The sequence below is a fragment of the Peromyscus leucopus genome, chromosome 8b (genome assembly GCF_004664715.2).
Source record: "Peromyscus leucopus breed LL Stock chromosome 8b, UCI_PerLeu_2.1, whole genome shotgun sequence".
Lineage (NCBI taxonomy): Eukaryota > Metazoa > Chordata > Mammalia > Rodentia > Cricetidae > Peromyscus > Peromyscus leucopus.
The window spans coordinates 72598076-72669289 of NC_051086.1; the positions used below are offsets into that span (position 1 = coordinate 72598076).

The window sequence follows — 71214 nt, forward strand, 5'->3', positions numbered from 1 at the left end:
CACATACTGGATGATTGCTAGGTGCCAATTACTATGTGGTAAATCCCAGCTCTCAGAGGGCATCAGGCTTGTAGAAACCTGTCTAGCAAGAATTATTAAAGGGGCCAAATGGTGGCGGCTCATGTCTTTAATCCATGCAGTGGAGAGGCAGAGGCAGACAGATCTCTGAGTTCGAGGCCAGCCTGCTCTACAGAGTGAGTTTCAGCATGGCCAGGACTACACAGAGAAACCCTATCTCGAAGAACCAAAAAAGAAAGAAAGAGAAAGAAAGAAAGCAAAAAAGAAAAAACAGGAAAAGGAGAAAAAAAAACCCCGATTATTAAAGGCTGGAGAGATGGTTCAGAGGTTAAGAGCTCTTCCAGATGAACTGGATTTGGTTCTCAGCACCGGTGTCTGTTAGCGGTACAACTCAAGCTCCAAAAGATCAGACACCCTCTTCTGGCCTCCTCTGGAACTTGCATGCACATGACACAAAATAAAATAGTACCTGTCTCAGGGAGAGTGCCATCAGACCTTAGCTGCAAGGGAGTCTAGGAAGTACAGGTATTATGATTGTCATTGGTGGCTTTTCTTTTGTTCCAGATGAACAGGCATTCTAGCTATAGTTCAGAACTCGATAAGTGAGTAAAAATTGGGAGTCGAAAATCCACTTGGTAATACTGTTAGTTTACCATTCAACTAGAAACAGAACATCAGATCCCCGTTTATTTTTTCATAGTGACAGCACAACTTTATCAAAATAAAATTGTTGTTCTTTTGAAAAAAAAAAATAGCTGGACATGGTGGCCTGCAGAGGAGGATGGATCTCTGTGAGTTCAGGGCCAGCCTGAACTACACAGCAAGGTCAACCCCATCCATAACAGCTTACCACATCCCAAATCACTCTCCATGAGCCCGTGACAGGGTTCAGCAGGCAGAGGTGCCTACTGCTTAGCCTAACAACCTCAGTTTGATTCTTGGGACCCACAGGTGGAAGAAGAGAACTGACTCCCAAGTTGTCTGTGGGGATCTGGAAAAAAAAATGGCCCCCAAAGGGTGTGGCATTGTTAGGAGGAGTGGCCTTATTGGAGTGAGTATGGTCTTGTTGGAGGAAGTGTGTCACTGTGGGGGTGGGCTTTGAAGTCTCATATATATATATATATATTCAAGCTCCACCCAGTGAGAGAGACCACTTCCTGTTGCCTGTGAGTCAAGATGTAAGAATTCTCGGCTCCTTCTCCAGCACCATGTCTGCCTGCATGCTGCCTTGCTTCCCGACATGACAATAATGGACTAAACCTCTGAAACTTTAAGCCAGCCACCACAATGTTTTTCCTTTATAAGAGTTGTCTACAGAGCGAGATCCAGGAAAGGCGCAAAGCTACACAGAGAAACCCTGTCTCGAAAATAAAAAAAAAAAAAGTTGTGGTCATGGTGTTTCTTCAGAGCAATAGAAACCCTAAGACATTGTCCTTTGACCTCCAGATACTCTCTGTGCCCTGTGAGGACCCACACACATACACACAAACATAGATAAGTAAATAAAAATAAAAATAAAAATAATTACTTTGGTCATCCCGGTCAGCTTCAGTCTAAGCCATGTAAGAGTTTCTGTAATTTGTTGTTGCTGTGGGAACCTTGCCCTGATTCCCCTTTTCTCGGGAAAAAGGCCTGAGATTCTTATCACTTTGAGACAGTTTCTCTATATAAGCCAGGCTCGCCTCAAATTTGTGTCAGTCATTGTTGTGGGATATTTGATTGTACAGTGAAACCTGAGACTGTGTTCATAAAATCAACCTTGGATCAGGGGGCAGAGCCAGCAGCTAGTTGACAGGAATTAGCCATAGAGAGCATGGAGGAGGCAGGAAGATGTTGTTTTTGCCAGTTGTTTGTTTGGGACAGCTGGAGAGATACTCTCTTGCTAGGTCTCCTACCAAAAAGGAAGGTCATCTGGTTGCTTCTTGGCTTCTCTGAGCTAGCAGGCTTTCACCCCAGCATCTGACTCCTGAGTCTTTATTGGTAGAATGATACTTAGTTAAAAACTACATTTGGGGGCTGGAGAGATGGCTCAGAGGTTAAGAGCACTGACTGCTCTTCCAGAGGTCCTGAGTTCAATTCCCAGCAACCACATGGTGGCTCACAACCATCTGTAATGAGATCTGGCGCCCTCTTCTGTATACATAATAAATAAATATATCTCTTAAAAAAAAAACAACCACATTTGGCAGCAGCAGAGTGCTGACCCGTGGGGCTGCAGGGCTGCAGACAGTAGTTAAAATATCAGTAGATTCAGGTGTAGCCGCGAAGCCAACGGTAAAACAAGTCATCCTGCCTCTGACTCTCGAGTGCTGGGAATACAGGCAAGCACCACTTTGCCTGGCTGTGGGAGTCAGCATTTACAATAGCTACCAGCTGATGAGCTAGCCCAGCACCACACCGTGAGTCTGAGTCTGGCATACCTAACAGTCTGGAATTGGAAGATGGAGGTGATACTGGTAAATGGGAAGATGATCAAGCGGCCGGCGAGTGCTGGGAATAGAGCCCTGCCCTGCACAGGTGGAAGTCCTGCCTCCCAGGCTCATCATTCCACCGCTGGGTCTTACATCCTCATCTGTAACAGGAGTGAGTGTGGGAAGACCTCTGCAGCGCTCCTTCTGCTCTGTCCACTGGCACTGTGTGTGTGCAAAGTCACCCTTTTCTATAAACCCTTCTGGGTGCAGAACCCTTACATTTTTGAAGAGGCAACAGAAGAACATACTCTTAGAAGAAAAATGACGGTTTCTCTCCATTTTTTCCATTGTCGAATATTTGGAAAACACACACACACACACACACACACACACACACACACACACACACACACACAAATGTGCCCAAGTGTCTTACCAGGGACAACTGGTGTTTAAACATTTTGACCTGTTTTCCTTCTGTTGTCTTCTTTTTTTTTCCTTTTGAAAGAGGCTCTCATTTATCCAGAGTTGTTCTAGAATTCACTATGTAGCTGAGGATGACCTTGAGCTTCTGACCCTCCTGCCTGGTGTTGGGGATGGAACTCAGGGCTGCAAAGTGGGCAAGACAAGCCCTCCACTCACCCAGCTCCAGTCCTCTTCTGTTGTTCTCTTTGGAAACAGTGGCTTTACCTTTTTCTGTACACACTTGGGGCATGTGGTAACAGTCTTTTTTTGGGGGGTGTGGTTTTTCGAGACAAGGTTTCTCTGTGTAGCTTTGCACCTTTCCTGGAACTCACTCTGTAGCCCAGGCTGGCCTCGAACTCACAGAGATCCACCTGCCTCTGCCTCCTGAGTGCTGGGATTAAAGGCGTGCACCACCACCGCCCAGCAGTGTGGTAAGTCTCTATGGTTGTGTTTCAAATTTAGATTTCAAGACTGTGTGTGTGTGTGTGTGTGTGTGTGTGTGTGTGTGTGTGTGTGTGACAGAGTCACTCTGTATAGCTCAAGTAAGCCTCTAACACGTGGTGACTGCCCTGCCTCATTCTCCCCGGTGTTCAGGTTACAAGTGTACATCACAATGCTTGGCAACAAAATAGCTTTTACATATTTTTAAAAGTCATGTTTACAGCCTAAACAAGGCCTGAACAATGGTACCTGATGACGTGCCAGCATGTCTCACAAGGGTGCACCCCTTGATGAAAAGCTGCAATCAATTAATGACTACTGAGAGGGAGGACCAGTCGTTCCCATGGAGAAGCTTCCTACTTGATTATCCAGTGTCAAGTGGTCAGCCCTAAACACACCTACATATGAAAGACACTACATGGACTCAGCAGATTGTATTTATACATTTCTGTATATATATATATATATATATATATATATATATATATATATATATATATATATATATACACACACATATATCTAATAATTAAAGGTCACATTTAGTGGCTGTATAATATTCCATTCTGTACTATTCTGTACTATAATATTCCATCTGATCCACACTTTATGTAACCCCACTTCCATAATTAGTGAAGTTGTTCCTAGTATATGCTATTACAAACAACTCACTTAGAGGAATTCCAACCACGCCCCACGGTTGCGCATGCCCGGCAGGACACTTAAGTCATTTCCCCCTAGCCATTTCCGGGTCATACATCCTACATGATCCCAGAATGCACATAAAAAACTGAGTGTGTTGGGGCTGGAGAGATAGCTCAGCTGTTAAAAACTGATTGCCCTTCCAGAGGACCAGTGTTCAATTCCTGGCACCCACAGGGCTACTCACAAGTCTGGAACTCTGGTTCCGGAGGAATCTGATGCCCTCTTTTGGCCTCTTTGGGCACTGCATGCACATGGTGCACAGACATGTATGCAGGCAAAACAGCCATGCACATTACATAAAATAATGGGTAAAGATGTTTTTAATGTAAAAAAGAAAAAAGAAAAGAAAAACTGAGTGTAGTGGACTGTGCTTGCAATCCCAGCTCTGGGGAGTTGGAAACGAGAAAATTCTTATGGCTATCCGGCTAGTTGGCTGCCTCACAAAAGAAGGTGGATAGGATGCTGTGGGGTGATGAGTATGTTCACGTGACCCAGGTAATAGGGTGAGGTGGTGGGGAGCAGGAGCCTCCAAAGCTCTGGGTGTCCAGGTGGATCGTGGTACCCAGCATACGAGGTATCCTGGCTTCAGCTGCTTTCTTTCACTTACTATTAAATTTCCTTTTTTCCCTTTGTTTTGTTTTGTTTTGTTTTCTCTCCAGATCATTTGTCCCTTTGCCTCTGGAAGGACATCTTGATGGTCGCCAGATTTTGGCCATGATGAATAAAGCCTCTATGAACATCTGGGCAGCTTTTCATGTGGACACGGTTTTCAACTCATTTTGGTAAATGCCTCCTCTTTAAAACATATTTTTCTTGTTTTCTTAAGCCTCCCTGTCACTCTTAATTTATTTTAAAAATATTTCTTCAGTTTTTCCCTTAAATCTTTTTTATTAAGTTTGCAATTTCTGCTCTTGTGTTAAAAAAAAAAAAAACTTTAGTTTATTAGTGTGTGTGTGTGTGTGTGTGTGTGTGTGTGTGTGTGTGTGTATACATGCTGCAGTGACTGCCTGCAGGTCCTGGGATGTCTCAGGACTTGGCTCTCCTCTTCCATCGTAGGCACAGAGACTGATATCACGTCAAAGCCTCTTCCCTGCTGAGCCATTTTACTAGTCCTCTTCTTCAATTTTAGAATGTTCCTTTATTTCTTTTTTCCTTCTCTCTCCCATTTTTTGAGATAGGGTCCCTCACTGTGTTGCTCAGGTTGGTCTCAAGCAATCCCCCTGCCTCGGCTGCTGAAGCCGCTGGGACTATGGCGTGTACTGTCACACCATGCTTAGAGTTTTGTCTCTTTGTTGACTTGTTGGCCAAATTTTTCTTTTTTTTCCAGCATCCTGTTCCTGCTGCTTTTGAGCAAAAATGTCCACTTACCTCTCAGAAGATTCTAATTTTACTTGTCCATGGTCTCTGTTTTTACAGTTGCTGATTGCCCCTGGGGGTTTGTTGGATTCATTAGTCAATTTAGACACAGTTTATTGCTGTGAAGCTGAGGCTGGCCTCGAACTCTGAATCCTACCGCTCCAGCTTCTTGACCGTTGAGATTACAGGTGTGTCAGCGTGCCTGACCCAGGTTCTTCTTTTTACCTTCCTCTTTTCTTTTTCTTTTTCCTGTCTTCTGCATCAGAACTCCTCAGAGACTGGAGACGTGCTGCTGGGGGGCCCTGGTCTGGGAAGTTTGGTCAGCCTGAGATAAGAGCAGTGTTTCCCTCAGAATGAGTGCTGTGTCTTGCAGTCCCAGGCCCTGCTCCGTTCCTGCATGCTACAGTAGAGACTGTCGTCCTCACCATGCACCCCCACGCCGCTGTCCTTTCCTGTCAGCGTCCTGCATTCTTGCCCCTCTGCCCGTGTGCCTCTCCTTCCTGTTTAGGTTGGACAGTCAGCTGGCTCTGGCCACCAGAACCGTTGCTGGCCTTGGCTGTGCTCACCTGCTGGGCAGACACAGATGGAGGCCAACATCCCTGGACCCAGAAGAGAAACTGAAGTCCATTTGTGGAAGCACTCAGCAGGCCGGAAGGCCGCTGTCCAAGGCCAAAACATCTCACCATTGTTTTGCAGCTCCAAACAGGAAGGGAAGGGTGAGCTTGTGCCAGCCCCAGAGGGACGGGAAGGGAAGCCAAGGTGGATGTGTGAGTGGGGCAAGCAATCTGACGTTAAAAAAGGGGCCACCGTCTCTCCTAATAAACAGTGTAGAGTATCAGTCTGTATCCTGGTATTCGTGACTAGCCTCGGCATCTTTGGCCTTCTGAAACTGTTTCACAGACTCATTTTTCCCCCTTCTGTTTTCAAAGACAGGGTCTCATGTTGTCCATGATGGCTTTGAACTTCCTATGTAGCCAAGGATGACCTCGACCTCTTGGTCTTCCTGCTTCCTCCTCCCAAGTGCTAGGATTACAAACATAGCATGCACGGACACTCTTGTCTTGGTACGCAGCATATTTTTAGCTGGGTGGTGGCGGCGGCGGCGGCAGCTCACGCCTTTAATCCCAGCACCCAGGGAGCAAAGGCAGGCCATCTCTGTGGTTTTGAGGCCAGCTTGGTCTTCAGAGAGAGTTCCAGGACAGCCAGGGCTACACAAAGAAAACAAAAATAAACAAAGAATTTACGAGGCTGACTCTGGGCCTATATATGTGGACACATGTTAGTTCTCTTGGTTGGGATAGATTCACTATCTTTCTGTACTAAAACAAACAAACAAACAGAAACAAACATGTAAATAGATTTCCTGTGTCTCTGAATTTTTTTTTTTTTTTTAGTTCCTGGGATTTTAAATCTCTTTTGCTGTTAAAACATCATGTAGTGAGAGGAGGCAGAGAACTCTATAGTGTTGTCTTTATCGAAGATCCTTAACTATCTGTGTTCTTTTGGAATCGCTCAAAAGAAAATGGGAACCACAAATGAAAACATCAGTTAGGTGAATGCCATGAGATTATGGGTGGAGGGCTGCAGCTATCACCTGTCTGCCTGTCTGTCTGTCTGTCTATGTATTTAGAGGCAGGGTCTCGCTTTCAGCTGGTCTGTAATTCGCAGTCCTCCCGTCTCAGCCCTGGAGTGTTGGGGTTCCAGGTGTGCCTCTCCAAGCTCTTGTGTTCTGGTCAAACAGGTAACTGAGCTCTCCTCGCACTGGGAGTCTGGTGAAGACCTGAGGTGGGGCTCAGAGGTAGAGCACTTCCCTATCACGCTCAAGGCCTTGGGTTTGAGCTCTAGGAATGAAGGACATAAAAAAATAAAGACGATCTAAGTAGTAGAGAAATAGTCTTGGGCACCGGAGCACCACCTCTTCCTAGGACCGGTGATTCCCTGGGAGCCTGGCCGCCTCCAGAATAGGAAAGTTTAGTGGCTTCATCTTCCCTGTGGTTTTAGTTGTGGGGTCCTGCTCTCTATTCTGCCACCTTGTGGACGTATTGGGAATTGCATCCTCTTCTGAGAGGCAAAACTGAATAGGCGCTTTCTTCCAAGCTTCAGCTCCTCTAGCTCCACACCTGTGGGGTCCTTTCCACCTGAGCATCCCAGGGTGGGATACAGGCTCTGACTCTCCGGTGTCACCTCTCCAGTCCATGAGAGAATACACACTAACTGAGTTTACAGCCCAGTGGAGGGGATGGCCTTTAAAAGGCCAATAACTAAATATGATATTAATAAATTATGGGACAGAAATGGGTGTGGGTGGAAGGGGAGTTTTACTGAGAAGGCTAAGAAGGGCAGGGAGGAACTTACCCAGATGGGAGAAGTTTCAAGCTGACACCTGAAAGATGAGAAGGAGGCGTCACATGCAGAGGTCCTGAGGTAGGCAAGAACTTGTTTAGTAGAAAAGAGTGATTGGGGAGGATTGGGGGGCTCGTGGGAACCGGGTTGGAAAGAGCTAAATGCATATAGCTCAGGGCCACGCAGCACACGGTTAAGGACCCCCTCCCCATTTTGTTTGGGAAGGTAGTGGGGTTTCACTCTGTAGACCAGGTTGGCCTGGAGCTCACAGAGATCCATCTGCCTCTGCCTTCCAAAGTTGTGTGTCCCCTTACCTGGGCGAGGTTTTATCAGTGCTGCTGCATGGAGGAAGGATTGACGTGGGCAGCAGGGATGATGGGAGACCAGCTGTGGCTGTAAATGGGAGAACAGCAAGAAAGATGGATGACGGTAGACCCCTGATGTCTAATTCAGTAGCCATTAGCCAGCCATATGCAGCTGTGGAGCACTTGAAACGTGAAAGTGTAAACTTACATGTCAGAGTCTGAAGGCCTGATTCGGCAACACTAGACAGTGTGAAATAGCCCAGGTTTATATTTTACGTTTCTTTTTTTGTTTTGTTTTTGTGTGGTTTTTTTTGAGACAGGGTCTCTCTATAATATCCCTGGAACTCAAAGAGATCTGCTTGCCTCTGCCACAAGAGTCCTGGAGGTAAAGGCATGTGACTATTCGCCGAGGATGGACTTGAGCTTCCGACCCTCCTGCCTCCCCGTTCTAGGTGCTGTGATTTCAGACTTATGTCACCATACTCAGTTATGAATGAGCTGCTGGGGCTCACACCCAGGGCTTCGTGCCTGCGCTAGGCAAGGATCTGACACCTGAGCTACATCCTCAGCTAAAAAAGTTTCCTTTTATTGTATCTATTTGTTTTGTTTGTTTGTTTGAATGAGGGTCTTACAGAGTATCTAAGGTCCACTTGGAAATCATGATTCTCCTTCCCCTGTCTCCCGAGTGCTGGGATTACAGCTGTGTGCCTATGCTTGGTTCATATTGTGTTTTCTGCATTTTTTTCCTCCTCAATACAGGGTTTCTCTGTGTAGCCCTGACTGTCTTGGAACTCCCTCTTTAGAGCAGGCTGGCCTTGAACTCAGAGATTCCCCCCTGCCTTTGCCTCCCAAATGCTGGAATTAAAGGCACGCGCCACCACTGCCCGGCCCACATTATGTTTTTTATTGGACAGAAATCACTAGATTAGAGAAATGCTTTCAGAGTGAATGTATGCTGAGAAATTTCTAGCTAGGTATAGATTTTTTTTTTCTAATTGATGGAAGAAGTTTACTTGATATAACAAAACAACAGTGTTCTATCCAACCACAAAGAGCAGAAAGGTAAAAAGCCCTGAGGCAAAACATAGATGAAGAGAAACAGGTTAAATTAAGTCAAAGAAAAAAAAATGAAAAAAATGAGTATGTGCAAAAAACAAAAAACAAGATCCCTGTATATTTTATTACATTTATTTATTTACTTGTGTGCTTCTGTAGATACATATGTGTTTGGCACAAGAATTCCCTGACACTTGTGTGAAGGTCAGTATTTCAGTTTATTTCATCCTGTGTGTCCTGGGGATTGAATTTAGGTTATCAGGCTTAGTATCCATTTTTACCATCCTAACCATCCTTCCCCACCTCCCCAAAAGAAAAACTAAAAACCAAAAACAACCTCAAAATACTTAATGTGACAAATATACATATTCCTGAAATAATACTCTAAAATTCCTTAGTTCTTTTTTTGAAACTTGTTTTTTATTTATTTTCATTTTATGTGTGTGGGTGTATTGCTTGTGTGTATATCTGTGTATCATGTCCATGCAGTGCCCATAAAAACTAGCCTCTCCTCTAGAGATGGAGTTACAGGTGTGGTTGTGAGCCACCATGTAGGTGCAGTGAGTCAAACCCCAGTTCTCTAGGAGAGGAGCCAGGGCTTGCTGTGGAATATTATTTTAACTGGACAAAGATGTGCTACATTTGTTTCTGCTGCCTTTGCTAGCAATGTAAAGATGTGTTACATTTGTGTATGCTGCATTTGCCTAACATGTAAGGATGTAAAGATGTGTTACATTTGTGTATGCTGCATTTGCCTAACATGTAAGGATGTGCGTTTGATTATGTAAAGATGTGTTGCATTGTTGCACCTTGCCTGCCTAAGGCACCTGATTGGTCTAATAAAAAGCTGAGTGGCCAATAGCTGGGCAGGAGAGGGATAGGCGGGGTTGTTGGTCAGAGAGAATAAGTAGAAGAGAAGAGGATGAGAGAGAAGAAAAGAATGAGAGAAAAACAGGGGACATGCCTGGGGCCAGAAGCCAGGCAGCCTCCGGCCAGTCAGACACTGGAGGAAGCAGGAAAGGAGGACATATAGACAGAAAGGTAAAAAGCCCTGAGGTGAAACGAAGATGAAGAGAAACAGGTTGAATTGAGTCAAAGAAAAAAAAAAAGCCAGAAACGAGCATAAGCTAAGGCCGAGCATTTATAACTAATGTTTCCATGTCCTGATTTGGGAGCTGGTTGGTGGCCCCAAAGAAAAAGCCTGATGCAGGGCTCTTAACCACTGAGCCATCTCCCAGGTTCTTGAGAACTATAAAAACAGAAGGTTGCTAGCCACAGCAGAGCTCCTAAAACCAAACCCTGTGTTTTTCAGAAATGAATGGACAACTGGATGTGGTGTCTCACGCCTTTAATCCCAGCACTCAAGAGGCAGAGACAGGTGGATCTCTGTGAATTCCAGGCCAGCCTGGTCTGCAGAGTGAGTTCCAGAACAGCCAGGACTATATAATGAGACCTTGTTTCAAAGAGAGAGAGAGAGAGAGAGAGAGAGGAGAGAGAGAGAGGGAGAGAGAGAGAGGAGGAGACGTGTGAGGTAACTTTTACTGACAGCACATGATTTCTTTTCCTGTTTGCTGTCTGCTCAAAATACCAACCCAGTGGCCAGGATATTTCAGTTTTATAATTTGTTTATTTTTCTTCTTTCTTTTCTTTTTGAGGACATTTTGGTTTAATATCAGTTACCTAGCATTAGCATAAACTCAGACAACTGCGGGTCAGGTTCTGTTTTCTTTGGAGCTGGCAAAGTGACCACAGGACAGCTGGTCATTATTCTGAATGGAGAGTTTATGCAAAGAAAAGCCACATTGGTTTTAGCTATAATTTGTTATGTATCTAATGATTTCTTCATATAATATTTATTGATGAATTTCAGAGAACTTCAGCAGCGTGTTGGATTCTCCTTCTCTTCAGTTGAAGACAGGGTCGTGAGATTCAGGCTTGCACGGAACTTCCTGTGTGGTGAAGAGGACCTTGAGCTGGCCCTCTTCTGGCAGTGAGAGCCACCCTACCCTGCAGATTCACTTATCTTTACGAAAATAACCTTACGTCTGGTTAAGGCTGCTTATGATCTTCCTGAGACTTCCCCAAGCCCTGTGCAGGAAGAAGTGTGTTATGGGTGTGTTAGTCAGGTTTATGTCCCCGTGATGGAATACCTGAGAGAATCAATTTTTAAAGACAAAAAGTTTCTTTAAACAATTATTTACAAATTTTTTGAGAGTATAATGTAATTATATTTCCCCCAACAAACCCTCCTGTGTGCCCTTTCACCTTGTTCCTCTTTCCAATTCATGGCTGCTTTTCCTTACAATTGTTTTAGGTTTATTTTATTTTATATATGAACGTTTTGCTTGAGTGCATGCATGTGTACCATGTGTGTGCTTGACTGGAGTTCTGAGTGTGGGTACCAGGAACTGAATCTGGGTCCTTCTGAAGAATAGCTAGTGCTCTTAACTACTGAGACATTGCTCCAGCCCTGCAAATAGGTTTTTTGTTTTTTTCCTCTTTTTGACTCACAGTTTAGGGCAGTCGGGGTCGAATGACTCTTTCCCAGGGGTCACATATCAGAGATCCTGCATATGGATACTTACATTGCGATTCATATCAGTAGCAAAATTACAGTGATGAAGCAGCAATGAAATAATTTTGTGGTTGGAGGTCACCACAATATGAGGACTGTATTAAGGGGTCTCAGCATTAGGAAGGTTGAGAACACTAGAAAGGTTTAGGGGGTTCTAGCACGTGACTGACTGCCCCTCTTTGGGCCTGTGCTGAGACAGCCTAGCATGGCAGGAGCACAGAATGGAACCCAGTAGATCATGTGATTCAGGAGCAAAAGAGAAAGAGGGACGGAGCCAGGTCCCACAGTCCCATCAGGGCATGTTCCCAGTGACCGTAGGACTTCCTAGGTGGGCGCCACAGTTTTCTTTTTTGCTGTTGTTCTTTGAGACAAGTTTTCTCTGTGTTCTCTGTGTTGCCCTGGCTGTCCTGGAACTCACTCTGCAGACCAGGCTGGTCTTGAACTCACAGAAATCTGCCCGTCTCTGCTCTCAGCATGCTGGGATTAAAGGTGTGCGCCACTGCTTGACTTTTTTTTTTTTTATTTTTTGAGACAGAGTTTGTCTGCACGGCCCTGGCTGTCTTAAGACTCTCTATGTAGATCAGGGCAGCTTCAAACTCACAGAGATCTGCCTGCCTGTACTTCCAGAGTGTTGGGATTAAAGTCATATACATCACTATATCTGGGCGAGGCTCCACATCTTAAAAGTTGTTTCCCCCGCAAATACTGGCATTTTGGAGGTCAAGCCTTTAACATGGGGGCCTTTTTGGATAAGCAGTCAGCATCTAAGCCATGGCATGGAGCATAGTGAGAACACACAGTGGAAGTGTGGAGACGGGTTTCAATTCTCCCCTGTGTGTGTGTGTGTGAACTTGGGGTTCTCCATCTCTGGATCTCACCTTCCTCAGTTTTGAGAAAGAGATGGCTGATGGTGAGGGGTCACAGCTACCGTGAGTTCACGCTTCTCCTCACTGCTTCACCACACCCAAAGGTGGGTTTTGTGGGGTCCTTCTCCAAGAAGAGAAGAAAGGAGTTAAATGACTTACCGACCCACCTAAAGGAGGAGAGAGAGAGAGAGAGAGAGAGAGGAGAGGAGAGAGATAGAGAGGTGAAGTCAAGATTTAAAGGCTGGTCTTTCTGGCTCCAAAGCCAGGGGGAGAATCTTTTTATTTCCTTCATCATGCTCCTTGCTTACCTACCTCTGAATTTCTCTCTCTCTCTCTCTCTCTGTGTGTGTGTGTGTGTGTGTGTGTGAGAGAGAGAGAGAGAGAGAGAGAGATGAACAGATATTTTTCCAAAATCCATAAATCAAATATGCAAATATAGGAGACAATTCCGGCTAGTGAGATGGTTATGTGGGTAAAGGCGCTTGCTGCCAAGCCTGACAACCTTTGATAACCTGGAGTTCAATCCCCAGGACCTACACAGTGGAAGGAGAGAACTGACTCCCACAAGTTGGCCCCTGACTTCACAAAATAACCAGATGTCGAGAGAGAGAGAGAGAGAGAGAGAGAGAGAGAGAGAGAGAGAGAGAGAGAGAGAGAGAAATGAGTGCTACCCAGTGAAACAGACTATAAGCCAAAGCTTTAGAAAAATACTCAGAAACGTTACGGAATGTGCTCGATAGACCTGTTTACACGAAATGGATATTCTCAAAACCACATTCAGGAGGTCACATTACAGAGGGATCATTTCCTGTCTCAGGATGAAAAGTCACAGGAATTTTGGGGGGGGAGGATATTTTAACAGTCATTATTACAAACTCAGAGTCAGATACGCTTAGCATCACGTGGCAAGCCGCGTTAGTGAGAGAGTACAGGGCATTGGGACTGACAGGGCCTCTTTCAAGTAGGTAGGATGGGTCCAGAGAGTTCAGTCGGGGGCTCGGGGCCTGGCACCATGGAGAAGCTGGTTGTGTTGGTCCTGGTCCTCACTCTGCTGGTCTTCTCCTCAGGTAGGTTCTCTCTCTACGGACATGGCCTGTTTTTGCACTGACGTGATCATATATCGTGTATATTGATATTCTGATACTCTTTCTTCTTGTAAGAGCGAGCTTCTAGAATTCCTACTCTTTAAAAGGGAGGTGGATTATTTTCTTTTGAAAAGTCTTAAGATGTGTTTGAGTACTATTTTCAAAAATGCTGACGAGCCTTCAGTGACATCATCTTTTAAAGAGCATATGCAATCATGGAAGCTTGGTATACTTTTATTATGCTAATATCTTTTAATGTTTGCATGTGATTACTTTCCCCGCCACGAACAATTTTGAGACCATATCTTCTGAGTGGAATGGGAAAGAATATATTTTTTAAAAACCATATTCAGGGCTGGAGTTGTAGCTCAGTGTTACAGTAGTTAGTCCCAGGACTGTGTTAACAGGGCATGGAGGCAAACAACTGTAATTCCAGCATTCGTGAGGATCAGAAATTCAAGGTCATCCCAACTGGACGTGGAGCTCAAGGCCAGCCAGCGAAGAGACCTTGTCTTAAAACAAATAAAAACAAACAAACAATAACCTCTATACATTACATAAATGTCCACTATAAATGAATGGGCCATTGCAAGAAGTAAGTAGATTTAAATTCTGAAGTATTTGCTCTGAGTTAACCATAGAAGAAACAATTTAAAATCCCCACGTCCTCAGAAATGCCACATCCTTTGGGACAGATTCCTCTTTGTGTTTTAACCAAGATTGAATTTGCAAATCCTCTCTGGAGTGCTGAGATGAAGTGTGGACTCCCAGGCCTGGGAACCTCTCAAGTCTTTCCCTGATTCTTTACAGAAAGCTCCCCGATTCTGACAGAAAAGCAAGCCAAACAGCTCCTGAGGTCCCGGCGACAGGACAGACCCAGCAAACCTGGATTCCCGGATGAGCCCATTCGGGTAAGTGCTTGGCCCTGGCAATTGCATAGCACACACTATTCATTCTGAAATTAACTGAGTGCTGGTCTCTGGGTGGGCTGTGAGATGGGGGTTTGATTACAGACACAGGAATAAGACATGAGTGGTCTTCACTCCTGGAGATGCTGGTTCTATTCATCTCCTGTGGGCAGGGTACTTAAAACAGAAACAGTAGGGTCTCTGGGGTGTGGTGTGTGTGTCCCTGCATCCTGAAGGGACTGCTCAGCATCTCCCTCCTCTGCTTTGCTTGCTTAGCAGCTGCTCCTTTTGGCTGATGCCAACCCAGTGTCTGCCTCTCGGACCCCGGCAGACTATACCAGCATCCTCAGCCAGCAACGGCCACTTTGGGTAGAATCTTGGTACCAGCTACCTCTGATGATGGCCTTGGCCCTCAGCTCCGCTCTGTGGGTCATGGTTTCCACTTGCCTAGTCTTTCTGAACCGAGGCACCTAGGACAGCTAATATTGATTGTCAGCTTAACAGGACTTAGAATCAGTTCCCAGACAAGCCTCTGGGTATGTCTGAGGGTTCCAAGACTAAGCTATTCGAGGTAGGGAAGACCTACCCTAAATGCAGGCAGTGCTGTTCTGTGGACTGGGTCCTAGACTGCATTCAAAAGGGAAAGCAAGCTGGGCATTAGCTTTCATTCCCCCCGCCCCGCAGACAGGGTTTCTCTGTATAGCTTTGGAACCTGTCTTGGAACTCACTCTGTAGACCAGGCTGGCCTCAACTCAGAGATCCACCTGCCTCTGCCTTCTGAGTGATGGGATTAAAGGTGTGCGCCACCACAGCTTGGCAGCTTTCATTTTTTTTTTAAAAAAAATAATCATTTTTTTGAAGTTATAATTACATCATTTCCTACTTCCTTTTCCTCTCACCGACTCCTCTCATGTAATGCCTTTCTCTCAAATTCATTGCCTCCTTTTAATTATTGTTACACACACACACACACACACACACACACACACACACACACCCTCCTAAATACATGAATACAACCTGCTCAGTCTGTGTAATGTTACCTGCATGTCTATGTTTTCAGGGTTGACAACTTGGTATTTATTAGATGACTCACGGGGGACTTTTCCCTAGGAAAGACCGTGTCTCTCCCTCTCGGAATTCCCCAGTGGCCCATAGTTCTTTGTCTAGGGTTGAAGCCTCACAAGCGTTCCTTCCTTCATGTTAGCATGTCCATTGGTTGTCCCTGTTCAAGTCTTGTTTAGGCAGCCATGTTGACTAGACTTCATGGATGCAGTCTCTCTGACATTTCAAGGAGACACAATTTCACAGCACACTTTCTGTTCCTCTGGCTCTTACAGTCCTCCAGGTCCCTCTTGTGTAATGATCCTTGATCCTTAGGTGCAGGAATTGTGCTGAAGAGGTATGAGTCGGGACTGGGCCATTTCTTCTTCCTTCCTTCCTTCCTTTGCTCTTTTTTTTTTTGAGACTGGGTTTCTCCGTGTAACAACCCTGGCTGTCCTGGAACTTGCCTTGTAGACCAGGCTGGTCTTGAACTCACAGAGATTCTCCTGCCTCTGCCTCCCAAGTACTGATATTAAAGGCATGCACCACCACCGCCTGGCTCAAGTTGTATATTTTATCACAACAAGGAACGTAATTCTACAGTTCCCTTTCTTGCCTTTATTTTGGGTGTTTAGTACATTCTTTGAGACCCTGGCAGGCTGTCCAGCTCCTGTTTTGTGGCCTAGCTTGGCTGTTCTGACATTCATGGTATTTCTGCCTCACCCAGGTGAAGGTTCATCACATTGTACCAGCAAGCTACGGCTGTCTGGAGATTATTGTCTGGTAGTGTCTCTCTGGTCCAGGTTGGTCTCTTTCCTGAACCCCCTCAACTGGACGTCAGTTCAGCCTCTCTGTCAGATTCTTCTTCTTCTTCTTTTTTTTTTTTTTTTCCGAGACAGGGTTTGTCTGTGTAGCTTTGGAGCCCATCTTGGAACTCGCTTTGTAGACCAGGCTGGCCTCTAACTCACAGAGATCTGCCTGCCTCTGCCTCCCGAGTGCTGGGATTAAAGGTGTGTGCCACCACCTCCTGGCCTCTGTCAGATTCTTAAGTGAGGTCCACAGGGACCTGGAACCATGTTTACCCTCTCTCTCTCTCTCTCTCTCTCTCTCTCTCTCTCTCTCTCTCTCTCTCTCTCTCTCTCAATGTGCATAATTTGATATTTAAAAGACTTGCATTGGTCTGGAAATGTAGCTCAGTGGTACAGTGCTCACCTGGAATGCACAAGGCCCTAGATTTGGTCCCCAGCACAGAAAAAAACAATTGATGGTAAGTGCTGCTGACTCAGGTAGGACTAGAGTTGAACCTTCCAGTTGACTTTGTTTCTTCTCTCATTCTTTCTTTGTTTTCCAGTTACTTATTTAGTGGTGTGTACATGTATGAGGAGGCCAGAGGACCACTTATGGAAGTTGCTTCTCTCCTTGTATCATGTGGGGCCCAGGGACTGAACTCAGAATGTCAGGGTTGGCAGCAAGCACCTTTATCCACTGAGCCCTCCAGCTAGCCTGAATCTCTACTTACTTTCTAACTGTGTATGGGGGAGGTTTCCTTACATTACTCTACATCATTGCTCTAGGCTTTCTTTCGGGCACGAAGGCTGAATCTAGGGCCTTGAGTATGCAGGGCAAACATTCTGTCATTCAGCTCATCCGGGCCTTTGAGGTTTTCTCTGACAGCACTTGCACCTGGCCGTCTTAAGCTCTGTGGGGCAACGGCCTTGGCCCTTACTGAAGACTCTGTAGGCCTCCTCCGTCTGCAGGTGTTTGGACCGTTGAAGCTCCATTTCCTGCCTCCTGCCACTGTGCTACACTTGGCTCTGAACTCTGCGTTGTGTGGTCCTCTCCCAGCTTAGGAACTTCCGAGTGTACTCCTTTGCTGACATTGTGCCTATTCCTGCTTTGGGGCCGTCGTCACCCCTGAGAACGCGCACAGCTCGATCTGAATGCAAAGCATGGTGGCCCTGTGCTTGCCAGCCTGTCTTGGGATGTCAGTGAGGTCCCACCTTTGGCCAGGCAGGGTCAGGAGCTTCACAGAGGGTGGACATCATCCAAGGGCCCTTGGCTTCTGAAGAGCCATGCTTCTTTCTTTCTTTCTCTCCCCTCCACTCTCTTTTCTTTTTTGAGTCAGGGTATTTCAATATAGTCTTGGCTATCCTGGAACTTACTATGTAGATCAGGCTGGTCTTGAACTCACAAAGATCCACCTACCTCTGCCTCCTGAGTGCTGGGATTAAAGGTGTGTGCCACCATGTCTGGCCTACATGTGTGTGTTTTGAAAAAGATTTGCAAAATATTATGTGTCAGACTATTCCTCCATATTCTTCTTTGGGCCTTGACTTGACCCCCTGGGTTACTTGGAATGATGCCTTTGGAAGGCTGTCTCAGGGTCAGGTAGGACATCCCCTGGACATCATTGCAACATGGTTGAGTTTTGTGCTGTGTACACCGTGGAAGCATCTAGGGATTTTAAGCAGGGCACTGATATAATTAGGCCTGCTCCCCAGGAACCATTTAGAGGTTCAGGGTACAAAGTCTCTCAGACGCTGGCCTTCAGACCCTGCTGTACATGGGAAATAGGCGATGACATTGTTGGACATGTTATCCATCTTCATCTCATGGTACCTGGGAGATGGACAGGTGGACTTTGGACAGTTGACAGCCTTTGGGGGGGGGAAGGCATGTGCCCCTGGGAACTAAGCCTGGAGACCCATGTGTTTACTGCCAACATAACTAACTGAGATGTTGACTAGTGGGATGGTTTTATTTCTCACTAAGTGACTGGAGGAAAGAAAACTGGTCCAGAGGATAGAGAAGCCATGGAAGAGGGTAACAGGTGGTGCTTTGGGGAAGTGTTAATTCGAAATGAAAACACACATGGAGACTTGCAGTCTCTCCTCATGAAGATCTGCTTTATGGTGTTTGTCATCTTGACTTAACCATCTCAGAGCCTGGCATCTGCAGAATCACCGGCTTGTTGGAAACAAGCACTGCTCATACATGGCGGGGAGGGGGAGCCTGACTGTTTGAAACAGCTCCTGTGTGTTTCCTGCACCTGACAACATGTTCATGATGAGCAGGCTGGCATCTGTCCTGGGGGAGCAGGGCGAACCAGGACCATTGATGGAGGAAGTTGGGACCTGGAGGGAAAAAGAAGAAGAGATGCTAAGAGGGAGACAGATGACTCTGGGTAAGAAGGGTGAGGGACTTTAAATGTAGGAGGCAGCCAGGAAGCAAGAGGGTGAGGCCTAATGTGTGTGGGAGATAGAAGGAGGAACCAGAGAAAGGAGCCTGGATGAAGACCAAGGAAGGCATATCGTTGGGATTCCCTGCTCTAGGAAACGGCTGATACACGTATCTGAACAGTTGATACTGGGCGTGCAGTTGGTTTTGCGGTATGCTGTTTTAGCCTCTGCAACCCCCAGCCACACATTGCCATCTGTGTTAGTGGTTTTCTGGAAGGAATAATGACTGGCAGATGGCACACAGTGGGGTGATCATGGCTGTCAGGAGGGGGAAGTCACCCCTAGACTCTAGAAGCTGCTCTGGCAGAGAAACGGGCCGTGACTGTCATTTATAATTAGCTTGGCCCCAGATCGTCAGAGGTTTTGGAGAGTAGGGTCTGGACTTCGTGGAAATGGGATGGGAGTTCCCCAAAGTTTGGCATTCATTTAGGGACATGCCTGGTGGAGACAGGTAGATTTCCCTGAGTTGTCAGAGGACTTGGAGGTCTAATGAAGCCTCAGCAAGCTCGCAGAGGCCAAGACCAACCAAATAACCCAACCTTGTTTGGAGACAACTGCATGAAGCTGGGCCTAGAGGAAGAGAGGCCAGAATGGAAAGCTGTCTGAAGCTGAGATGTCGCCACAGGCTCGTGTTTTGATATTTGTTCCTCAGCTGCACTGGGGCCTGCCTGGTGGAAGTGGGTCGGTAGGAGTACACCTTTGAAAGTTGTACCTGGCCCCCGGTTCTTACCCTGCTCTCTCTGTTCCTTGGTTCACCATGATGTGGACAGTCACACACTGGCTACCTTAGACTGAGATCTCTGCCATGTCTTCCCCACCACGATGGACTAAATTAACTCTCTAAAATTTTGAACCCAAACAAATCTTTCCTAGGTCTTTTTAAAAAAGATTATATAGCAGGGCAGTAGTGGTGCACACCTTTAATCCCAGCACTCAAGAGGCAGAGGTAGGTGGATCTCTGTGAGTTCGAGGTTGGAGAGAGTTCCAGGATAGCCAGAGCTGTGACACTGAGAAGCTCTTTTTGGAAAATCAAACAAACAAAACCCCCAAACAACAACAACAACAACAACAACAACAACAACAGCAACAACAACAACAGAATATCTGGTCTCCTTTCTCTCTATTTCTGTCTTGCCTCTGTCTCTCTCTCTCTGCTTCTCTGCCTCTATCTCTGTTTCTCTCTGTCTCTTTCTCTCTCTCTCTCTCTCATAGGGTTTCACTATGTAACTCTGGCTGGCTTGGAACTTGCTAAGTAGATCAGGCTGGTCTCAAACTCAGAAACACACATGCCTCTGTCTTCTGAGTACTGGGTTAAAGGTGTGCACCACCATGCCCAGCATCCTATTCTCCTTTAAAAATTATCTATTATTTTTTATACATGAGCATGATGAGTGTCTGTGGGTGCACATACCGCAGTGTCCATGAGTAGGTGAAAGGACAACTCTGTGGATTTGGCTGTCTTCTTCCACCTTTCTGTGGGTTCCAGGGATTGGACTCTGGTCACCAAGCTTATACGGCAAGCACCTTTCCCCTCTGTGGTGCCCTGGTAATCCAGTTTCCTATACTCTTGACAAAACTTTAAATAAGATTTTGCATGTACAACTTTAAAAATGGAGGGGAAGTTTTGAAGGCGAACTCGGCCTACCCATATTTATATGGGTACATGTACATGTGTGTATGGCGCCAAAGTGGTGATGTTCCTGAGTGATAAGATTTGGGGCAAAATTTTACTGTGCCCTCCGTCCTCTATGTGGTTTGTGTGTTTTCATTTCTTAGGGCCCCGTAATGGGCTGTAGTGTTTAGAACAGTAATACTTTATTATCTTACAACTCAGGAGGCTGGGGTTTGAGTCAAGGTCAAGCCTTGGTGGAGTTAGCTCCTCCTGGAAGCGCTGGAGAACTGTTGCCTGTCCCTCCAGTGCCTCCTAGTGGTGGCTGGTGGTCCTTACTGTTTCTTTTTTTTTTTTTTTTTTGGTTTTTCGAGACAGGGTTTCTCTGTGTAGCTTTGCGCCTTTCCTGGAACTCACTTGGTAGCCCAGGCTGGCCTCGAACTCACAGAGATCCGCCTGGCTCTGCCTCCCGAGTGCTGGGATTAAACTGTTTCTTAACCCATGACTGCGTTACTCCAACTTGCCGGGCTGTCGTGGCTTTCTTCCTTGTTCGATATAGTGTCTACATTAACCCCCTTTTCATTGCTGGAATGTTCTAGTTCTGTTTCTGGCTGATGTGCTGAAATACCCTGAAAAATGAAGCTTGTGGAGAAAGGGTGTATCTTAGCTCCCAGTTCCTGGTTGCAGCCTGTGACCGTGGAGAGATGACGGTAGCAGGAACCGGAAACAGTACATCATGTGGTGATTCCATATGTGCTAAGAAAGTGCCTAGCCACTGAGCGATCGCCCTAGTCTCTCACATTTCCCTCTCCAAAGGACACCAGCCACCAGATAGAACCTATCTGAACCCAGTATGATGTCATCTTTAACATCGATAAAGATCCAATTTCCAAAACAAAGGCGCACCCTCATGTGTTATAAGTAGAGATGAATTTAGAGGGCATACTATTTAAACAACCATTAAAAAAATGAATGACCCAATGTATGATTTCCACAAGATCATGTAATTTATATTAGCTTGTCTGTGTCTCCATTTCCTACTGACAGGCTGTCATGTCTTAGCCAAGTCATTTAAAGTCCCCGAGTCTCAGTTTTCACAGCTAGAAAACGAGGAAGTGGTAACTGCCTATTAGGCTCACTGTGAGGGTAAAATGAGAGAGCGTGTTATCTATGGGTGATTATTGAAAAAAAAATACACAAAACAGCCCAGTAAATAATCCTTAGAGCCGTTGTGCTGGCTAGTTTTATGTCAATTTGACACAAACGACAGTCATCTTAATGATTGGTGGGGGAGAGCCCAGCCTGTTGTGGGTGGTGCCATCCCTGGGCTGGTGGTCCTGGGTTCTCTAAGTAAGCAGACTGGGCAAAGCCATGAGACACAAACCTGTAAGCAGCACTCCTCCACGGCCTCTGCATCAGCTCCTGCCTCCAGGTTCCTGCCCTGCCTGAGTTCCTGCCCTGGCTGCTTTCGATGATGAACTGTTCTATGGAACTGTGAGTGAAATAAACCCTTTCCTCCCCAAGTTGCTTTTGGTCACTGTGTTCCATCACAGCAATAGTCACCCTAACTAAGACAGCCTTTTCTCTCCTTTCTGCTTATAGAAAAAAGTCAGTGTGCTCTGGCCTGGGGACATGCTAGCCCCAAGCCATCCCTGGGTTCCCTGCAACCCTTCCAAGGCAACTAATGTTCAATCACCCAGAATGTCTCATTGCTTTTCAAATGGAGCCTTGGCACATCCTCGCAAGTGTCTCCATCTGCCTGCAAGGCCCTTCTCCTTTGGCTCTCCCCGGCACCCTCCCCTTCTTTCTGAATGTCACAATGTTTCTTTCTTTCCTCTTTGCCCTTTCCTCCTCACCCTTCCTTATTTGCACATTTGCTTTCTTAAGTTTCTGGGGTTCGTGGTTACCTTGAGTCTACAGATATTAAATGGGAAATTCTAGCAAGGAACAACACATACAATTAAAATTGTGCAGCATTTTGGGGAGGGTGATGAGAGCTTGTGTTATTTTGCTTCATCTTGTCTGGGGTGGGGATGTCTAGTGTGGCCACGCTCTCTGCAAGTCACCTGTCCGTCACTTAGTCTCTGTGGTGGTTTGGATGGGAATGCCTCACATAGGCTCATATGTTTGCATGCTTAGTTCTCAGCCGGTGGACTGCTTGGAAGGATTAGGAGGTGTGGCCTCGTTGGATTAAGTGTGTCCTTGTTGGAGGAGGTGAATCAGGACATAAAGCTCTCAGCTGCTGCTCCAGCGCTCTGTCTGTCTGCTTCTCACCATGATGATCATGGACTGACCCTCTGAAACTGTAAGCAGGCTCCCAGTTAAGTGCTTTCGTTGATAAGGGTTGCCTTGCTCATTGAGTCTCTTCAGAGCAACAACCGTCTCCATCACTGGGTCCATTGCAGAATTGTTGTGCTTCTCCTTCAGCAAGCCTCACGCACAGCCTCTGCCCTTCCTCTCACTCCATCCCACCCGATAGGCATTACATCATCTCATGTCCTCACAGAAAGAAGGGAAAGTGCAGTCCAATAAGCTATATTGAGAGCCATGTGTGTGTGTGTGTGTGTGTGTGTGTGTGTGTGTGTGTGTGTGTGTGTGTGTGTACAGTTGTGCTTTTACGTGTGCACTTATGTATGTGGAGGCCAGAGGTTAACCTTGAGTATCGTTTTTTTCAGGAGCTATCTACCTTGTATTTTGAGACAGGGTCTCTCATGGGCCTGGAATTCCTCAAGCAGGATAGACAGGCTGGCCAGTGAGCACAGAGATCTGCCTGTCTTGTGTCCCTGGCACTGGGATTATACGTGCACACCATTAGGCCTGGGTGTTTTAACGTGGGTTCTGGGGATTGAACTCAAGATCTCATGCTTGCAAGGCAAGTGTTTTACTAATGGAGCTATCTGGTCTGTCAGCTTTCTTTTCCATTATTATGGATAAGCTCAGTAACTTTCTCCCTAGACAGACCCACCCAGCCTGCCCTGAGGCAGGCCCTACCCTGTGTGGGGGCAAGCACTTTACTGATGGAATTACCCTTCCAGCTCTGTAGGATAACATTTGGATTATTCTATTTTATAATTAATTATTATCATTGGTTTCTTACTTGGCCTAGTTTGTAAATTAAACATCATCATCATAGACCTGTGTGTGTAGGAAAAAGCCATAATATATGGAAGTTCAGTTCACCAGTTGCTTTTGCAGATATCCACTGGGGGGCTGAGAAGGTATCTCCTGTGGATAGAGAGACTGTCCTGCAAATTTACAAAACAATGTTGTACGTTGGGTAAACACACCATCTGAATGTGGGTTTCTAGAAAAAGGCCTAGAGAGATAATGGGTTGACTCTCAGCCCTACCATCTCACTGAGGATTGAAGGTGGTGCTTTGGTGAACTTTATGTTTAATACTTAAATTTTTATTTACTTAAAAAGATTCTTTTTTACTCTTAATTATGCATTGGTGTGTTTGTCTCTGTGTGGGTATGTATGTAGACATGTGTGTGCAGGGGCCTGTGGAGTCCAGAAGAGGGAGTTGGATTCCTTAGAGTAATGGTTACAGGCAGTTGTGAGCTGCCCAATATGAGCTCTGGGGACTGAACTTGGGCCTTTTGCAAGGACCGTGTGTGTTCTTACTTTTTGAGCCATCTCTCCAGCCCCCAATTTTGATATTTTTATGCCTCTCCCATTAGACTGTTCTAACTGGCTTTAGGAGATAAACAGTTTGTTTCACTTCTGGGTCTCCAGCACCAAACCAATGATTGGCGTTTACTAAATACTAGTTATGTCTCTGTGCTTCCTGGGATGGATGGGTGGGGTGTGTGGACCCAGCAGGATAGAACTCTGACATGGAGGCTGGAGTTTATTTCAAGGAAATATCTTCTATTGCCTCATGTAAACTCGTTAAGTCTCTCTTCATCTTTCCAAATTTTAGGGAAGAATACATTTGCCAATTGCCAGGGAGAATGATACAAACTCTTTAAGAAAGACAGATGACTTTCAGGCTTTGGTGATGTCTTTTGTGATCGTGTTCATAAGCACTCCCGAACCCTGGGAATTTGCCTTTCTAGGAAGCGAGGCCATTTTGGCTTGTGTTCTTTTCAGGCATGTTCTTAGTGGGTGCTGATAAATCATGCTAGCTTTATGCTAAGTGGCCTTTGTAAATCCGCTTTCATGGTTAGCCCTGCCACAAATGTCCTAGGAACTGCATTATCCTTTTGTCCCCTTGGTCTCAAAGACGGTTCAGAATTACTGAGGTCTCATTCGAGCTCAGCGCATATGGCTTTCCTGGGGCACGGAGCTTTTGGGGATCCAGGGCACATCACTTCTGAGCCAGCCTCTCCGCCTGTGTGATCACCTGGCTTTGACTATTGAGCAAAATAATTCTCCCAAATGTCAATGGATCTGTAATCCTGCCCGAATGTCATCGGAAAGGATGGTGACATGTTGGAAAAAGTTCCTGCCTTGATAGGCTTTTGCTGTCATTCTTGGGTTCAGGTCAGGCTCTGCTGGACATTTCACTTCATGATCACACCCCTCCAGTGAGGGTCTATGTGTAGTTTCCATTCCAATTACTAGGAAATGATTCACTTAAATCATTACAATGAGCACTTGACACGGAACACAAATACTGGTTTTTGTTTTTGTTTAATTTCTTCCCTCCCTGGAGAAGGAAATCTAAAGAAATGAAAACCTGTTTTCCATCTCCCTCTCCTCTCCCCGTCCAGGAACATTTGAGATGCTCATTAATGCTGGGTCATTCCGGACTCGGCCGATGCAATTGTTGAATTTGTGGTTTTTAGCAGATTTGTGCTTTGGCTTTTCGTCTTTGACTAATGACTGCCTGCAGGCCTTTGTGGCATATTCATTTCCCTAACATTTAAAATAAATACTGAAGTGTCATGGAAACCGGTGCTGGCTTCTCCCTTGTTCTCAGTGTGTGTCTCTTTTGATGGCTTCTCTTCAGTGATGACTTCAGCTGCTGTGAAATAGATACTGACTTTTGCTTTTATGTACATTTGGTGCTTCTAGCAAGACAGTTGACAGAGATGGCGAGGGACCTTCTGAGGAGGATTTAGCAGGCTAGAAGGCAACCTTTTCATATATTCATTTATATGTCCCTTCAGTGAGCTGTCCTGAGGTCCTCCTCTGCACCAGGCACTAAGTCACATACTCAGTGGACTGTGGCTGTTACCATAAAAAAATAAACCAATGAATAAAACTTACCTGGGCTGGGTCGCGTGTACCATAGTCCTAGCTATTTAGGTGGCTAAGAGAGAATCTCTTGAGCCCAGGATTTGTTTGTTTTTGAGACACTGTCTCTCTATGTAGCCCTCTCTTAAAAAATTTATTTTATAGGCTTATTTTTATTTTACGTGTAGGAGTGTTTTACTTGCATGGATGAATGTGCACCATGTGAGGGCCGTGCCCCTAGAGGCCAGAATTTGGATCTGCATATGAAATAGAACATGTGGTGTTTGTCTTTCTGAGCCCGAGTTACCTCACTCAGTGTAATTTTTTCCAGTTCCAAAGAGCAGTAGATGCCACTAAGTAGGTGGCCATGCTTTACCTGTATGTGTGTGTTAGGCCCTTGTCAAGGGGAATGGTAACCTTCCCTCTCTCCATATAACACTTCTTTTCTTTGGAGACAAGGTCTCACGCTAAGCCCAGGCTGGCCTGAAATTTGTTATGTTGCCTGGGCTGGCCTTGAATGTATGGGCTGCCTTCCTGCCTCAGCCTGCCACGTGCCGGGATTACAGCTATATAAACCACCATGTCTGGCTTTTCTGTGTGTGTGTGTGCACATGTATGGTGTATGTGGATGCATGTTTTCCTGTGCAGGCATGCAGGTACGGCTGTGTGTACTTGCAGGTGGAGGCCAGAGGTCCTCAGTTGCTCTCCACTTCTTCCGAGTCTGGCTACCCAGAGAGCCCTGGGATCCTTCTGTCTCTGCCTCGTGAGTGCCGGAATTATAGGCATATGTCACTACACCCATTTTTGTTTAATGTGGGTGCTGGGGATCCGAACTCAGGTCCTAATCTTGTATGACAAATCCTTTATTTAACTGAACTATTTCCCAGCTCCACTTCCTTTTTTATTTTTAATGACTGTATTTAGTACTGGCTATAGAGTTCCTAGAGGACATTCTCAAAACATAAAAACTTAAAGTTCAAACCAGGCCCTCTCTTAAAAGCTTTTCAATGCTGTAGGAAGGTTTATGTGCTTTAAGATATTTTTCAGCTGGGCAGTGGTGGCACACGCCTTTAATCCCAGCACTGGGGAGGTAGAGGCAGGTGGAACTCTGTGAGTTCAAGGCCAGCTGGGTCTACAAATTGAGTACCAGGACAGCCAGAGCTATTATACAGAGAAACCCTGTCTTAAAAAAATATAAATTTATATATATTATGATTATATATATTTATTATATATAACACATATAAGAATTTTGATGTATATGCATAATTTGATATAGATACATATCAAAAGAATTTAATCTTGTCACAAATACTGTATGACTGAATCTGTCCATTCTCTCTCAAGGTGAAATGCCACTTTTCTGGTCAATAGCCCCCCTGTTTTAGAGTTATATAAAAATATTTATGTGGTTCCGTTTCACACACACTTTGCAGTGATTCCCATCTCATGGATAGATAGAGAGCCCAGGGTTCTTTCGGAGCGAGGCTGGCCCCGCAGGATGTACCATCTGGCTCCCTCGCTGGCTGGCTTCCCACTGGGCTGTGTGAAAGACTGGGACTAAGAAGAAGGAAGACGTCCGGTGTGTGGCACACAACTTTGATCCCAGCACTCAGAAGGCAGAGTCAGGCTGCTCTCTGTGAGCGCAAGGCTAGCCTGGGAGTTCTGGGCACCTCCCATTGCTGTGGGTTTGTCTTTACAGGAATATGTGCATCACCTGCTGGCCCTGGAGCACCGTGCTGAGGAGCAGTTTCTGGAACACTGGCTCAATCCCCACTGCAAGCCTCACTGCGACAGGAACTTGGTCCACCCCGTGTAAAGGGCCCCCGGGCCCGCTCGGTAGGTCCCAGACCTCCTTCTGTTGGAGAGGGTAACTATGTTCATGGTGGGGAGACTTTCTGGGGCAGTGTGCTCAGGGGCCAGAGTGCCACCTGCTTGTTGTTTAAGGGGTGGCAAGGGAGCCAGCCAGGCAAGAAGGAAAGCAGGGGAGCCTACTGGTTACGGAGAGATCCCACGTGGGGAGGGGATGGTACCTTGCCATCCAGGAAAGACCTGTGTACCACATGCTTGCATTTTCTACAGAGGCCAGAAGAGGGCATCAGATCCTCTGGGACTGGAGTTACCCCCAGTTGTGACCCACCATGAAGGTGCTAGGAATTGAACCTGAGTTCTCTAGAAGAGCAGCTCTTAACACCGAGTTACTGAGTTATCACTCTGTGCAGGTTTTTTTTTTTTTTTTTTTTTTTTTTTTTTTTTTTTTTTTTTTTTTTTTTTTTTAAGCTTGGAGAGCTTGAAACTTGTGTTGATTAGGCTAACCCTGAACTCAAAGAGGTCCTCTAGCCTTTGTCTCCCGAGTGCTTAAACTAAAGGCACGCGCCACCATGCCTGGCCCTCTCTGAGGTTTTTACAGAGCAAGCAGGACAGAGCATAACTGGATGGTTTATTATGTGTGGTCACGAGCAATCTTCCCATCTTCGCTCTTGTGTATTTTGTGCTGCCGGAATGGCACAGGGACGCTCCCTTCAGAATGTCACCCGGCAGTTTGTAGCGTGCTCTCCCAGAAGTTCTGTCACTGACGGCCTTATTACCCTGGTGTCACTGATGGCATGCACTTCGACCCCGTTTTATGGAGGAGCTGACTGGGCGTTAATGGGGCTCCTCACTCAGACACAGAAGGGCTGGGCTGGCCATCTTCTGCTAACTCCCAATCCTGCAAGGATTACACAGTCTGTGGCTTGGTCCTGTCCAAGCCGTCCCTGGGAGGCAGCTTCACAGAGGGCAAGAGGATGCTCCCAGAGTGGAAGAGAAGTAAGGCGTGGGTTGATTTTCTCTTCTGCTTTTTCTGACCCCCGAGCCGGGTTCTGGGTCAGCTCTTTCGGTGTGCTTGATGTTACTAGAGTTATATTCAGAGATTGGTCGCTCCCACAGGCTGGTTTCAGCTGCTTGTTTTCAACAGGCCAATCAAAGACACGAGACTGGAGAAAATCAGAGAACAAATTTATTCCACAGGGCCACACGGGGAAGAGGAACAGAGGCCCAGTGAACCCTGGGCCCACTTTCAGGGTCCTGACGTGAGGTTTATTTAGGGTTAAGCAGAGGACCAGAGGCATGCATTACTACGTGGCCCTGGTCAATGTGTGTCCTGTAAATCATCATTGTCTAGGTTCCAGTCTCTGCCACAAGGGGGGTACATTGACAGAACCTTGTGAAATCTCTTTCCAGCAGACAGTTCCTTCTCTTACAGGCATTAGACTTCAGTCTTTTCCTTCTCCCAGCGTGAGACTCCTAGAGAAATTCTGATTTCTAAGGCTTTGTGTTAATAGTCTGATAGCCAAAGGGAGAGACAGCCCTCCCCAGTCTTAAAAAAATATGTAGACTAGGGCAACCTTGAACTTCTGATCCTTCCCCCCACAGCTCCCGAGTATTGGATTATGGGAGCGTGCGGCCACAGTTGGTTTTATGCAGTGCTGGGGGCCATACAGGCCGTCCTGCATGCTCGTCAGTGCTCTGACAGCTGAGTTGCCTCTTCAGCCCCACGAGTGTCTCCCGAGAATATCTTTATTTCTGTCAGGATGGTTACATTCGGACACGCTCCTGACTTCCAGGCTGCCCTCTCCTCCTGCACCAAGGGCCTTGTCTTCCATCACAGAAAGTTCTCCTTTGGTCTCTTCTAGAAGACAGAGCTGTGGGGGCAGGTGAGATGGCTCAGCCAGCAAAGACACTGGCCACTGAGCTTGATGACTGGAGTCTGAGTCCTGGGACCCACATGATGGAAGGAGAGAACCAATTCCCACAAGTTGTACTCTTGTGCTCTGATTTCTATACCCACACTGTGACACACACACACACACACACACACACACACACACACACACTAAAATTGAAAGGAAACAGAGTTGTGGAGTGGTTAGGGGCTCAGACTATGACCGGAGTGGGCTCTGTGTCTCACTCTGTGGCAAGCTACTTCTCCCTTCTTAGTTCCTGTTTCTGCATCTGTATATTGGGGTGATGTTGTCGTCTCTGGGCCTGGTACTCAGTGAATGACTTTCTAAGCAGAATCACGGGATTCCACCAAGGTCTCATTCCAGACAGCTCCCACACACATGGAGACAGGGAAGTGGTGGCTCAGCCTGGAATTTGGAGTCCAAACATCTTGCAGACCCCGAGTCTGCTAGTCACTGGCTGAATGGAAAAAGCTGGCCTGACTGGCCTCTTCTTTTATTGTCCCGAGGCCCCAAAAAGTCAGAGATGGCTCAGCAGTCAAGAGCGCTTGCTGTGTGGGGTGGTGGTGGCCTTTGCCTTTAACCCCAGCACTCAAGAGGCAGGGGTAGGCGGATCTCTGTGAGTTCGAGGCCAGCCTGGTCTACAGAGTGCATTCCAGGACAGCCAGGGCTACCCAGTGAAACCCTGTCTCAAAAAACTAAAGAAGAGTGCTTGAATTCAATCCCCAGCCCTCACAACCACCTATGTAACTCTAGCTCCAGGGAAATCTGACACCCTCTTCTGGCTTCCTGGCATACCTGTATCCGTACACATATATGCACACAGATACGTAAATAAATAAAATAAATTTTTCAAAATGATGCACGTAGAGGGAATTTTCAGGAAGTAACAGCCGGCAGGTCCTTCCTTTTCCTCTTATCACCACCATCATCATCACCACCCCCACCAGGACCCCACCAGCACCAGCACCAGCACCAGCACCAGCACCACCAGCACCCCACCACTACCACCACCTCCACCAGCACCAGCACCACCACCACGATTCTAAATTTTTTTTTTTCTTTTCCAGCAGGTTGACAGGCAGTGATCCAGAGGCTGCGGGAACAGAGAGAAGCTCATCTTCTATTTGCTCTGAAGCTGCAGAAGTGAGATCTTCCTGATCTCAGGAACTTGCGGTCCCTTGTGGGCAGGCCAGAAGTTGCCTTCAAGGGAAACGCCAAACATATATTCTGCTCCGTTTTACTAACTTGCCCATATCATGAAAACTAATAGCTTGAATCACAGGGCTCCTGAAGGCCTTCCTACCAGTTTGTGAGTCTAGGCAGAGCCCAAGTCCCCCCTCAAGGGATGGAGTTGGGGGCTGCAGAACAGGCATGGGGCGGGTGTCTGCACTGGGGACCTTGGGGATATCTTTCTCAGAAGGGGGAAGTGCATCACTTGGAGCTGCTGAGTTTTGAGTCATCTGCTTTTTTATTTCTCTGCTGCACTTATAAAGGCTGACGTTTAATCTTTCTGTGTGTCTCTTTTTCCTACGGGGAGAGTACTGGGGGTTTCCTTCCCTTATTCACCTTTGTAAATCCAGTTCCAGATAATGTACTGCCCTTTATTTTTTAAAGACTTATTTAATTTTAGTTTATATGTAGGAATGTTTGGCTGCATGTATGTATGTACACCATGTGCTAGGGGAGAGCAGAAAGAAGACATTGATCTCCTGGACCTGGAGTTAATAGAGAGTTGTGAGCCGCTGTATGCGTGTTGGGGGGGGGGGTTGAGAACTGAACCTGGGTCCTTTGCAAGAGCAGGGAGTGCTCTTAATTACTGAGCCATCTCTCCCACCCCATTCATGTATCTAACAAGCATATGTCACCTCATTTGACCTACTTCTGGTTGTAAGAGTCCCATCAAGCATACAGAATTAGTGACATATGTTTGTTAGATACATGAATGGGGCCTGGAGAGATGGATGGGTGGGTAAGTGTGCCTGCTGCCCAGTCTGGCGACTTGAGTTTGGTCTCCAGGACCTACAGGAGGGAAAAAGAGAACTGATTCCTCTAAGTTATCCTCTGACTTCCACAAGCATGCTGTGGCGTGCACACACCCACTCAGACGAATAGATAGAATGGATATGTACATGAAATAAATAAAAATGTAATACAGACTGAGAAATGAATGAAACATGAACACAACAGTTTTTTACAAGGGCTGATTTTTTTTTTTTCCAAAGAAGATACTTTCTCAAGATCAGCTCAACAAGACCATAACTCAACACTGAATACATACCTAGTCTTCTAGCAAAGGAGAAATTTCTTTCTTTTTTCTTTTCTTTTCTTTCTTTTTTTTAAGGAGAGATTTCTTGTGGAAAACAGGGTGCTTCCCTGTACCCCTTAGCCCTTACCTGTACCTCAGTCCCAGAATTAGAGATTAGACAGTCAAAGGTCAAGCAGGGCAGGGGAGTCACCGTGAGTGGTGACAGGGGTGGACCTGCCTGGGACCTGCCTAGGGAGGTTGGGCTGGCCTTGTTTAGGGAGAAAGTTACTGAACCTCTGCATAGCAATGGGAAAGCAAGCTGGCAGGAGAAATATGGAGTCCCTTGTGTCAACTCTACAAAACAGTAAATAAAGCTGTAGCTTGTGAGGCAGGTTCTTACACACGATTGCCAGATAACAGCTGTCACTGTAGACCTCAGACAAAGGCCGCTGAAGGCTTACACAGGAAGTACTGTAAGGATATCAACCTCACTCTGCTTAGCTTGGGGCTGACGCTCCTCTTGCTACTGATCATTGTGACCGAGAGCCATTGTTTCAATACGTCTAAATGTGATCTCCTTTTGTTTTGAAAGTTCTGTTTGCTTCTTCCTCTTTGAGTATTCCTAAGGCTTACGATGGCATGTGTATTCCCATTATGAAGTTGGTTCCATGTAAGTATTGCTACATTTTAGGACATCTCTGTTTGGTATGCAGGTTGATGGCCATCATACCAACTTTCAGAGATGAAATAAGAGGCCAACAAAAGCACATACTGGGAGGGTAAGGGAGATGTCCTGAGTGGTTCCAGGTAAAATCTGGCATCTTTTACCAGGGAGGGCACTAATTCTGTATGCTTGATGGGACTCTTACAACCAGAAGTAGGTCAAATGAGGTGACATATGCTTGTAATCCTGGTATGCAGGAGGTTGGGGCAGGAGCAGAGCAAGTTCAAGGATAGCCCCATCTACATAGAGAGTTTGAGGCCAGCCTGGACTATATGTCAAGACCCTTGCCCCATCTATATGAGTAACATTGACCTTTGACATATTTCTTATGTCAGAGGCATCCCTCCTAGGAAGGGTCTGTAGGAGTAGGTGGGGTAGAGAGGAACGGCAGCACTGAGGGTGTATACCATGGAAGGGAGCATGTAGCCTCTGAGCGCCTTGAATGAGAATGGTTTTGGTCCCTGACTTGCTGATCAACATGGTATGTACTTCCTGAAACAGGCAGAGACTCTTGGCTCATATGGCTTGGGTTTGTGGCCAGAAAGGATGCCCATGGGCCAGTAAGATGTCTCAGAGGGTAAAGGAACCTTGACGTCAGACCTGAAAACTTGAGCTCCATCCCTGGGACCCCCATGGTGGAAGGGGAGAACTCCCCTGGCCTCCACACATGCGCTGTGGTATGCTCAGAGTGGGCACAGAAACATGCGCATGCACACAGTGCATGCACGCGCACACTGAGATATAAGAAAAAAATGAAAATGGATGGGCATTGGGATTTCTGTGAGAAATTGCATTTCATATTTCATTTAGCCAGCTTTTAGATGCTCATAGATAAATATGGTCCCCGTTCAGATGGACTTAAGACACAGTGGGAGAGACACATACGTATGCAGAGGGCAGCACTATAGGTTAGGAGTGGGCAGGCATTTCTGGAAAGGACCCCAAATCTCTGGCACAGTGGGTAGAGGCACATAGTAAATACCTGTTGGTTCAAATTTGTGAATTTCCTCCCTGTCCTGTCCTATCCCAGTTCAGCCTTGAATTGCAAACCTTTACCCTGGTAACACAGAAGCATGCTATTATTGGATATGAGATGCTCCCAAAAGAATTCTGTACTGGGTTGGAGAAGTGACTCAAGAGGCGACTAGTAGAGTTGACTAGTGCTTGCCGGGATAGTAAGTACAAAGCCCTGGGTTTGACTGCTAGCATTCCATAATACGGTGTGGTGGCCCATGCCTGTAATCCTAGCATTCAGGAGGTAGAGGTGGGAGAGACCAGGTGTTTAAGGTCACATCCTCAGCTACCCAGCAAGCTTGAGGCTTAACTTGAGCCACATGAGACCCTCTCCCAGAACACCACCACCACCACCACCACGTTAGGCTTGATTCCCAGCTAATGGCACAGTTTCAGTTTCTGGATATTTTAGGAGGCAGCACCTATCTGGAGGAAGCAGGTCACGGGGTGGGGTGGAGTGGGAATGGGTCCTTGGAGTCTGCATCTCGTTATCTTGCCCCTCCCTGAGCCCATAACTCCCCTTTCCACACACAGAATTTGAGACCCTGCTTGAGATCTCTCACTATGAAATTGACTCAGTGCGGTTCAGTGTCCACCCCCCCCCAACCTTCCCCCCTATCTCCCCTCCCTGCTGAGGGTGTGTTTCTCAGGATGTGGGCCCTGCCCTTTCTCTGAGAACCTCTTCTTTTGTGGATGAATGGGAGGCATGCAGTCATGCAGCCATGTTCTTGAAGTGTGGCCCTTGGAAGACAGGCATTGAGTTACACATGCAAACTCCCAGGCCTCACCAGCCCAAGAAACCGGTGGGATTCTTGGGAGCCTTCGGAGTTTGGGACCCATGGATCCAGAACTTTCCTGGAGCTTTATGATGCTCTGAAAGAGCCTGAATGCACTGGGAGACATGCATGCTTGTCCCGTCTCTCACAACTTCAGGGAATTATTTATGATCTTATCATATGCCTGACACTAGTGGCCTTAGGTCCAGGGGTGTGAGAAACAAAATATGCAAAGCAGATTTTATGCTTGTATGTGTGTGTGTGTGTGTGTGTCCGCCGCGCGCGCGCACGCTCACAGGCACGTGCGAGTGCACATGTGTATACACACGTGTGTGCACATGGGGATCAGAATTCAGTTGTTTTCCACTCTCTTTTTTGAGGTAGGATCTCTCGCTGAACCTGCAGCTCATCTGGCTGGCCTTCGAGCCTGTAAATCTCTTCCTTCTAGAGTTGGGATTGCAGGTGCAAGCTGCCAGGTCTGGCTTATTTTTGCATGGCTGTTGGGGATCTGAACTCAGTCCTCATGTTTCTGTAACAAGGGATTGACCATTGAGTCATCTTCCCTGCATCCTAAGGCCAATCTATTTATTTATGATCTATTTATTTATTTAACATACGTGCCACACTGTGAGCCTGGAAGTCAGAGGTCGGCTTGCAGGAGCTGGCTCTCTCCTTCCACCACGTGGGTTCCACGGATTGAACTCAGGTTGTCCAGAGCTTTTCTCTGCTGAGGCATCTGTCTCGGTCTCTTGGAACCGCTTTAGACCCAGAGTTCAGTGGTGTTTCATACAGCCACAAGCTGTACGGCCAGCACCACTGTCTAGTGCCCCCCATTTCATCACCCTGAACGAGACCCTATGTTCCTTAAGCTGCCACTCTGTTTTTCCTTCGTTCTGGTCTTCAGCCGTGCCTATCTGCTTGTTATGTGTGAACTGGCCTATTCTGGATATTTCACATACATTGACTCCTATAATGTTTTTGTCTCTGTTTTCTTACACGTAGCATATGATTTCAATGATATCACCACTGTAGAATGCATCAACAGTCCTTTTTTTAGGGCCAACTAATATTTCACTGAGTGGATATATATATGGAATATATATATATATATATATATATATATATATATATATATTCCATCACCTTTTTATTAGTTGGTGGACAGTTGAGTCCCTTCCACTTTTCAGCCCCCTGAGTGGTGTAAACATTCAGGTACATGCTTTTTTTTTTTTTTTTGGTAACTGTTTTTCAATTCCTTTTGGTCTCTACCTAGAGTGGGAATTGCTGGGCCGTATGTGATTTCCATTGTATTTTCTTGTTATTGTGAGTATGCACATTTGTGTGAGGAGTGTGTGTTCACAATGGGTGGAGGTCATAGGACCACCTTTGGGGTGTAGTTCTTTAGGAACGCCACCCACCTTATTTTGAGTCAGGGTCTCTCATTTAGGCTAGACTGGCTGGCCAGGGAGCCCCAAGGACCCACCTGTTTCCACCTGCCTGCCTCTGTGATTACAAGGAGCGTGGCGCCGCATTGCAACCAACTTAAGACAGAACAAAACATTTTTATGGGTTTTAGGAATTGAACTCAGGTCCCCAGGCTTGCAGGGCAAACACCTTACTGACTGAGCCATCTCCCTAGTCCTGTGCTGAGCTTCTTGGAGAGCTTCTATTCCCTGCAGCAGCTGCCTTGTTTCTCCCTCCCACCAAAAAACACATGCGCATCAAGACTTCTCGATGTCTGTGCCAATAATGAATTACTTTCTACTTAAAACAGCTAAACGCTCCTAATGGGTGTGGAAGGGAGTTCATTGGGGGTTTTGATTTCCACTTCTCCAATGCCTCATAATAATTTGAGCATCTTTCCATTTACTTATTGGCCAATTCCGTATCTTTTGAGGGGAGGAATCTCCAAGTGGGTGCTTGTTTAAAATTTCAATTACCTTTTGCTGTTGGCAGCCTGATGTTCAGGCTAAGAGCAAGGCTTACTGAGGGTAGGATTTTGGACAAGCTGCAGAACGTTCTCTGCCTTGATCTCCTTTTCTCTTCATTGGGCATGATGATAGAACCTACCGTCATGGTCTTCCAGTGGGTGAAGCCTTAGGACCCTTGCATGGCCCATGACTGGCTTTTGCTGTGTAACAGATGCCCTTATTACACACGAGCTGAAACTCCCAAGGGTGACTGGACACCACACTGCAGAGATTAATAACTGCTGGGAAGCAGATACCACGGTGATGCAACCGAGAGTAACTGGAAGGCTATTTTCGGTTGGGAGCACAGGGAAGGCTTTTCGGAGGAGGCGACACTTGAGCTGATACCGGAATGACAGGAAGGAGCCAACCTCACGAAGAGCCATGTACAGGAAGGGCACTCCCGGCTGAGGGAACGGCTGGGGTAAAGGTCTGCAGACAGGGACGAGCCTTACCGAGCTGCTAGAGGGGAGACAGGGCACAGGTGGGGTTTCAGCCCGTGAGGGGCCTGGTGACAGCCACAGGGTGGGGAGACAGCTGCTTTGACTCAGGAGGACAGGGTGTGCGGGGTCTCTGCTTGGGTACCCAGGAAACCTGAGATAGTGATTGAGCCCGTTTAGCAGAGACCTCCATTTTCTCATGTCAAAAACAGGCTGGTGGGCTTGTGAGTTGACTCAGTGGGTCAGGGTACTTTTTGGTAAGGAGTATGACCCAATTCAATCCCTGGGGCCCACATGGTAGACAGGGAGAACAGACTTCCGGTAGGCTGTCTTCTGACCTCCAGATGTGGGCCGTGGCACACGCATGCCTCCCCCTACTCCACAGGGACACACAGTAAGTGATGAAAACATTGAAAAACATTGTGGTTATATTTCCTCCTATGTAGTAAGTCTTCTATGAAACACACATGAACTGAACTAAGGGGAGGGTCTTCCATTTTCAGAAGATGTGAATCACAGGGCTCAGTTGGGGTCTGCCTCACCCCCTCGTACTGGCTCCAGAATGAAGGAGCAATGAGGCTGTCCCTGAAAACTCCTCTTCTTAGGGTGGTCCTGGGGAGCGTGAGGTATGTTTCCACCTCAGCATCATGGTTCACAGAGTTCTTGCCCCCCCACCCCCGCTCTCCCATTGTCCTAGAACCGTCCCTCAAACTGTCCAGCTGAGGCTTAATTGAACACCCTGCATGCACGGGGCTCCAAAAATGAGCGATGTTCTGTGAAAGCAAGGAGCTCACAGCGCTGCCCTGCACACCACTTCCTCCTTTGGCTTCGTCTTGCATTGCTATGTCCCTTAAGCCTTAGGAATAAGGATGTCACACAGAGAAGAGCTTGGGGTCTAGAGCCTGCTACACTCCGACATCATCCTGGTCCCCTCTTTGCTGGTGCCTACAAAGCATAGAGCCCAGTGCTGTGGCTGAGAGACAGGCTGCATGGGTTTTCTGTTGGATTCGTCCTCTCTAACTATTCAAGCCTTTCTAGGTCTCAGTTTGTTCGTCTGTGAAGTGGTGGTAGAGTTCTAACTGCATATTGATCATACATGGATAATCAAAAAAGTGTGTGTGGGGCTGGAGAGGTGGCTCAGTGGTTAAGAGCACTGGCTGCTCTTCCAGAGGACCCAGGTTCAATTCTTAGCACCCACATGGCAGCTCACACAACTGTCTTTAACTCCAACCCTTGAGGATCTGATGCCCTCTTCAGGCATGCACATGATATACATACATGCAGGCAGGCAAAACACTAATGCACATATAATAAATTGAATTAAAAAAGTGTGTGTGTGTGTGTGTGTGTGTGTGTGTGTGTGTGTGTGTGTGTTTATCCATCTGTCCCCATGCCACTCCCCAACGCTGGGTTTACAGGTGTACCTGGATCTTTTTTTTTTGTTTGTTGTTTTTCGAGACAGGGTTTCTCTGTGTAGCTTTGCGCCTTTCCTGGATCTCACTCTATAGCCCAGGCTGGCCTCGAACTCACAGAGATCCGCCTGGCTCTGCCTCTCGAGTGCTGGGATTAAAGGCGTGTGCCACCATCGCCTGGCCCGGATCTTTTTTTTTTTTTAATCTTTTTAAATGCATATGTGTGTGTGTACATGGGTGTTGGGTGCATGTGTGGAGGCCTGAGGTCGGTGTTGGGGAACTTCCTTGGTTGCTCTCCACCATATTCCTTGAGGCAGGGTTTCTCACTTGAACTCAGAACTCACTCACAGGCTAGCCTGCCTAGCCAGCCTGCTCTGGAGATCACAGGCAGGCACCCACTTGGCATTTATGTCGGTTCTAGGTATCAAAACTCAAGCCCTCATGATTGCACAGCCAATGCTTTAAACATGGGGTCATTTCTCCAGCACCGTCCCAGCCTCCTGCTCTTTAGGTGGATGCTAAGAGATTGGAACGCTAATCCTTATGCCTGAGCAGCAAGTGCGGTTACTCACTGAACCATCTCCCTAGCCCCATGTTATATGGGGGCCACTATCTCTTTTTCCCACCAACTCCCCCCAAATTTAGAAACTTAGCTGAGCCCAGGAACCCAACCCTTCTTAAGGTTCCTAGGAAATTGTTCTCTGGAACGGACTAAAGGAGGAAAAATTGTTTCTATGGTTTGGAAGGGAAAAGAGGTATATGTGTACCCGAGTGCGTGAGTGTGCTGGGGCAGGCGGTGGAGGCGCCGCAGGGGTCACACCCACTCAGGCACACCCACCCGGGATTGCACTGTGACAAGGGATAGTTTAGTGAGCTAGGGTGGGCACAGGGCTTCAAGGGCTCGGCCGGCCACTAGGGGTCAGTGTGTCTCCGCTGCAGGCGCCGGCGGGCGGCTCACCTCATCGCTGCAGACACCAGCTGACAGTTCCCGCCCGGCTGTATTCAACACCTCTTGCCTTGTACTGGAGTGTGTGTGTGTGTGTGTGTGTGTGTGTGTGTGTGTGTGTGTGTGTGTGTAAAATCTTTCTCTGTAGTGAAGTAGAGGGCCTAGGCAGCCTAAATAACACGCTTTCTCTTTGCAGGAAAATGCAGAAAGTAGTCAAACTGTCCTGTCTTTCCATTCCTTGGCTAAGGGAGCAAAGATCCAATTGTGGTTTCTGCCCTGGTTATCTTGGTGCCACCGAGGATGGCACCGGGGTGGGGTGGTCTGCTGAATTCTTCCTTTTCTATTTTCTGCCTCGGCGAGGAGGAGGGTGTTAATGCCGGTTGGCAGTTACATGAAACCGAGGCGGATGGTGGCGGGGTGTGCTAACAAACAAGGGCAGGAAATAGTGTCATATTTTCTGGAGAGCGAGCCGCTCCCAGGAGACGGACTGCAGGATTCCACCCGGAGACTCTTGGAAGGGGTGGCGGGGCGGATAAGAAGTGCTACATAATCGCTCTCTCTCCTTTCGCTTTCTGGTGCCTCTGTGCAGTGACAGACTCCGTTTTATCCCCGGTCTGGCTAACTGGCCAAATGACTGGCCATAAAAAGAAAACAATCCACTTTGATCTGATGTCACTTCAGCGGTTAGTTATTCCTTTGTCGAGAGTGAACTCTGGAAATAAGACTTCAGGGACGGAGCTACCTGCTTGAAACCTAGACCAAATCTGATCTGTGCTGATTTTCATCCCCAAGTCCAACCACTGGGCAGGTGGGACAGGGATAAGTGGTCTCCTTGCCTTACCTTATCCAGTATCCTCTGTATCTTCCTCCACCAGGCCTTTTCTAGTTCCTACCATAAGGAGCCAACTTCCACCTGTCTGCCTTTCTGTGAACTTGAGTCAATACATTGAGCACCCTGAAGCCTGACCCAGCTTCCATATTCTTCTGGTACCTCAGGTACTGTGTGCCTGATACACTGTTAGTAAGTACTATATATAATATAATAACAATATAATATAGCACAATATAATATATTATATAGTAAATATATAAATTTATGTATAAATAAATAATAATTATATAGTAAATAAAGGACAATAGCCTTAACTCCTGTACTGGAAATAGCGGCTCATGGATACTGAATGAATTCCTCCTTGTCAGAAGGACTCACCCCACTTTCTCTTATTTCACACCGACACCAGGAGATCCGGCCAAGGATTCCATCATCACCATCACGCTCACTTTATAGATGGGGAAGTGGAGCCTGGGGGGAGTAGCTGAAGCACCCCCAGTTCTAGGATCTGGCAAGCGGAGGACAGGGCTTCGGACCTGGCCTCTCGTCATTCGGCAGGTCTCTCCCTTTTGGGACAACCAGCTCGGCTTGCACCTGCGTCCCTTGCCCTGCATAGACCACAAGCTGACTTCTGCGCCTGGAAGTCACAGATGCCTTTCCTCGCTCCCCTGTGAAGAGTCAACTCCGAGGGCCAGGGTGGCGGCTGCAGCTTTTCTGCAGCTCTCTGGAGAGAAAGGATAAATCAGAGGAGGGAACCAGGTCTCCAGGAAACAGGCTCTAGGTCTGACCTGAAAAAATGGCCACAGGGGCTGAGTCTTCAGAGACACTGGACGTGGAATCTGCAGTCTTCGCTTCTATTCTTGAATGGCTTGACCTTTTACATTTGTTAGACAATCGATCGAGGGCCTTACACCTCCCTCTTTTTCATTTGTAAAGGAGTTGTTTCTGTAAAAGTAGACCAGACCTGTAATTCTAGCTACTCAGGAGGCTGAGGCACGAGAGGATCCCAAGTTCAAGGCCAGGCTGGGCAACTTAACAAGACCTTGACTCAAAAATAAAAAAATTAAGAAAAGGGCTGGGGATCACTGGTACAGTGCTTGCCTAGTGTGTATGAGGCTCTAAACTCAAACCTCAAGACTGCAAATGAAACCAAACCCAAACAATATGCCAAGCCTCTCACTCCTCTGTGGGGACAGAGATGGCATGGGACACACCCCCTGGGCCCTTCACCGCATATGTCTTATTAAAACCTTCACAGCGGCTGAGAAGGCCCATCGAAGGCCTGGTACTGGACACATTCGGGGGTGTAGCTACTTTGGGTGGACACACACATTCACATTGACAAGGCAGGCCAGCCTCTCCGGATGGATATAAATACTCAGGGAGGGGAAAGCCAAGACCAAAGGCTCAGGCCGTCCTGCGCCGCCGGTGGCACCAGCTCGTGCTCTTCCTGTGTGTGTGAGAGGCAGTTTGACTGATACCTAGTCCTTCCTGAGAGCAGGGTGAACCCACTACAGCCACATTTTTGTCAGCGTTCCCAGGAGTGTCACCAGATACCACCGTCTCGGTGGCCAGAGCGCATGCCACTGCCTTCCTTGAGAAAGCGGGTGGGGAAGAGGCCTTGAGCTTGGGAATGGGAAGGAGATGCTTGGGGTGAGGGGGTGACGCTGGTCTCAGGGTTGGTAACTGCTTGAGAGCGGCTTTCATGGTTATTGCTTGGTCTCCCGATAGTCACGAGCTGCCTGCAGACCCTTAGGCAGTGCAGTGGGTGTGTGGATGTTGGTGGGCGTTTGTCTCCGTGGAGGTTGCAGCCTGAGTGAGCCCACCTAATGAAGCGAGGCCTCGTTATACTGAAGGTTGGGACGGGGAACACCAGGGCCTCAGGGTGCAGTGGGGTTCACATGGGGCCGAAGGGCTCTCTATCTTAGCATCCCAGAGGATGGTGAGGGATGGACAGGAGCTAGCTAGGCAGAGAGGAAGCAGCTTGTTCCAGGCTTGCCTTACTTGGTCCAGCACAGATTCCCTCCTTCTTTTTGTGCATAGATGTGTAAACACATGTGTGGGTGTGTATGCATATGTGTGTGAATGGAGGCCACAGATTAGTATCAAGTGTCTCGACTGTTCTCCACCATTTTTTTTGGGGTGGGGGCGGGCACAGGGTCTCACTATGCAGCTCTAGCTTACCTGGAACTCTCCATGTAGACCAGGCTGGCCTGTAACTCAAGAGACCTGCTTGCTTCTGCTTCTTGAGTGCTGGGATTAGATGCGAAGCCGCCATAGTGGGCGAGCTCTCTCTCTCTCTCTCTCTCTCTCTCTCTCTCTCTCTCTCTCTCTCTCTCCCTCTGTCCTCTTGAGTATTATAAAAGTTTATTTAGCAAAAAGTGTCATATGAAAGTGCGTTTGATCCAATTTTATGTGGTAGCAAAAAAGGCCCCTTGGGGAGGGTGATGGGCTGCTTTGCCGAACAGCCGTTGTTTAAGCTTGTCCCCAGGCTTCTAACACGACGAGTTGCTTCCTTGTTGTTGCTTCCTTCCATTCTGGTGTCACCTGGCTGTCCACTGGTAACCGTTCCCACACCCTCGTCAGTCACGAGGTCCGTCAAGGGCTCCAAGCCCGGCAGCGTTCCTTACTCTGCCACCATTTCGCTACAGTAACTTCTTGCCCATAAATCTCTTCAGTCAGGCATGCGGTCTTGCTCCTAGAAGTCTCCCTGGTGGGCTTGGCCCAGCTTCACATCAGTGGGGGGCTTCTCTCTCTCCTCCACCTTATGTTTTTGAGACTGGATCTCCAGCAGAACTTCAAGCTGGTCAGCTGTGATAGACTAGCTGGCCAGCAACCTCCAAGAATCATCTTGTCCCCACTTTCCTGATGCTGGGATTGCAATAAACTCCTCTGTGCTCAACTTCTTAACATAGACTCGGGGACGGGGGTGGGGGGGCTGGAACTCAGGCCTTTATGCTTGCACAGTAAGCGAGCAGTTTATTGACTGAGCCGTCTCCCCAACCTCTCTAGCTCTGTTTTATGGGGATATTTATTTCCTCAGCTGACTTGGCTTATGCTGACTGCTGACATGAAGATGTGAAAAGTCTTTGGAAACTGAGGTATTTGAGTCAAGAGTTCTGTACTAACTATGGCAAAAATCTACAGAGGTGGTAATGAATGCCAAAGTCTGGAAAACGATTTATAGAATCTTAAAAAGGGAGCTGACCACCAGGGTGGCCTGCCATCTTGATTTCCCTCCATTTGTATTCCTGGAATGTAGAGCTTCCAGTGAGAACTGGGAAAGCCCCGGCGTCTGGGATGAATTGGTCAGTCTGGACCTCAGCGAAACTGACCGGTCGTCTTCACCAGCTGTTCTTAAATCAAGCAGTCCAGCTGGGTATGCTTCTGAGTCTCTAGGGGCCACTGGGACGTACGAGGGAGGCAGCGGTCTCTGCCAAGTAGTGGTGACTAATAGGACTGAACTCCTTTACCCGACTGACGGAGAAGCCAACGATCGGGGAAGGCTGAGGAGGATCTAGTCAAGGGTGTGCGGAGAAAGTGGTAGAGATCATCTTCCCCCTGGACCCCCAGCTAGGGATCTGTGTACTCTTCCGTTCTGCTTCCCCAGCCTCCATTGCTTTCAGGGTATCCAGAATGATGCTAGAGTGCCTGGACAACTGACAGCTGAGCGACATTGATCAAGTCAGGACACGGTCCTGGGGCTTTGTGTGTATTAATCTCTGGCCTTTACAATAGTGGGTGCTATCATTATTTGATTCTGATCCTTGCGGAACTGAGGGGTCAAGGAGTTAAGTCCCTTGCCCAAGGCCATCCGTCTACTGCCACAGGTCAGACTTGTAACCCAAGCTGTCTGGCTCAGGAGCCTTTCTGGCCCTTCTCTCTCTGTGCCGAGTGCACCTAGCCACACTACCTGTGAGGCATCTTCTCCAGAGGGTGCTGTCCACCTGGGTCCGTGTGAACACTGGAGAGGGTTCAGAGAGAGGCGTCTCAGGATCTGGGGTTGAATTCCAGCTCCAGCCTCCATTCAAAATGCACGGGCCTCACCTCCGACAGGTGTGAAAAACGGGGATATCGCATTTGTGAGACTGCTCTTCTTTTTCCTGCTGGGTTGTCATAGCAACCACACATACGTTTGTATCCAAGAACTCTGTGGACCAGCAACTTCCAGACAGACCCACCAGCTTCTGTAAGCACACGGGGTGGGAGGAGAGGCTGGCTCAAGGCACGAAAATGAAGTGTGAGGTCCACCATGGGAAGACAACAGCTGACCATTGAAAAGGTCTTAATTAGAAGTCTAGATGCAGGGGAGGGGGGATGGAGAGGTGGCTCAGTGGTTAAGAGCACTGGCTGCTCTTCCAGAGGACCTGGGTTTGATTCCTAGTACTCACACAGTAGCCTACGGCTGTCAGTAGCTCCAGTTCCAGGGGAGGATCCTACGCCCTTTTCTGGGCACTGTATGCACATGGTATACACACACACACACACACACACACACACACACACACACAGAGAGAGAGAGAGAGAGAGAGAGAGAGAAGAGAGAGAGAGAGAGAGAGAGATACAATACAATACACTATTATAGAAAATGTCTAGATGGGGTTGAGATGTTGCCCAGTTGGTATAGCGCTGCCCCCGACCTATGAGGCCCTGGGTTCAACCTCCAGCATGGCATAAAAGGTGGATCGTGGATCGTGCCCGTAAAGAAGGTCGGAAGTTCAAGGCCATCTTGGGCTACAAGAGACTTGTCTTATGTAAGCCATCCACAGCAGAGATATAAACAGCAAAGGTTCAGTAACACTTGGTGGATGGGTAAATAAACGGCGGGAGTTGGAAACGCTGCTGTAAAACGGGCAGACCCAGGCCCAAACAAAACAAAGCAAGAAGCCCTCAAACCAACCAACCCACAAGGCTGCCGGTTTACCGGACCAGAGCTCAAGTGACTCACACCAGCCCCTGCTTGCCTGCCGCTGCGGCTCCCCACTCGGCCCTTCCCCGCAGCAGACTCGGGGTGAGGCTCTGGGCTCTTTGTGTGGAGCCTCACTTGCCACCGTTGGCATTCCAGATGGTGAAGACTGAGTGATGTATTTTCTCTAATGCATCAAGTGCCCAGGGTTGGGCTCTTGGGACTCGGCCAGCCACCATCAGGGCTAGAAAGACCTGGTTTAAAGGGAACCACTGGCAACTGCTGAGAACATGGTGATTTGTATTTCTCCAGGGCTGCTGAGTGAAAGCCTGGAACAGGGGCGGGGAGTGTGTGTGGCTCAGCGGGAGAGCACTTCTCTAGCACTCCCGAGGGCTTGGGTTCAACCTTGGGGCTGTCCTGGGGGGTGTGGGGGGGGCGGGGAGGAGTTGTTAAGTGTGGCTGTGAAATCTTCCTTTAGTTTCAAACCTCTCTGATCCATTCTGTAGGTAGAAGGATGCTATCCAGGACCTCCTGTCACTGGCCTGATTCAGCCCTTGCAGTGTGTGCGAGCCTCTCTTTCAGCCGGCCCTGTAAACTGTTACCGCTTTAGTAAAAAGGCCACCCCAATAGAGGAATTAACCCTCCTCTAGTCGTCATGTTGATCCCATCCCCAGCCAACAGATACTCATTGCTGACGGAGTTTTTCTTTCAGAAGCCCAGAGGCCAAGAATTTGGTTTCTGTTTTTCAGTGAAATCCCCCCCTCCCCCACCCCCGGTCTTGCATTTTATCCATGGGGACTAGAAATCTCTATCAAAATGAGTCTGCTGTTGAAGCTGTGGAATAATACTCGAGTGATGAATTCACGGGGTTACTGGGAGACCCTCTAATTTCTGGGAAATAATAAGGTGTGTGTGTGGCCACGGTGTGTAAAATGTCCTCTTTTATACCCCAGCTCCATGCCATGGACTGTTTACTTGGAGTCTGAGGGTATATTTACCATCCAGGCAACATCAGACTCTGTCAAAGAAATCTACTCAGAGGAGGATGTGTTGGGTGTCTCGCCTTTCTAAAAATGACAGTCACCTCTTTTTAATTTTTTTTTTTTTTTAAATAAATCTTTTTAGGTGCTATGTTCACAGAGCAAATAGCTCAGAAGGGATACTGGTACAGAGTCAAAGTTTAAGCCAGGGCAGATGTGTTGCCCGGAAACAAGACTCTGGTCTCCAGTTTTCCGGAGAAAGGAACTGCCTGTCTCCTGGGTCCCCACTGCTGGGAGTCCCTGGGGCTGAGGAGAAGGGGTCCGGAGCACCGATTTGCTGAGTCAGCACCCCTGGTGTTTGTGTGGCTCAGGGTGTCATTCCCAGCCAATGAAGGAAAGTCACATGATACAGAGCGGTGGCCTCCAAAGTCAGCGGCTGAAGGAAAGCTTTAGGGGCGAGACTGGGGAACATGCCTCCCCTCCCCCACTTTAGAAACCACTCCCATTTTGTGGCTCCTGACATTAATATTGAATCCGAACACAAAGTTCAGGCAAAATACAATTTCCTGATTCAAAACAAGGTGTTGCCCGTGTGTGTCTGTGGTGGTGGTGGTGGTGGGGAGGGTGTCTCGTTCTCTTACAAATAGCCCGCTTGAGGGGTCAAGGGGGAAGGAGCCAGGACCAGGTTTCCTTCTGAAATCTGTGATGCTTTTAGGTGATGCATCGCGGGGTGGGAGCTGAAGCTGGAGAGCTCGCTGCAGGGCTGGAGCACAGAGGTGCAGGTGGCCTCCTGCGCTCCACAGCCTCCCATCATTTTGCTGTTTTTTTTTTTCCCCCCCATTTCTCCGACTCTTCCCAGTGTCCATGCTACTAATATGGGACCCTCTCCATGGCACAGCCCTCTGGAGTGTGATCTCATCCTCACTCCCTAATGTGGCAAGTCCCCGCCATCTGGTGAATGTAATGTCCCTCCACAACTCTCCCTCTCGGTCATTTGCCAGACTGCGAGCCAAGACCTCCATAATCACAAACATGGGCACCTGGTAGGATTTCTGTTCATTCCCCAGTGTCTTCAGATCAGCAAAAACCTCGAGTGCGCTTTCCCCAGGATTTATTAGATTGTCTATGGAGCTGTCGCACTGGAGAGCCCAAAAGTTGCTCACCCTCGTCCCTGGCCTAGCACCCCCCACCCCTTTTCTTGAGACAGGGTCTTACTATGTAGCTCTGGCTTTCCTGGAACTTATTATATAGACCAAGCTAGCCTTGAACCCACAGAGCTCCACCTGCTTTCGCCTCCGAAGTACTGAGATTAAAGTCATGTGCCACCACTCCAGGGCCCTGGCCTATCACTTCTTGAAGCTCTTCGCCAGCCTTTATGTGGCTGCTTGTCGCCTCCCTCCTGTCCTAGCATGACCACATTTGTGTCTACTTTATATCGTATTCCTAGTGACTAGAAGGGGCTTGTCACAGGACGGGTGCCTGATAATATCTGGTAAGTGTATGAGCAAGCATAAGGTGTTGGGAGTGTTTGTGTGTGGCCATTCTCTCCAGCGTAGTGGAAAAAGCCTTTTTAGACTCAGGACTAGTCAATAATCCTGTCATGATAAACTTATTTGAAGGGCTCCTCACATGTGCCAGACCTGTGCTAAGTCCTGTGAATGTACCCACAGTTCATCTCTGTACATCTCTGGGGTGGGTCTGTGTTGTCATATATTGCATGGGGCAAGACAGAAAGCTCAGAGAGATTATATGCCCTCCCAAGGTCATAGACCTGAGAATAGGTCATCTGAACTTGAGTTCAGTTCTGGTCAGTTCAAAGTCCGGGCTTTTCATGGTGCTCTTTCCTCTCTTCCTACTGCTCTTGCTTTCACCAACCTGGATCCCTCCTCTCAAAACCACAGCAGCCTCTGGAGGCTCCAGAGTGCAAGCACCTGCCGTAAGGCTGTGACACAGTGGCTCAAATACTGAGCAAGAAGCTTAGCAGGCTCCAGGGCTGTTCCGGCCCTTTTCACCATGAACAAGCTGGGAATTCTTTGTTGGCCTCTGATTCAAGCTGGGAATTGAACCCTAATGTCTTAATTAGGGCTTTTTATTGCTGTGAAGAGACACCATGACCACGGCAACTCTTATAAAGAAAACACTTAATTGAGGTGGTTCACTTAAAGTTCCAGAGGGTCAGTCCATTATCATCATGGCAGGGAGCATGGCGGCGTGTGGGCAGATGTGATGCTGGAGCTGGGATTAAAGTCGTGTGCCACCACTCCAGGGCCCTGGCCTAGCACTTCTTGAAGCTCTTCGCTACATCTTGCAGGTAACAGGAAGTCGACTGACTGTCACACTGAGGGAAGCTTGAGAAAAAAAGACCTCAAAGCCCACGCCCACAGAGACATACTTCCTCCAACAAGACCACACCTACTCCAGCAAGGCCACACTTCCTAATAGTGCCACTGCCTTTGGGGGCCATTTTCTTTCAAACCACCACATCCAGGATCTGTACATTTCCACCCGGCATTAGTGCTGCGTTCAGTCATAGCTTGAGCTGCACGGCCCTTTACAGATCTGTGTTCCTGTGTCCTGGCTCTGTTGCCCTTCCTGCACCAAGATGCTTCCTGTCTCAGAGTTTTAGCAATTGCCAGGTCCTTGTCTGGAGGACCATCCCATGGTGGTAGGGACTGGGCTGGCTCCTGCTGATGCAGTACCAAGGAGGTTTCCCACTCATCTGAGACAATGCTGTACCCCACCTAGTCTATCTCTATTACTTGGCCCTGGTTTTGAAATTGTACACATGTGTATAATAATACATAGAATTAACACGGAAATTCTATATCTATCAATCAATCCATCCATCAATCATCTATCTATCGTCTCCATTACACCTCATTGTTCTTGTTTATGGGCCTCCTCCTCACTAGAAATTAGGCCTAAGCACAACTGGAATGGAGGCTGTTTTGTTTATTGCTGCAATTTCAGTTCTTGACAAGGCTTCAAGACTATTTTCTGGGCTGGTGAGATGGCCCAGCGGATAAAGGGTCTTGCTGCCAAGTCAGATGACCTGAGTTTGATCCTGAGGACCCGTGCTGACCTTCACACATGGTACAGTACCCGTGTGCCCCTTCCCCTAAATAAAAAATGTAATAGAAGTAAGAAAGAGCAATTACTGAATGTGCAGAACAAGTAACTCAATGAACAATTGAGTGAACGGATGGATGAACAGAAGGAGTGAGTTAATAAATTTGTGTTCTCTGTGGCATTAAGACAGGGAGGCTCAGGAGAGGTCAGAGGCCGTTGTCAGAGCCCAACCCAACCTTGCAGCTCACTTCCAGGAGCAACGTAAATGCCCAATAAATGTCCCTCAAATACACCAGCTCCTAACTCAGCAGACAGTGGAAGAGGCCTGGAGTGGCAATCTCTGCACTTGTGAGCCCAAGAATGATTCTAGAGAAAGACCACACACTCCAAAGAGCTGAGATGAAAGGCTTGCTCCTATCCCCACACTCACCCTCCCCACAGGGAATGCTCATGTCCAGCTGCTGGGAGTCATAGCCTGTCTGTACAGGACCAGGTCACCCAAGGAGCTTGCATTCAAATTTTAGGAGAATGTCTAAACCAAATCTTACAGGCATTCTGCTGCTATAAAACCTACGTTTCCTGGGGGATGCTGAGAGTTCAAATTTGGTACTTATTTTTAAAAATTATTCAAAATTTTCAGTTATGTGCATATGTGTGTGTTTGAGCGTGGGTTTGTACATGTGAGTGCAGTGACCAAGGAGGCCAGGAGAGGGTGTCTGATACCCTGTAGCTGGAGTTACAGGCAGTTGTGAGCCATTCCATGTGGGTGCTGGAAACTGAATTCCAATCCTTTATGGAGCTGTACATACTCTTAACTGCTGAGCCATCTCTCCATTCCTGACATTGTGTGTGTGTGTGTGTGTGTAGTGTGAATATGGGATTCAACATAAAGAAAACCACTATTGACTCCACCCTCATCTGCCTGCTCCCCTCCATAGCTTCCAGCCCTTGTCTCCACCACGCAGAGTCATCACTTGATACTTTAGAACGATGGATTCGATTTTATATCCCACAGCTGCCCCACAGAGTTGGAGAAGCCCCACAGAGTTAAGACGTTGAAATGGTTTCCAGGCTGAGACTGTTTCTGAAGCAGATCTGCCACCCTCTACGTACCCCATCCCTCTTTGAATAAAATAAAATCACAAAACATCAAAGCACCCCCATTACTCTCAAGTAGGCAGAACTGAGCAATTCATGCAATGAATGTTTACTGTGTATGTTGAATGAATGAATAAGTGAATGAATGAAGGAGTGGGTAAGTGGATAGTTCTGTGCTGTGTTAAAACAGTAAAGATAATGCCATTTTTCTGGACTCGATTTTCCGTTCAGAAAGGGGAAACCTGGGCTCTTAGGCTGAAATAGCTTCCTGGGGTGACAGGAGGGGACTTGAGAAGTCCTCATATCCCCCAACCTGCCCCTGGGCTGGCTGGGAAGCCACCGCCTCACATAAACAAGCATCTAAAGGCCCAAAAAGATGGTGATTTCGCAGTCTCCCTAGGAGTCCTCTTTCATGGTCCAATAAGCCCTCCGAGTCAGGAAGTTGTTTTTGGGTCTGACCTGCCTCTCTCATGCTGCATTATACCCTGCTGATCTCAAAGTATCCCTGCTTCCTGGATGGCACCTATCTGGGGCTTTCCTGAGGCACTTGAAGGTAAATGAGCTGCCTTTAAAGGCTGGTTTTAGAGGGAATCTGTCTTCCTTGTCTAATGACTGAGCATCCCTGCTGCAGAGCCTTTGATGATTTCCTTGCTTGCTAAGGATGCTCTGTCCCCAGCAGGGAGGCCGCCTGAGGGGCCACAGAGTCCTAGGGAAGGGCTCTTAGGTTAGGGCACGTTTTGAGGGGAGCCTTGTTGTGCTCTATCCGAAACCGTAACCCTCCTCAAGCTGCTGCCGAGCACCAGCCTAATTTTGTTCTGAAATTGCTTTACTGGTGGGCTGGCTGTGCAACATTCTTCACGCCACCCTTCGACATGCCTCTGCTAGAAAGGAGTCTCAAATTAGAGACCCCGCCTTCTTCTAAGGAATGGTGTCATGGCAGACAGAAGGCATTTTTCCTTATTCTGACCTCTGTGCCCACCACTATGAGTGGATCATTACCTCCTGAGAGCCCCTTTGCTTCAGGAGACAGGCAATGGGGAGATACATGAATGAACTGGAGAGCAAGAGCATCACCCAGGACTGGCCCAGGCATGCTGACATTTTGGGTTTAGCAGTGGGTTTTCTGTCTCCCACTAACTGAGATCACAATGCACATCTAGTAAGTGGGGAAAATGCTAGTCACTTGTGTAAGCATTCTGTACGTCATCAGCAGGCGACTGCATCCCAGCCTAAAAGCGGACATGCATTCCCATGCGTTCTCTCTCTGCACTCTTCCTCTGCGCCGTCTCTCTGTCTCTGTCTCTGTCTCTCTCCTTCTCTTAATAAAGCTCTAAAAGGTATCACTGGGTCCTGTTGTGACTGTGACCTTTCCACGCGGTAGCGCGGCCAGCCATCAGCACCACCGTATACCCTTACAACTTGGGGACAGAGAGACCCAGCTGGGAATCTGGAAAGAGTTTGGCCAAATTTTGGCTTCAGCACTGGGCCACCACAGCCATGAACCAGACAGGACGCTAGTGAGGAGACCCAAGTGCCTCTTGTGTCAGTGACATCAGCTCTAAGGGGCTTTTCCAATTCCAGCCTTCCGTCATCCTTCCTCTGAATTCTCACTTCCATATCAACCCAGCAGAGCTGGGCGGAAGTCAGGAGGGCTTTGGTCACCTATCTCTGACTGGAGAGGACCACCCACTTTCTTAGAATTCCTGAAGAGGGACACACACAGACGCACAGACATTCAGACACACACAGACACAGACACACGCCTTTTATTTATTGATCATATGTTGTGTGTGTATGTATATGTGCACATGGGACAACATATGTGTGGTTGCCAGAGGACATCTTACAGGAATCAGTTTTCTCTTTTCATCATATGGCTTCTGGGGATCAAACTCAGGTCATCAAGCTTGGCAGCAAGTGTCTTTTCTGATGAACCATCTCTCTGGCCCCCACTATCTATTATTAACCTCACACACACGCAGTACCCTTTCAGAACAAAGGGACCAAGTCAGCCTCCTGCTCAGAAGCGAACCACCCTTCTTCCGAAGCCTCTGTGGGAGCTTCCCACCGCCTTCAGACAAGAAGAACTACACTGGCCCTCAGTGATCAAAATGATCAGCATCTCCAGAGCGTAGAGAGCGAATCCAGCAAGTGGTGGGCTGAACAGAGCTCCTTCCTTTTCACCTCTGAAGTGAGCCCCAAGGCTTATTTATGCTCTCCTCAGCATTTTGCAACTTGGAAAACAAAATAAAACACAGCTGGCTCATCCTTGAGTTTCTTATCCTTGGATGTGGCTTTACACCTTTTCTTTTTCTTCACCCCAATTTCCTCTCTCTCCCAGGTAACAGGAAACTGCCTTTAGAATAGCATATCTTCTTGTTTGAGGTTCACATGAGCTGACAGGCTCTCCTGTTTAACCCCAAGGTCATTATTAAGTTTCCAGGTCTGTGAGAAGTTGTCTTCACTGCAAGAAGCTCCCCGCATCCCCCATCTGAATTTTACCCTGCTTACTGTATTTGAAGATCTCTAGGAAAAAGGAATTATTTTGTCTAACAAACTAGCACGGATCTTTTTATTGCTCACTGCATCAGCCACCAGGAAACTCACAGCAACCTTTTGTATTGATTTTCCTTAGTTAAGTCTTTTGGCTCAGATTCTCATTAAGTGGCGGCTCCTGGAGGCCAACCAGACTACGGTTACCCTTTCAGCTGGACACAAAGCCTCCTGGACAAAATGAAGGGTGTGATTCTGCAGGGAAAGAAAACGGTTTGTTTTCAAAAAGAATTGTGGACATGGCTTTTGTGCCTGGAGTCGACTGGAATGAACCTCACAGAATGCTAACAAAATATCAGAAAGAACTTCTACCAGATGATTCAAAAGAGAAATGGTGTGGTTGGAGATATAAACATATGTCTGGCTGGAAAGCAGACAGCGGGTTGTGATCCGCCTGCCCTCAGACATGCTCTTCCAAAGTGGCAGAGCCTCATAGGCAGGGAAGACACCACAGAAGGAAGAGCTGAGACCTCCAGTGAAAGAAAGGACCAGGTGGACAGAGAGTGAAGAACAGGGACTAGTTCAAAGAACTTCTCTAATCCATCCTTGGAAGACGCTGTGAGCATTCCCAGCTTGCTGTAGAGACTGTGGGGATGAATGAGGGCTGCAGACCTTCCATTCTTTCCCATCCTGAATGGGAGTACTTCTGCAATGGCTCCACTGTATGTTAGGTGTTTGAGGAAAAACAACATGTCTTGTTGATTCTCAGATCTTTCAGGTCTCAAACATGGGACAAATGTCTAACCAAGGTGCCCATTAACATATCAAAATGGACGCTAGCCATCAGGTTCTCCCAGCATCCTTCAGTCTCTACCTGTTACAGCGTCCTCCTGGCTGGCATAACCTGCTCCCTACCCAGAACTTTCCAGCCCAGGTACTGGGTGGGTTGGGCTTCCCTCCCCCCAAATCTTCTGGCCCCTATATAACTCAGCCACTTTGACTTTGCCAGCCTCTTGGTCCAGGCTGCTTCTCTTCCCTCTTCTCTCCTCCCTTTCCTCACATATCCCAGCTCAGGGTCACGTTCTCTCTGGATTCTCCCAGCTGTCCCTGCCTTGACTATACTCTCCTTTTTATTTACAATAAATCTTCTCTCCACCATACCTAGGAGCAGACATGCCTTTCCTTTTTTATTTTATTTCTTATTTTCATTCACTCATCAAATGAAGAAGAGCCTCAGTTAGCGTGGGTGTAGATTATAAGACTCTGGAATTTCGGATCTATGCCGGGTTTGGTGGTGTGTCTCAGGGATCTAGTGAGTGTGTTTTGCATGCGGGAAAGGAGCCGATATTTGCGACAAAAGGGCAGACAAGTGAGGAAAGTCTGTAGCTACTCCTCTTCTCCCTTCCCACCCAGCTCCAGAGACAAGCACATTCTCCTGCCTTTGACTCCCAGCTCCTCTATTTCACTTGATGACAATGGATGCAACATATACGCAGGGCACACACTTACTGTTGGATAGGTTTACGAACAGAAGTGAAGTGGCCCATGCTGTTGAACTTCCTCCTTACACACGCGTCATTGCTGTGAGATAACCAGGGCATGGGCTCTGTGGGATGGGAGCGGTGCAGGGCTATGCTGCCCAGGGTGACCCAGAGCCATGTATCCTGAAATCAAGGCACCCAACCCATGAGACGCTCAGAAATGTTCCTTGTCCCAGGCTACTGTGATGCATGTGTTTGCTTGTTATGTAGTATTAGCTGACGGAGACAACCCATGATAGTGACCTGGGGCCCCCGTGACTTCCTAAAACGTAGAAAATGAACAAATAAATTCCTTGGGAGTGGGCTGGTAGTAATAGGCAGGGAGGATGAACGTAGGCTCTAGGGGAAGTTCTAACTGCTTGGAGAACTCCCCGGAACTGGTGGATCCTGGAGCTGCTCAGAAGCGACTGAACCTCCAAGTCTCCCAGGCTGGTTAAAGCCAAGGCATAAAGAGTCAGTTGAGTGCCTGGGTGAGGTGAATAGGTTTGCAGACTGAGGTTGCTCAGGAATTCCCAGTGCATACATGCAGGGTACACACTTACTGTTTGATAGGTTTATTATACAGCAATTTTCTGATAATTAAACACCTCAATATAACTTGGTGGTCAGAATACTTCTCACACATTCCAGAGATTACCTTAAAAAAAAATCTTGCTGCATTGTATGTATTTTTAGAAGAGGGTAGAATGAACACAAATAGATTAACCAAGAGTGCTGGGAAAGGGGGTTGGGTGGGAAGGAAAAATGCCATTCAGAAATAGACCGTGAAACTAATGTACTTGGATAAACCAACATAAAAAAATTATTGTTTAAGATAACGGGCATAAACTCAAATTCCTTGGAGGGGGGGTCACATGGGTAATATAAATAAATAAAGCAGGCTGGGCAGAGAGTGTGGCGATTTGGAGTATGTGCTCAATCTAAGGAGGGTGTAGGGTTCGGTTTCTTCCCATCTTGCTCTAAGACAGTGGGGTCTAGTGTAGTCAAGTCTTATTCCAGAGAAACAGGCTTATGTGAATGTGTGCACAGGTCATACATTGCAGCCCAGGTGAGAGGGCAACCAGAAGCTGAAATAGAGCTCAAGCTGGGTTTCACAAGCCCTGGGCCAGGACACATGTGCTGGAAAGCGGAGGCAGCCTGATTCCAGCCTCTGTTCACCCGCTTCGGCCTGCCTTGATGTAGTTCAAGATCATCCCGTGTGGGCCCGGGAAGATTCTATCTCCTGTTCTAGAGACTGAAAAGACCATTCTTTTTCTTTCTTTCTTTCTTTCTTTCTTTCTTTCTTTCTTTCTTTCTTTCCTTCTTTTCTGTGGCTCTGGTGATTGAACCCAAGATCTCTCACAGCTAGGCAAGTGTTCTTGCCACCAAGCTCTACTCACGGCCGTCTTAGACTTTGAGACAAGGTCTCATTAAGTTGCCCAGGCTGGCTTTGAACTTACTTTTCAAACACACAAACATATAAAATAAAGACAAATCATTCCTTTAAAAAGAAAGGATTTAATTTAAAAATAAAAATAATATGAAAAAAATATTTTTTTTTTTCTATTTGGACCATAAGGACAAGGAAGTATCCTAGAACATAGGCCAAGAGACAGAAGTGACAAGGAAAAAAAACAAGAAACACAAAAGAGTCACCCAGGAGGCAGAGTTTCAGAGAGGTGATAAAGAAAACAGAAAGCAAGGATTTATAAACAAAATAATGTTTAAAGAGTCCCAGAGCTGAAGGACCTAAGTTTGTGACCGGAAAGATGAATCACTGTGAACTTTTTCTAAGTGAAAAAAAAAAAAATCCCAAAGAAAGGAAGCCTAGGACGAAAGGAAGACAGAAAGAGAGGAAGAGAGAGAAAGAAAACATCATCATCGATGATGGACTGTAAGTCAGAATCCATATTGGTGTCACCGGATGCTAAGACAGGAAACAAAGCAGGCGACTCCAGAGTTCTGAGGAAAAACGATTCTCAATCAACTTCTCCATTTAGAAAAATGACCAATTAGAACTGAGAGGCGCATTAAAAACTACAAGGGTTTATAAAAGCTGTGTACCACAGACTCTTCATTTAGTTATCTGGAAGTTAAGAAGTTAAGAATATATTCCGGTAAAATACTGGAGAAGGAACCAGGAAGACGAGTCAGTCGGTAAAGCGCTTGCCAGGCAGGTGCGTGGACCTGAGTTTAATCCCTAGCACCCATGGGAAAAACTGGGTGTGGTGGTCTTTGTAATCTCAGCACTGGGGAGGTGGGGCAGGTAGCTCCCTGGGGCTCACTGGCCAGCTAGCCTGGCTTTACCAGTAAGCTCCAGGTCCCAGAGAGACCCCAGCTCAAACAAACAACCCCCCCCCAAACACAGAACAAAATGAATGGCTAAGAACTGACGCCAGAGGGTGACTTATGGACATCATATACATACATGTGCATACACACATGCTTCTATACCTGTACTCCCATACACATACACACAAAACAATGAGGGAGGAAGCCAAGAGAAAAAAAGTTAACAGTTTGTGCTGGCCAGTTTTATGTCAACTCGACACAAGCTAGAGCCTTTTTGGGAGAGAGAGCCTCAGTTGAGAAAGTACCCCCACCAGACTGATCTGTTAGTAAGTCCTGTGGTGGGTTTTCTTAATTGAAGATAGATATGAGAAAGCCAGGTTCATTGTGAATAGTGCCATTCCCGGGCAGGTGATCCTAGCTAAGCAAGCCATGGGGAGCAAGCCAGTAAGCAGCACTCCTCCATGGCTTCTGCATCAGCTCCTGCTTCCAGGTTCTTGCCTTGAGTTCCTGTCCTGACTTCCCTGTGTGGTGGACTAGAAGCTGTAAGATGAAATAAACTCTTTGCTTCCCAAGTTGCTTTTGGTTATGGTATTTATCACAGCAAACAGAAACCCTAACTAAGACACCATTTTAAAATACTGTGGCTCTAACTGAAGAGAACACGTTACGAGAGTTTTTGGGGGCACTTGAAAGCAACCATGCTAGAAGATGCTGTGGACGTTAGTTAGTTAAGCAGCAGGGAGATCCAGAGAAAAACAGAGTCCTGTTAGAACACTTTGTATAATGGAAAGTTTACAGTAGACAGGGAAGGAGTTATAAGAAAGGTAAATACCACAAGGAAAACAAAAGTGATTGGAAACTCAAAGAAAATAATAATAATGTTTATGACAAGGGAGGAATTGTTATGCATTATTTTTAAGTATTACTAGACCAATATAAATGCTATGTATTTTCAGATTTTAGATAGATGGGGAATTGAAGACAATTATTTTGGCTAAAAAAACAGAATGTGAATGTTATTACCATTGGCACTACAGAGATGTCTGAAGTTGCTAGGTGGGTGTGGGGAGGTGAGCTAAGAAAAGAACTTAGAACTTTTATAAGTTAGTAGTTTAAGAAGGGTCAGTGATGCTGGGCGGTGGTGGCACCTTTAATCCCAGCACTTAGGAGGCAGAAAGGCAGGCATATCTCTGTGAGTTTGAGACCAGCCTGGTCTACGGAGGGAGTTCAGGATGCCAGGGCCACACAGAGAAACCCTGTCTTGGGGAAAAAACAAAATAAAAAGGCCAGTGATAGCTGAATGAATAATGCATTTTTACCACATTTCTTGAATTTATAAAGATAATTAGCAGTTATAGAATTTATTCAGGTCAAATAGCTACAGGAGATAGGAAGGGTCCAGAACAGCTAAATTCACTTCTCTTTTTTGTTCTTTATTTTTGAGATTGTACGTTTAGGTATACTATTTCTCCTTTTCCCTTCCTCCCTCCAAGTCCTGCCATATATTCCTCCCCACCTTCCTTCAAATCCATGGCCTCTTTTTTCATCAGTTGTTATTACATGCATATATGTATTTGTATGTATATTTATATTCCCAAACATAACCTGCTGAGTCCAAGCAATGTTCCTTGTGTGTGTGTTTGCAGGGCTGACTGTTGGGCACTGGACAACTAATTGGCGTGCTCTTCCCTGGGGAGGCCGCCTCGCCTGCTCTCAGCTTCCCTCAGCTGCCTGAAGTTCTTAGGGTTGAGGCCCTGAGGGCTTTTTCTTACGCGGTTTGGTATATTCACCTGCATCATCCTTATCCGCCTCATGCTTAGGCAGTCATGTTGGGTGTAGCTTCTGACACTCCTGGGAGACACAGTCTCCCAGTAAAGTCCTTGATCCTCTGGCTCTTACGTTCTTCCATTCCTCCCTTCCTCAAGCCTGGGCCTTAGGTATGGAAGGGTTTTGTAGGGTTATCCACCAGGCCTGGTCTCTTAGCTCTTCCTATTGATTGTCTGTGGTCTCCATCTACGGCAACGAGAAATTTCCTTGATGAAGTATGAAGAGGACGCTCATCAGGCTAGACCTGACAAGTGAGTAAATTTGCTTCTTGACGTCATCAGAAAGCACGAGGGTTGGCAAGCTGGCTCAGTGGGTAAAGGGGCTTGCGGCCAACGACGTAAGCCTGATGACCCGTGTTCAATTCCTGGAACCCATGTAGAAGTGGGAGGAGACCAATGACTCCATAATGGTGTCTTTCGACCACCATATGCATGTTTGTGTAATGGGCCCCTCCTCCACTAAAGAGAAAAGAAAAGAATAGTTGCCCTCTGACCTCTACACACACGAACATGTCACACAGGCTCACACACATGTATGCACACTTACATACAAGTAAATGCAGTAAAATTTTTGGAAAGAATTAAATAAGCAATGTAGAACATCAGTAAGTCAAGAAGCTGTTGTATATTTAGAGATCTGAAATAGTTTTCTAGGGAAAAATGGGTATGACTGAAAATGTAGTTAATTTTGAAGAATTGAAATAAAGATAGGGAGGGATGAGAGATTTCTGTGCTATTTTATTTTTAAATTATGTGTATTGATTTAAGGTTTGCTTATTTATTTATTTATTTATTTATTTATTTATTTATTTATTTATATTTAGTTTTAGTTTTTCATGACAGGGTTTCTCTGTGTAGCCCTAGCTGTCCTGGAACTCACTATGTAGACCAGGCCGGTCTCAAACTCACAGAGATCTGCCTTCCTCTGCTTCCTCTTGAGTGCTGGGACTAAAGGCGTGAATCACCTTGTCTAGCTCTAAGTTTTATCTTTAGTTACGTGTATGTTCATGTGTCTTTGTGTGGTTATGTTCATCTGCATGCTGTGCTCATGGAGACCTGAAGCGCTGTTGGATCCCCTGGAGCTGGAGTTATAGTTGGTTGTGAACTGCTTGATGTGTCTGCTAGGAACTGAACTCAGGTCTTCTGCAGGAGCAGGGCATGCTCTTAACTGCTGAGCCATCTCTCCAGCCCCAAATGGTGTGCCTTGCTACTTTTACTTGAAAACAAGGCACAAGCCATGGCTTTTAGAGAAATAATCCGTATGTTACTCTCATGTGCTTGAAATCGCTCCTTGATACTTGCTGGCTGTGTAGGTACCTAGTCCAGAAAGAAGCACGAGGTGGGATATATTAACTTCCTTTCCCTCATTCTGAGGGTTCCTTGCTGCTACCAGCAAGAATAACCTGAGTACTTTCATTCAGCCCCTGATCATGTCCATTGAACAAGACAGTAGACTATTCAAGTTTTGAACTCCATCTTGTAACAAGCAATCCTTTTATACATAGGACCCAGCTTGGGACGTATAGGAATACTCAGCAAATATTTTTAGATGGTGTGATGAGACTAAGTGTCCCCCACAGTCTGTCTGTGCACCTCTCTCTCCAGGTGGCAATATGTTCATTTAGTCAACATGCATCTGTGAAGCTCTGACTACATTACCGGTAAGCCAGTAAAACATGGCCTGCATTTTCATGGAGACAGATGTGAGCTGGTGTGTAATTACATACTGCAAACTATATTCTAAAAAGAAAGAGTTGGACGTTTTTGTTGGAGGATCAAGTGACCCCTCTCAGTGGAAATGACATATTAAGTTAAGGATGAGTAGGATGAAGGCTGGTTCAGATGAAAGAGGCATGCTCTGGATAAAGGTTGCTACCTGTACAAAGGTCCCAAGGTAGGAGCAGGTGAATGTGTAGTCACGGTGCTTCTCACACTTTACTCTGCACCCCCAGATCTTAGTAGAAGGCAGATTTTCACTTAGCAGTTCTGGAGTGGGGCGACCGTCTGGAGGTGCCCATCAGCTTCCTGGCGATGCTGGAGCAGCTACTGGGAGTCTCAGATTTACACATAGGTTAGCGCCCAGGTAGAGGAGCCAAGAGACTCTTGAAGGCATGGCTAAACATGCCCAGCAGGATTAAAGAGGAGATGGATGGCTGGGAGGAGTAGGGAGAGATCAGCTCCTGCAGGGAGGTTTGGGAGAACCGCATTGAACTGGCAGTTGATAGATGCTTCTTAAACACTCAGTAACTTCCCCGAGAATGACAGTTGTTGAATTAGATGCATCCTTGGGATAGTACAATCCTGGGCGTGTATCTTGATGCTGGAGCACCTTAAAGACCCGAAGCGTTGCCAGAGACAACCAGAGGCACGCAGAAGCTGGCAAGCCACAGGGCCAGAAACTCATCCAATTACCCCTTCCCCCGTTTGCTACCCTCACACCTGCTGCTGGGTCTATGAGTGTGGGATGCTGGGAGGAGGGACCTAAAGCTATGTGGTGAAGTCTTGTCTGCCTGCCTGGCCCACCCTCAGCCCTCCTAAGCCCCCCTTTCCTGCTTCTGTACCTGTGAAGAGGCAGGTGCGGGCAGACACGGTGGGAGAGGCATGACCATCGGGCCATTCAGCTAATTAGGCAGGCTTTTCACATTCTCACTCTCCAAGTTCTGAGTTCAGGAGCTGCTCATAAAACTGCAGCCTGAATTTTCAGGACTGATATAGTCTGGTAGAAATGCCAGTCAGTCCCGCAGAGTCTAAGTGGAGAAATTGTGCTTTTTTTCTGAAGCAAATTAATAGTATTTGGGGGTGAAACTGGCAAAACACATGTCAGAAGAAAAAAGGAAGGAATTACTTTTGAAAAAAAGGTAATTCTCTGTGGAGAGGGAAAATGAGTTCCGTTTCTCTGTTCAGGTCTCTGCTGACCTGTTCCCCATCTGTCTGTCTGTCTGTCTGTCTGTCTGTCTGCCCATTCTTCTTGGTTGACAACAGGATGTCCTCTTTCTCCCTCCTCTGGGCTGCAAACAAGTCTGGAGTCTTTCTGTGTGCACACCCTGCCTCTGTTTAAAGCAACAGACACCCATTTCTCACCAAGGAACTGTTAGGTAAACAATACTATATTTTCTTAAACCCAGAAAGTGGTTCAGTGTACTCAGCATGAAGTGAATGTTTCCAGCATTCCAGGGCTGGGCTCAGGACAACTGTCTCCAGAGGAAGGATGCTTCTTTCTTTTACAGGAGGAAAAAGGGACAAGAGGCAACTCTGGCCAGACGGGCCTGGAGCCCCGAGGCCACAGACAGGAGCCAGCTGTGATTCCGTCTGAAGAACTCTGGTGTGCCAAAGCTGGCAGGAGCCCACGGCTTTGGTTCTCTCAGTGCTGTGTCCCCTCCCCCACAAACACCTGACCTCAGGGTAACTTCCCAATGACACCAGGAGTTAGACTTCACAATGAGGAAACTGAGGCCTGGAAGATTGACTTCCTACTGTTGCATAGAGAAAGGTTTACCTCAGGGCTCAAACACCAGTCTAGATTACATCCAAGTTCATTTCTGAAGCACCGCAACATTAACTTCCTAGAGACCAGATTTCTGAGTAGTGTCCCAAGACCTTGCAGGGGAGCGCTGGGCCATCTTTTAGCTCGGAGGCCAGGATATGAGGGGGCTGCTTAGATTGGCAGCTAGCTTAGGGATAGCACTGGAGTTCCTAGGGGCCCCCTCTCAAGTCCCTGCTGCTGATAGTTTCAATAAAAGGACAAGATGCATTCAGCCGGTCCCCTTGCGTGGATGTGCACAATTAGATTTATCGCAGCTGATGTCTTCCTCCACCCTCCTTCTTTCCAAGCGATTCCTGTAGCTGCTGCCAAGGAAGCCACTGATCCCATACCCATGCACATCTGTCCCCAACAACTAAGCAACATCGTCAGGAAATAAGACTATAGGATGTGTTGTCTATGCTTCTTCAAAACACAGTGGAGGCTTCTGATGGGAGAGGTACAGAAGGATGGCCAGTGAGTGGGCTGTTACTGACTTTGCGCTGGGTTCAAAAGTCATCCCTGGGGGAGCCCCTAGGAAACCCCTTATCTCCTATGATCCCAATTTCTCCATCTGGTACACATTCCCTGCGCAATGATGGAATATCTCTGGGCCAGGCCCTCCCCATTGTCACCACGGAGCTTTATAGGCATCAAGCATTCCATGGATGGGGTAAACTGGGAATCAGAAAACCCCCAACAGTTTATCCAAGATTGGTCTGCTTCCAAGCTGAGGTTACCACGCCCCCTTTTCTAGTGGTGGGATGGATCCCAGGGCTTCATGCATGCCATGCAAGTGATCTACCATTGAACTCCACTTTAATCTCAAAGCAAATGCGTTTAACTGTCAAGCCACACTGGATATGATGTAGAATGGTGCTGGGTGCTGTAGGAGCTCAGCCGATGTCAATTTCCTGGATGCTTTGACTCCAAGGGGCATGTAGCATGAATCTTAAAAGTTCTTATTAATAAAAACAAACCTGAGGCCAGTTATTGGGGTGAGTGCTGAAAGATCAGAGAAGCAGAACAAGCCACAGCTACATCATCTCTCCAATTCCTCAGCTGATCCTGTTTCCTTAGACTGGAAGCTTCTGAGTCCTCATCCAGAATGAATCTCAGCTGAACTGCTGCTCCAAAGCCTGAAACCTTAACCAGCTAAAAGCTTCTAGTTCCTGGTCTTCACGCCTTATATATCTTTCTGTTTTGCCATCACTCCCTGGGATTAAAGGCTCACTTCTTGGGATTAAAGGTGTGTGTCACCCTGCCTGTTTCCAATGTGGCCTTGAACTCACAGAGATCCAGAGGGATTTCTACCTCTGGAATGCTAGGATTAAAGGTGTGAGTGCCACCATTTTCTAGCTCTTGTATCTAGTGGCTGTTCTGTCTCTGACCCCAGATAAGTTTATTAGGGTGCACAATATTTTGGGGATCACAATACCACCACAGGGGCAAATAGTGGAAGCCTCATGGGCCACTTTTGGTAGGCTGGACAAAGCTGATGAGGGAGGTGTGGTTGCTCCAGATCCCCCTTAGCACGCTAATATACTGGAATGTGAGATCCGCGGAAAAATGTGCTCACTAGAATGAAGCTGAATGCTGTCATCTTCATCAGTGGTTCCCTCCCTAACAAGATAAAAAATAACCCAGATCATTCCATAGAAGAGAAGACAAGGGTCCCTAAAGAGAAGAGCAGAGGCTGGGTTTAGGACAGACAAGTGATGCAACCGATAATGACCAGGATAAAACCTGTGTGTGCCGAGCATTCACTATGGCAGGCATCTGCTTCTTTCCACTAGGATGCTGGAGCAACATGAGAGAGCACAATGCTCTTTCCCTCGGGGGGCTGTGCTTGACCCTTCTCTCCATGTGGAGCCTATTCCCTGCAGACCACACACCCTCGCATTGCTCCCCTTCTTACTTCTTGTTGGGTTTGTCCAAGGGAAGACACTGTGAGGACATCATAGGGTAAGATGAGAGGCTGGGACAGACAAGGTCTCATGTAGCCCAACCAGACTAGCCAGACTTACTAAGGAGCTAAGAATTGACCTTAAATGCCCAATCCTCTTGCCTCGACTTTTCTATGATTAGTGGTATGCACCACCATGTCTGGCTTGGGTTGCGACACTTCTTCTTGCTCCATCTGTGCCATGTCTGCTCCTAGTGTTGGGCTCCCTCTCAGCCTCTGGCTCTTATCTAGCCTCTCAGCGCTGGGCAGGACATTGTTGGTAGTTTCTGGGGGCCTCACTATAGCCCTACTTGGAGAGATTGTCTGCTTCAATGAGTTCTTGTGAGGCCAACCATTAGCTTATGCTTTCTGTTTCTGCACTGTAGGGTAGATCTGGTCAAGGGTCTTTTTGTTTTGTTTTGTTTTGCTTTTTGTGTTTCTTTGTCACAGAGGAGGAGGCTCAGTTTGGAGTAACATACCTGTGTAGGGCTGGCACTCATGGGGACAGAGTGATTTCTCCTCCACTGCCCATAGAGGCTGGCAAGGGGCACGGATTTCACCTGGACCTGCAGGGCTGTCTGCCTTCTGCTTCCCAAGCAAACTCCTGTCTGCTTGGTTTTAGGGCTGCAGGGAGGCAGAAGTCAGGTGGTGGTGAGAGTCAGGGTGCCTAGCATGCTGGGGAAGATTTAGATCAGCTAACTTTGTCTCTCCCCTGTGACTTGCGTTGGGAACAGAGTGTGTCTGTGTTAGACTTTTCATCACACTGACAAATACTTGACAGGGCCAAGTTCAAAGGGGAAGACTGATTTGCCTCATGGCTCCTGACGGTCAGTGGTTCCATTGCTTTGGGCCCTAGGAGAGGCAGAATCACCATGGCGGTGAGTATGTGGCAGAGCAGGGATGTCACTTCATGGTGGCCAGGAAGGAGTGAGAGAGAGAGAGAGAGAGAGAGAGAGAGAGAGAGAGAGAGAGAGAGAGAGAGAGAGAGAGAGAGAGAACCCTGGGAAAAGATACAGCCCCCAAGCCCTCAGTAGTTCACTGCTGTGGATATCACTCTGTATAAATAAAATGCTGATTGGCCAGTAGCCAGGCAGGAAGTATAGGCAACAAGCAGAGAAGAAAAGCCTGGGAAGTGGAAGGCTGAGGCAGAGAGATGCTGCCAGCTGCCGCCATGACAAGCAAGATGTAAGGTACCTGAAGGCCACGAGCCATGTGACAACTTATAGACTAATAGACATGAGTTAATTTAAGATGTAAGAACTAGATAGCTAGAAGCCTGAGCCATTAGGCCAAACAGTTTAAATAATATAAGAGTCTGTGTGTTTATTTTATAAGTGGGATCCGGGACTGGTGGGACTTGGTGGGAGCTGGAGAAAAACTCCCCAGCTATAGTCCATTTCTTCCCACTGGTCCCTACCTTCCACATTGCCCTTCATCTCCTAGTAATGCCCTCACACGGTGCACCCATTGGTGGAATCATCCATTGACTAGGTCAAGGCCTCATTATCAAATCACCTCTCAATGATTGGATCTCCCTGGGGACCAAGTCTGCTCTCTATAAGCCTTTCTGTAATGATCTTGGTAGGGATGAAGATGTTATAAATATATACCTGTAACCTCCTTATCAGACTCAGACAATGGACCCCAAGAAATTGAAATTTCTCCAGGGATGTCATGCTGGGAGAAGGAGAAGACTAAATGAAGCCCAGAAAGAGGGAAAATTGTGTCCCCTGAAAGAGATTTCACACAGTTCTGACAACTTGTCAGACCACCTCACAGGAGGGATTGGAGCCAGAACAAGGATACATCAATGATTAGCAGGACCACACCTTGGCCAGAACTACTTAGTTATAGTACTTCTGCCCCCTATTTAAACCTTCATGTCAGGACACTGTAGATGAGCTTTGTTGGGATGGAAGTGTCACTGGAACTCATTGTTCCTCTTCCTGTTGTGGCCACATTGAACAAATCTCTCTGTCACCAGCACTTCTCTGTTTAACTGATCTATTGAGAAGTGGGTGCTTAATTGATCCATTAAAGATGGGTGGTTAATTGATCTATTGAGGATCGTGGGCCAAGTATAGCTTGTTAAGGCTGCCAGGGCCTGGACTCTGATCCTAGAAACTCCAGTAGCATTTTGGAGGGACCCTTTACTTTCAGACCATAACAATGTCACTCCATCTGACTTGGTTGGGTATGGATGGGCACAGCATCCGCTGAGTTTCTGAGTAGAACTCTAGGACCTCTGGGGCAGGGAGGGAGGGCAGACACTGGACATGGATACTGTCTTAGGGTTTCTATTGCTGTGAAGAGACACCGTGACCATGGCAACTCTTATAAAGGAAAACATTTAATTGGAGTGACTTACATTTTCAGAGGTTTAGTTCGTTATTATCACGGTGTGACATAGTGGTGTGCAGGTAGACATGGTTCTGGAGAAGTAGCTGCGATTCCTACATCTTTTTTTTTTTTTTTTTTTTTTTTTTTTTTTTTTTTTTTGGTTTTTCGAGACAGGGTTTCTCTTGTGTAGCTTTGCGCCTTTCCTGGAACTCACTTGGTAGCCCAGGCTGGCCTTGAACTCACAGAGATCCGCCTGCCTCTGCCTCCCAAGTGCTGGGATTAAAGGCGTGCGCCACCACCGCCCGGCGATTCCTACATCTTAACTTGCAGGCAACAGGAAGTGGTCTGTCTCACCGAGCATGGCTTTAGCATAAATGAGACCTCAAAGCCCGCCTCCACAGTGACCCACTTCCTCCAACAAAACCACACTTACTCCAACAGGGTTACACCTCCTAATAGTGCCACTCCCTTCAGGGGCCATTTTCTTTTAAACCACCACATTCCACTCCCTGGTCCTCAAAGGCTTGTAGCCATACCATAATGCAAAAATGCATTCAGTCCAACTTCAAAAATCCCCGTAATCTATTACAGTCTCAAACTTATTTAGAAGTCTAAAGATCAAAGTCTCTTCTGAGATTCATACAGCCTCTTAACTGTAATGCCCTATAAAATCAAAACCAAAAAGCACATCACATATTTCCAACATATAATGGCACAGGATATATATTACAGTTCCAAATCATAGGGAAGAGAGAATAGTGAGGAAATACTGGACAAAAGCAAGGTTGAAAATCAGTTGGGCAAACTCCAAACTCTGTAACTCCATGTCTGATGTGAAAATTATCTTTAGATCTCCAACTACCTTCAGCTTTGTTGACTGCAGCACACTTCTTTCTCTTGGGCTGGTTCCACTCCCTGTTATCAGCTTTCCTCGGCAGGTATTCCATGATTCTAGCATCTCCAACACCTTGGGGGGGTCTCCATGGCAATCCAGGCTTCAACTTCATAGCTTTATGCAATGGCCTCTCTAGGCCTCCATTCAGGGACACCCCTGACACATGCTTGGCCTCAGCAGCTTACCTTAGTCTTGGGGGAAATTCCATAACCCCTTTCTTCTAGCCTTGATTCTAAAGCCAGAACCATGTGGCTGAAGCTGCCAAGTTCTGTTGCTTACTGGGGCAGGAGCATGGCCACTTTGTTCAATTATATCTTCACCAACTTTCTATTCTCAATGGTTTCCTCCATTCCCTAAGCTTGGCTGTCCTGAAACTGGATCTGTAGACCAGGCTGGCTTCAAACTCAGAGATCTGCCAGCCTCTGCCTTTGGAGTGCTGGGACTAAACATGTGACCACCACACCTGGCTCTAAACTTTTCTTTAATTCCTTTTCACAAGTTGGAAACTTAGCTGGGTGGAGTCTTGCCCTGAGGTCACCTCTCCCCTTATTCCATTTCTTAAACTGTTTATCTCCTTGATTACAGGATTTAGCTCCATTCCACTTTCTGGTCTTCCTTTTCTCCTCAAATATTTTCCCTTGCTCAGCTTGCTCCTTTTCATTATATATCTTCATTAGAGTTAACACCAGTAACCACACACTAGGCTGTTTTGAGATTTCCTCTGCTGTGGATATCGCTCTATATAAATAAAACACTGATGGCCAGTGACCAGACAGGAAGTATAGGTGGGACAAGGAGAGAGGAGAATTGGGGAAACAGGAAGAAGGAGGGGGAGACACTGCAGCCACCGCCAGGACAAGCAGCATGTAAAGACGCCAGTAAGCCACAAGCGACATGGCAAGGTATAGATTTATAGAAATGGGTTAATTTAAGATATAAGAACAGTTAGCAAGAAGCCTGCCACGGCCATACAGTTTATAAGTAATATAAGTGTCTGAGTGATTATTTTATATGTGGATTGTGGGACAGCGGGACTTGGTGGAACCTGGAGAGAAGCTCTCCAACAACATTCCTCTGCCAATGGAATTAATTCTAATGGTTCACTTTAGTCTCAGGCAAACTTTTCAGACAAGGGGAAAAAGAAGCCACATTCTTCACCAAAATATCACAAGAATGATTTCTAGGCCACATATTAATATTCTACTCTCTGAAACCTCTTGAGCCAGCCCTTCCTCCCCCACCCCCCACAGTTCAAATCATCCTCAGCACCGCTGTCTTCCATGCTCCTACTAGGATGGCCCCTTAAGCAGCGCTTAAAGCATTCCACTGCTTTCCTAACCCAAAGTACCAAAGTCCATAATACTACAAATGAAAACATGGTCTGGCTTATCACAGCAATACCCCAGTCCCTGTTACCAACTTCTGTCTTGTTGGGCTTTCTATTGCTGTGAAAAGACACCATGACCATGGCAACTCTTATAAAAGGAAAAACATTTAATTGGAGTGACTTACATTTTCAGAGGTTTAGTCCATGGTTATCACGGTGTGACATAGTGGTGTGCAGGTAGACATGGTGCTGGAGAAGCAGCTGAGATTCCTACATCTTGACTGGCAGGCAACAGGAAGTGGTCTGTCTCGCCGAGCATGGCTTGAGCATACATGAGACCTCAAAGCCCGCCTCCACAGTGACTCACTTCCTCCAACAAGGCCACACCTCCTAATAGTGCCACTCCCTTTGGAGGCCATTTTCTTTCACACTACCCCAGATGCCTACAGCCAGCATGGGCGTTGCTTGCCCTATAGAATCCAAGTCGTCTCCTACTTCTAGAGTTCCCTTCTTGTTCCTTGCTCTCCCCCTACCCCCAGTTTCTTCCTCTTGCTTTTGTAGCCAGTTTGGTGACAATTGGGCACTGTTCCCTCAATCCACTATCCAGATGTGTCACTGAGGCTTTGACAAATGTGGAGGTGGCGTGGAAGACAGCGGGTGAATCAGCTGGGGTACTGCTGCAGTCGTCACCGGTGGCACTGACTCCAAGGACGGCAGTAGAAAGGAGCCTTGTCCCTGGAAAGCTTTGGTGGTGGTGAAAGAGCAGAAGACTCAGTGTACATATACATATGCATACACGCTTATACACATGCGCACAAATGTATGAAACAGCACCTCTCAGCCACCCCATTGTTAAACACTGTTCCCAAGGCTTTCCTTTTTCACTGATACCCATACAGGACACTGTCAACCCCTCTCCCTACCCCTCCACCCATTCCACTTGCTTCTAGGCCACTACCTCTCTACAGACCTTGTATCTTTATACCCATTTTCCAGGTGAGAGAACAGAGGTTCAGAGTAAAGGACGTCCCTATTAATTGGTAAGATGCCAAGGCTGATGCCTTCAGCCCAGTTTTATGTTGCTGCTGGCCACATTGTGGCTGCCGTAGCCAGATTCTCCACAGATCAGCATGGATGCTGATTTTGTCCTGGACCTTGTTCCAGGTGTTGTCTCAGAATGCTGTGGCACTGGTGGCCATGTGTGTGCCTGTGTGTGTGTGTGTGTGTGTGTGTGTGTGTGTGTGTGTGTGTGGTATTTGTGCCTTCCTTGGGTTGAGGAGGCGCTGAAGAGACTATGGCACACACCCCCTACAATAAGGGAAATACCAGATCTTACTTAGACTCTTTTGTCAGATAGCCGAGAACACCAGTCCCTGAGGTGGGTAGAGGGATGCTTGGGAAGGACTGGAGGTAGGGCAGGCTGGGTGGTGGCAGAGATACTCTCAGGTACAGGGAATTCTGGCCTGGAAGCAAATGGAAGGGGGATGTGGGGAGAGTGGTCAACAGAGTCCGTGTGGGAACTAGTGAAAAGGGAAAGCCATGAGAACGTGATGTAACTGGTCACTGGCTCTGGACCCTGGGGAGTCTTTGCACAGGAGGCCAGCCTGTCTCAGATGGTAGTGAATGAATCGCTTGCTCCTTGGGTAGCCAAGCTGGAAGGCCTGGTAGACTCAGGGACTGAAGCCACAAATGTGCTGATGAGGCCTAAGGAGGCTGATCAGTAGAGAACGAAGTAGTCATTCAGAAAAGAGTGGGGATGGGGGCCACTCAAGTGGGAAGAACAGTAAGGCCAGTACTTTGTCTGACAGGTCCTGGGCTCTCAGACTTGACTGCACTTTCTGTATTGAGCGATATCCTTCAATACTTGGCCAACTTGGCAGGGGGGCTCTGAGTGGCAAGCGGAACATCCCTTTTCTGTAGAGTAGTTCAATCAGTGATGATGAGTCCACACACCGGTCTGCAGGCAGCCATCACTGATGGTGTCTATTCACACTGGCTGCCATGAAAAGACACCACAACCCACCTGTGCTGAGAAAAGCAGGTTCCAGAGCCATCTGCCAACTCTGAGAGCCCATCTTTGTAGAGCATGACCAGGGTACCTGGGTCTGTGAGTGGCAGATGCCTGGGAACAAGCTGTATGGTAGCACACCAAACCTACTTGCTGAGGCAGGAGATATTTTGACTTTGATTTTATTTATCTTGCATTTTCTTCCCTTCCTTCCTTCCTTCCTCCCCCTCCTCATTTATTTATTATTTATTTATTATTTGAGACGGAGTTTCTCTGTGTAACAGCCTTGAATGTTCTGGAACTCACTCTGTTGACCAGGGTGGCCTCGAACTCACAGAAATCCACCTGCCTCTGCCTCCCGAGTGTTGGGATTAAAGGCATGTGCTACCACACCTGGCTTCAAATTTTCTTTGTATGGATTTTATTTATATGTGTGTATGTGCCACGGCATACATGTGGAGGTCACAGGGCAAATTTCTGGGGTGGGTTTTCTGGGTCAAACTGAAGTTCTCAGCCTTACACTGGGAGCTTTACCCACAGAGTCATCCTGCTGGCTGAATTTGTTTTTTCAAATGTTCTTGCATTGCTTGCCTCTTGTGAATCCACAATGAGCACCTGCCTTTTAACAGTAAGAAACTTTAGGATCAGGAAGTCAACTCGATAGAAAAAGGTACTGGCTGTACAAGCCTCACAATCTGAACTTGATCCCTGGAACCCACCTGAAAAAAAAAAAAAAAAAAGCTGGATTCGGGTTCAAGCATCTAGCATTCCTATGGGGGATGGAGACACAGGGTTTGTCGGAAGCTCAGGGGACAGACAGCTAGCCTAGAGTGCTTGGCACAGTAACATTGATGGGAGATGAAGCCTCAGCAAGGTGGAAGGTAAGAGCTGATGATTGTGCACGCGCGCGCGCACACACACACACACACACACACACACTCACTCACTCCCAAAAGATTTTCACTTTTGAAATAAATCTATAAGTGGCAGATGAGAAAGTCCCAGACCAGTGCCTCATTTCAAATGTCTGAGCCATGAAAGCAAGTGGGATATAAGTTACTTCGAAGGGCAGGGACTGAAATCTAGTTCTCCTTTTTCCAAAAGGAGAGATGCGATCATCCACACATGCCAAGAGAAAGGTACTCACGACCAGGGTAAAGGACACAGACAGATGGGGGCTGTCACTTCTGGCAGGACAAGGATTTAGGGAGGGGGGTGGGAAGGAATCTGGCCCAGGAGGCGGGATTGGCCCTGGCAGGGGGAGGAGTGTGGAGGGAGGCAGAGCAGGAAGGATGGTATGTAG

The 71214-nt window shown here is 47.2% G+C and overlaps 1 protein-coding gene and 1 pseudogene across 2 annotated transcripts; one reads left to right on the forward strand and one right to left on the reverse strand.

Annotated features, from left to right (window-relative positions):
• The first annotated feature begins 5030 nt into the window (after positions 1–5030).
• C8BH17orf67 (chromosome 8b C17orf67 homolog) lies at positions 5031–30895 on the forward strand. Of its 2 annotated transcripts, none has more exons than XM_037201105.1 (4): positions 5031–6112; positions 14437–14537; positions 27311–27447; positions 30401–30895. In XM_037201105.1, the coding sequence occupies exons 1-3, from the start codon at positions 5980–5982 to the stop codon at positions 27425–27427; spliced, it is 351 nt and encodes a 116-aa protein (XP_037057000.1). In that variant the 5' UTR covers positions 5031–5979; the 3' UTR covers positions 27428–27447; positions 30401–30895. The 2 variants fall into 2 exon arrangements, with proteins under 2 accessions (XP_037057000.1, XP_028734015.1); XM_028878182.2 differs by lacking the exon at positions 5031–6112 and adding an exon at positions 12904–13608 and having other exon boundaries at positions 30401–30894.
• On the reverse strand, positions 25944–26047 carry LOC114699306 (annotated as a pseudogene).
• Positions 30896–71214: the final 40319 nt, after the last annotated feature.

What these genes read in the sequence shown, in the direction of transcription:
- C8BH17orf67 (XM_037201105.1), top strand. Translation starts at nt 5,980, where the DNA reads ATGGAGGCCAACATCCCTGGACCCAGAAGAGAAACTGAAGTCCATTTG. An exon ending in CTCCAAACAGGAAGGGAAGG is followed by an intron (nt 6,113 to 14,436) that starts GTGAGCTTGTGC and finishes GATTCTTTACAG; the next exon opens with AAAGCTCCCCGATTCTGACA. An exon ending in TCCCGGATGAGCCCATTCGG is followed by an intron (nt 14,538 to 27,310) that starts GTAAGTGCTTGG and finishes TTGTCTTTACAG; the next exon opens with GAATATGTGCATCACCTGCT.